Raw genomic sequence first — 72,089 nt, 5'->3', positions numbered from 1 at the left:
TCACTTACAACAAGGAAAAATGTGTTTTCCGCACGACCAGACTAGCCATCCTCAGCTATGTCATGGAAAACGGGGTCCTAGGACCCGACCCTGACCGTTTGCGCCCCCTCTTATAACTCCCCCTTCCCTTCTGCCCCAAGGCCCTGAAAACGTGCCTCGGGTTCTTTTCATATTACGCCCAGGGGGTTCCCAACTATACGGACAAAGCCCGCCCACTAATCAAGGCCACTATCTTCCCATTGGCGGCCGAGGCCCGCCAGGCCTTCAGCTGCATCAAGGCAGATATTGCCAAAGCTGCGATGCATGCGGTGGACGAGTCCGTCTCCTTCCAGGTGGAGAGCGACGCATCAGCGGTCGCCCTCGCCGCTACCCTCAATCAGGCAGGCAGGCCTGTAGCGATTGTTTCACGAACCCTCACCACCTCTGAAATTCGACTCTCCTCAGTCAAAAAGGAGGCCCAAGCCATCGTGGAAGCTGTGCGGCACTGGAGGCACTACTTCGCTGGTAGGCGGTTTACCCTCATCACCGACCAACGATCGGTAGCCTTCATGTTCGACAATACACAGCAGGGAAAAATCAAGAACGATAAGATCTTGAGGTGGAAGATCGAACTCTCCACCTATAATTACGATATCGTATATCATCCTGGGAAGCTCAATGAGCCCCCAGATGCCCTGTCCCGCGGCACATGCGCCAGCGCGCAGGATGACCGACTATGTGCTATACAACGATGACCTCTGCCACCCGGGGGTCACCCGGCGGTCACCCGGCTTCTGAACTACATCAAGGCCTGCAACCTGCCCTACGTCACTGAGGAGGTCAGGGCCGTGACCAGGGACTGCCGATCTGCGCGGAGTGCAAGCCGCACTTCTATTGACCGGATAAGGCCCAGCTGGTAAAGACATCCCAGCCCTTTGAGTGCCTTAGTATCGATTTCAAAGGGCCTCTCCCCTCCAACAACCACAATACATATTTCCTCAACATCATCGACGAGTTCTCCCGCTTCCCCTTTGGAAACCCTTGCCCTGGCATGACTGCAGCCACCGTCATTAAAGCCCTATATAGTGTCTTCACCCTGTTTGGTTTCCCCAGATACGTCCACAGTGACCGGGCTTGTCGTTCATGAGCGACGAACTGCGTCAGTACCTGCTCAGCAAAGACATCGCCCCGAACAGGACTACCAGTTATAACCCCAGGGGAAACGGGCAGGTGGAGAGGGAGAACGCGACGGTCTAGAAGACCGTCCTCCTGGCCCTACGGTCTAGGAATCTCCGGTCTCCCAATAGCAGGAGGTCCTCCCCGACGCACTCGGTCCTACTTTGCACGGCCACAAACGAGACCCCTCATGACCGCCTATTTGTTTTCCCCAGGAAATCCACCTCAGGGGCTTCGCTTCCGCCCTGGCTGAAGACACCGGGGCCCGTCCTGCTCCGCAAGCACGTCAAGAGCCATAAGTCCAACCCCCTGGTCGAGAGGGTCCAGTCCTACACTCCAAACCCCAGTACGCATACATCGAACGCCCCGATGGCACCCGCAGGTTCCACTACCACCGCCACCCCATCTTACCCCGCCCAACCTACACTGACCAGCGCTCCCGCCCCTTCGTGGCATCCGTACCCCCTCCCACCTGCCATTCCCCCTTCATCGACCCACAGGAATGAAGCTCCAGAAGACACGCACCCAGAGTCCATGTCTGTACCCGCACCGGCGACTTCACTACCGAAGCCAGCACGAACAAGTTCGACGCCCGGGCCAGCGGCGACACCAGAGCTTCAGTGTTCACAGCGCACAATCCGTGCGCCGGACAGGCTGACCTTATGAACCTGTCATCCCCGCCGGACTTCATTTTTTAAACAGGGGGTGAATGTGGTGAATGTATTGCTGTAACAATTCACCATATGATTATCTGTATTACGCTGTTGCCCATGTGGGCTCCACCTATGGACCATTGTATGGTACTGCCTATAATGTAGCATGCTGGGGCCTGTGTGGGCTCTGCCCCTGACCCCACCCCTTGAGGGGAGGTATAAAGAGCAGTCGCCCTGTAGGCAGCTCCCACTAGCAGGCCAGTCGCAGGCAGGCACTGTTCTAGTTGATTAAAGCCACAGTTTATTTCTACCCCTGGTTTTGTGTGAATTGATGGTTGCATCAACCTCTACTACCGAGAATGACAAGTGTGGCGGGCGCATGGGAACACCAGAACCTGCACATTTCCCTCCAAGTTACTCACCTTCCTGACTTGGAACTATATCACCATTTCTTTCCTGTCGCTGGGTAGAAATCCTGGAAATCCCTTAATAACAGCACTGGGGTTTTCCTACAACTCATGGACTGCGGTGGTTTGAGAAGACAGCTCACCACCTCCTTCTGAAGGGCAATTAGGGTATGGGCAGTAAATGTTGGCCTAGCCAATGATGCCCACCTCCCAAGAACAAATAAGAAAAATGCCATTTCTCACAGCGGTAATGTCACACAGGACGGTGTCTTCAATGTGACAGAAGGTAGTCTCCACAATACTTTTGTTGTAATCATTCCTACTAATACTGTCATGGACTGAATTTGCCTTTTACATTACTTTATCAGAGTTCAAATGTCACTAGCGATGGGTTTGTGTTTACTCTCTGTGTCAAGACTAGAAGTAGATGTTTCAATAGAGCAGAAGAAATATTAAGCTAACACCTTTCCTCTTGATTACTCATTCACAGGTGCAGTTGGCAATACAGTGGTTTCATTGTGTCCTCAATAGCATCACTACTTGCTTCTCTGAATAAATAAAGACAAATGTCATGGCAACACTGCCATTTACATGTCTGCTAACTATATTTCATGCGTGCTCGGAATTATCAGCACTGAAGGGGTTAAGTAAGAGATTATTGTAGAGAAACGGGTGAGTTGCTAATTTGGAAATTGATATCATTCTGTGAATGCAGTATCACACAACAATTTTAACAGTTAAAAGACATTTAATCCACGGTATTATAGTTTGATAAAATGAGAGCTGGGTGACCGCTAACCCAATGCACTTTGTTACAAAGTATTTGAAAGGATGCTGTAACATTCAATCCAGTGGAAAAATAAAGATGAAAGTTAGGTGCACTTTCTGCCCTTGTATATGCAAAGACTGCCAAGTGGATTACTGCTGCATTTTTCCCCCCCAGAGCAGAGTACACCAACATTATAACAATAAATAGATTCTCAGATGTAAGCACGGATCCAATTAAAACCCATGATTTCGCCAGTTCTGCAAAGTGTAAACAACTCACTGAGTGTTTAAACCAACCATTAAGTCAGGCCTAAAGTAATTTTAGTGTGTTGATTTATCAATAATGCAAAGTTAATGCATTTATTGCTGCTGCACTGTAATACACGCGACATAGCTGATTCAAGAAGCATAAGGTTGTGTTGCAAACAGCGAGTGGAATAGTGTTTGGTTCACCCGAATGCTGATGATTTCAGAGCACTTCAACTTGCCAGCTGCTAAAAATGAAGATAAGCAAATTGGAAAAGCTAGCCATTTCAAAAAGGTCATTGACATGTCTGCGCATCACAATAGTATTATCATTCTTGTCTGACAAATCCATGGAATCTTTCTGAATGAAACCCATCTGTAACAAGCACCGTGGACTAAGTAAAGCAGTCCGATGGCAGCCATCCGTGCTGCTTACTATCGACAGTATGTCTGACAAGACCCAAACTGACAGTTACAGTGCTGTGTGGTGTACATCCTTTTGAGCAAATGGTTCCTGAGGGCTCAGATGAAAGCCTCATTTACCCCAAATCCTTTTGAATCTCTTAAGCCACAACATCTGTTCAAGTTCTTTATGTAAAAAGAAATGCCATTTACAATCCCGAGTTCTCACAGAACCTCTGATTAAACAATCCGTCTTAAAGTTTTAAAAAGCATACTTTTGATATTGAACAAATTTTCTCTTTCGTGACTACTCTGCTTGATGAATTCACATCCAGTTAGCAGCTAGTAGCCATATGGGTCAAGGACTTCTGTATGGTCAAAAGCACACAGTGCCATTCCTCTCTGCCTTCTATGTGATGTGAAGCAACCTGACATTGTTACTTGAATTTTACCTTTTCAAAACAAAGTATTAAAGAGACCCATATTTAATATGATCATCACTCCCAAAGGACAGACATTTTTTGGTGAATATTCAGAGCACAAAAATTTAATGAATGCTCTTTAAAGTCTAATACGGCATTGATGTTATACTATATCACCACAAAAGCTGTATAAATGTTATAGTACATCATCTCAGATTTTTACCCTTTCAAGAGTACTTAATTAACACTTTGGTTAGCACAGGGCTAAATCGCTGGCTTTGAAAGCAGACCAAGCAGGCCAGCAGCACGGTTCGATTCCCGTAACAGCCTTCCCGAACAGGTGCCGGAATGTGGCGACTAGGGGCTTTTCACAGTAACTTCATTTGAAGCCTACTCGTGACAATAAGCGATTTTCATTTCATTTCATTTCATGTTCTGGTCTCTGAATGGTCAGAATCCAGATGCACAACCAAAGGTACATTTTGGAACCCTATGGAAATCCTGATGCAGGAACTGCCCGGAAAGTTTCAGCTTCTGCTGGGAAATTCCTCATCTCTCCCGGAATCTCCATGAATGTCACCGACTCTGACACAGAATCAGAGACTTCTGACAGTTTCGGTTAGTTACCCAGGAAATATTAGACAGATTAAAATCTAGTCTGACTCTTGGGAGCTCCACAACTGACTCCACAACTGACTCATGCTGACCTGCACACCTCCATTGCCCCACACTAACCACCCGAATACACCCCTGATTACCCGACTACATCCCCACCCAACTTGACTATCCCTGCACCACCTCTCCCCCCCCCCCCCCCCCCCCCCCCCCCCACTACCGTGGCGGGATTCAAACCTGTCCCCAGAGTATGACTTTGGGTCTCTGGATTACTAGTTCAATGATAATGCCACTATACTACTGCCTCCCCTACATGATCACCTGTCTACACCTTATCACCCACCCACAGCACCCAACTACGCTCCCATAAACCGGACTACCTTTCCAACCCGGACCACCAGGCTACCCCCCCAATCCACCCCGACCACCCTCCTGATCCATCCTGATGACCCAACTATCCCTCACAGAGCTCACTTCACTATTTCCCCAGTACCGGCTGACTCTGTCTGTTAGTTTAGACAAAGAGTCATCGGACTCGAAACGTTAGCTCTTTTCTCTCCCTACAGATGCTGCCAGACTTGCTGAGATTTTCCAGCGTTTCCCCTATGTACACATCTGGGTATAATTAACTAATCAATACTCAACACCTATTCAACTTATTACCCAAAACTAACGGAACATATTAGATACTGCATATCAGATAAATTAGAATGATATGCCAACAAAAGCTATTCATAAGAAAAGATGCAAAATTATAATACATGTTACCTTATTACGCAATTAATCTTTAACATACTCCATGTCCCGCCTTTCTGTCATGGAAACAAAAACAATTTTAATGAGCATATAATATGAATATTTCCATGTTCTCGTAATCCATTATAATACAAGGCATCCATCTTCAAAAATATTGAACAGTTTATTTGGACAAGCGGTCTTTTTGTGAAACAAGCTATCCATACCCATCATAATTTTATAAATTTCTATCAGGACGCCCCTAAGCCACTATATTTTGAGGGAGAACAATCCCAGTTTATTCAATCTCTCCTCATAGCTAATACCCTCCATACCAGGCAACATCCTGGTAAACCTTTTCTGTACTCTCTCCAAAGCCTCCATGTCCTTCTGGTAGTGTGGTGACATGTTCCAAATGTGGCTGAATCACCGTTCTGTATAACTGTAACATAAAAGAATTTCTTGAGCGAAATTTTGCATGCATAAAGCAGATTACATTTATGAGACACACTTTTGACAGATAAGGAGACACTATTAGAGGCTAAAGAGAAGCATAATACTAGTTGAGGTGACAAAATACTGATGGATCCTGGGGAATTGTACAAATTTAAACTGCAGAATCTGCCTGATTGAACCTCAACTCTGAACAAAATTGTCAATGTCAACATCAAGTTCAGACTATTGGGAGAGGCTGAGATCTTGGAGCAAAAAATATTGTGAGCAATGTTACAGGAAACATGCTGATAAGTATACATTTTATGCTGCTCAAGCAATAAAAAACACATTTGTTATTCAGACCACAGGGAAAAAGGGAGGCATCAACTATTGATTGCTTCCTTTTTCAACTTCAAACACTTGCACCTCTTTGCCGTAAGCAACAGTACAGTTTCTCTCTGTCACTTCATTCCTCACCTAATTTTAATTTTTAAATGAATTCATGATGATTTTATCCAGAATTATTATTAAAGGCACAATAAGATTCTGACAATAGAATATTCCATTCAAAATTGGCTGTTAACTGCTGCAATTGATTGAGGCTTCAGTCTGTGCGTATGACAGGGGAACCATTAGAATTTCTCCCTATTGCTGAGTCACACAGAAATAGAGGCCAACTCATGGTAGTTTGTTTAAACTCTGAGAGCATTGTCAATGGTTTTGAATTAATTTCAAAAATCTTGGGCGGGATTCTCTGTTGCCCAACAGCGATATCGTAAACGCTGATCGGGCTGTCTATTATTCTAAGTTTCTCGTACTCCATCCCTTAAACCTCCACCATGTCTTCATCGGTGTCTAAAACCTTCCCTGCTCTCCCTCTGCATTCCAAATTCTTGCCCAGTCAAAAATAACAACATCTTAACATATATTTGTGCATAATATGTTATTTTATGTCTCGGCGGAATATTTACTTAAATTAACAGGATGTAATTTATTTCCTGTCATCATATAACAAATTGAAAATAGCAGCAAAATATCTGTTTGCAACTTGTAATAAAATTGGCAGTGAAGCTGTTTTCACATTAATGCTGCCAGTGGTTTTGAGCTTCAACAGTGTGATCAAAAAATGCTCAAGAGAGAGAAGGTTCAGGTGGCTAGACAAGAGGATACAACGGTTTATTGAGGTGCTGATATGCTATGTCAGAAAGTGATACAGAATTTATCCTCCATATCATACCATACCTCATCTTTGCCAGGAGTGCGCAAAGCCAAAGCCACAAACAACAACAGGAACAGAGAGGAAAAGAGACAGTATTCCCCAAGCTGCCTTCATGCACCAATTGATAGTTGCTTTAGGGGCATGCTGATGGAGATCTCAGGGCAGATTGACCACACATTTTCTATCAAAGTTGCTGTTGTGAAGACCGGATTTGTGATAACACTTTATTATTGAAAAATAAAATGCCCCAGTTTTATTAGGTCAGTTTACAGCCACAAGGTATTGAAGTAGCACAGTGGTTATCACAATTGCTTCACAGCTCCAGGGTCCCAGGTTCGATTCCCAGCTTGGGTCACTGTCTGTGCGGAATCTGCACGTTCTCCCCGCGTCTGCCTGGGTTTCCTCCGGGTGCTCCGGTTTCTTCCCACAGTCCACAGATGTGCAGGTTAGGTGGATTGTCCATGCTAAATTGCTCTTAGTGACCAAAATGTTTGGGTGGGATTACTGGTTATGGGGATAGGGTGGAGGTGTGGGCTTGGGTAGGGTGCTCTTTCCAAGGGCCGGTGCAGACTCGATGGGCCGAGTGGCCTCCTTCTGCACTGTAAATTCTATAATTCTAAGTTGGTGCTTGAAGTAAGCATGACATTCACTTAGAAACATACAGCTATCAACATTCTTGAATATCTGGAACTAAAGCAAATATTTATAAAAAAAGAAGTCAATCATTTCTAGCCCCTTCTGACAATATTATTCTTGTAGATCATCTCACAGTTATTGGCTGTACACATAAATCTATTGATGGATTAACTGGGGTAGGAGAAAATGAATGTTCTTATTATTGTGGAAACCAGAAGCTTTCTGACTGTCCAGTTTCCAATTATCAGTAAAGACAAACCTGCCTTTCACAACTTTTGGACATGTGTTATGCAAGTAATGAAATGCTTTTGAAGTGTGCTCACTGTTGTAATGGGGGAAGGTCAGTGAATTGCCCATCTTCAGATGGCCTGATCATACTGTCAGGAGAAAATGATTGCGATGGCTGATGTCTCTCAATCAATATTTGTCTGGCACTTAATTTATATTACATAAGAGATTATATCCCCACTCACATAGTATGCATGCTGGGGCAAGATCTCTGAGAAAATGTCCAAACCACAAATGAGCTAAACTGAGGTTGATGAGAGGAAAAACGATAATGATCCTGAAACAATTAGATCCTATAACACACAAATGAAACCTAACCAACAGCATACCAAATCAGCCCTTAAAGAGACAGATATTTCCACCTTTAAAAAGGGTTTCTGATTTGTACAATTCAAGATAACAGCAGACTGTAAGTCCCTGATTTCTTTTACATTAAAAATATTTATTCAAGGAATTAAAACGTTTGCACTTCATTGAAAATGTCTGTGAAACATGTTGGGGGCGATTCTCCGAGCCCCCGCGCAGGGCCAGCGAATCGCCGCAACCGCGCCACAAGCCCCGACGCGGTGCGAGATTCTCCGAGGCGCGGAGAATCGGCGCCATCTGCGCCGGCGCATTTGGCGCAGCACCGGCCACTGGAATCGGCGTGGCCGCTGATTCTCCGGCCCGGATGGGCCGAGCGGCCGCTCCGATACGTCAGAGTCCCACCTGCACCGTTCACCCCTGGTCGCTGCCGGCAGGAACTCTGATCGAACGGTCGGTGGGGTGGCCTGTTTGGGGGGGGGGGGGGGGGGGGCTCCTTCAACGGGGGTCCTCCGATGGGGTCTGGCCCGCGAAAGGAGGCTGGAGTGGCGTGAACCCTGTGGGGGCCAAAATTGGTCGTACCAGGGCCCGGTTTGGGCCGCCGTGAAATGCGACGCCGTTCACGACGGCGCGAACACTTAGGCTCTATATTGGAGAATCGCCCCCGTTATCTTCTAGGTGTCATTGAAAGTTGTGTCTAACTTACATTCTCTCAGTATGTTGCTGAAAAAAAGTACATTTTGTGGAAGACTGTTGTCTTCAAGTTCTCAATATCGTTCTGTACTACCAAATGACTTCTTTAATTGTCCTGATAAGCACAAAATTGGCACTCTCACAATGTTCAGCTCAAGCTATGTTGTTTACACTAGAGAAAAGGCATCCAGGGGAGGTCTCAATGAAGCAGTCAGGATTCATGAATAAATGGTAAGCTAAAAATATGTTTGAATTTTAATCACAAATATGAGCAAAGAGAAACAAAGATGAAATGGATTAATTGTTTTACACAGGAAATGGTTACTGTGCAGAGCAGAGTGTCTGGGGAAATAGTTGAGCTAGAAATAGTCAGCAAGTTCAAAAGGAAACTGGTTAGGTATTTGACAGAGGAAAGGACTGCAGGGAGAGAGGGAAATGGGAGGGAGATGGGAGGGAGAGTGCATTGTAGTTTGCAAACAGTCAGATTGGCCATGTTTTTCTCAGTCCTTCATGGGATGTAGGAATGAAAATGAAATGAAAAAATGAAAATTGCTTATTGTCACGAGTAGGTTTCAATGAAGTTACTGTGAAAAGCCCCTAGTCGCCACATTCCGGCGTCTGTCCAGGGAGGCTGGTACGGGAATGACTGGCAAGGCCAGCAGTTACTGCCCATTCTAATTGTCCTTGAAGGTGAGGAGCTCTGCAGATAGATATTGTGGCATTTCTAAAAGGATAGGCATGCAGATCACAAAGGTACAAAACAAACAAGAGCTTTACTGGAAAGGTGTTTTCTCACCGACTGCTGGAATAGGATCACTGTTAGCTTGCCCAAACTGCCGATGATGTCATCAGTACACCATGTGATTGATGTGACCATCAATTCACAGGACACGTGGTTGGAATGAACAGTGGTTTTAATAGTCTTACAACTGAGCCTGCCTGCGACGAGATTAACTGGCAGCAGGCTCACAACTACAGATCTTTATACTTCCAGTTAGTGGGAGGAGCCATGGGCGGAACCATGGGCGGAGCCAAGGGTGGAGCCCAGTATAAACTCCTGATCTCCCCCTATGGGCAGAGCCGCGCAACTGCTCGTATACCGAGCTTACAGAGACACAGCACATACACTATAACACAGTGTGAATTACTAGGATTGTGATTCACCACTTTCACCCCCTGTAAAAAAATCAAGTCCGGCGGGGGTGATGGGTCCACAAATTGAGTCGGTCCGGCGGTCGAGTCGTTCTCTGAGATCTACGAAGCACCGGGGTTGCAGCCTCTTCTGGTGGCTGGGTGGTGGCAAGGGTACCATGGCGGACTCCGGGGGTGATTCGGTCCGTGCTTCGTACCCGACTGGTTCGACTGGTTCGACTGGTTCGACTGGTGACGGGGAGCGCCGGAAACCCATAGGCGCGGGGGCGCGGAGCACGGGCAGTGGACCTGCAGGCGTGGGGGCGCCAGGTGCAGGGGATTGGGTGGGGTGTAGTGTGAGGGGCGCCTCGGCGGTAGTGGTGTCAGAGTTGGATCCTGCAGGCGCCAGGTCCCAGAAGGAAACAGTGTCCTGACGGCCGTCAGGGTATTCGATGAACGCGTATTGGGGGTTCGAGTGGAGTAGGAGCACTCTCTCCATGAGTGGGTCAGTTTTGTGGGTCCGGACTTGATTACGGAGGAGAACCGGGCCCGGTGTCTTCAACCATGCTGGGAGCGAAACCCCTGTGGTAGTGCCCCTGGAAAAAACAAATAGCCGCTTGTGAGGGGTCTGATTGATGGCAGTACATAGGAGGGACGTAATAGCATGGGGCGCGTCGGGGAGGACCTCCTGCCAATGGGAGGTCGGGAGCTTCCTGGACTGGAGGGTCAGTAGGACGGTCTTCCAGACCGTCGCGTTCTCCCTCTCCAGCTGCCCGTTCCCCCTAGGGTTGTAGCTGGTAGTCCTGCTCGAGACAATGCCCTTGTCGAGCAGGTACTGACGCAGCTCATCGCTCATAAAGGACGAACCCCTGTCGCTGTGTACATAGCTGGGGAAACCAAACAGGCTGAAGATGCTGTGCAGGGCCCTAATGACTATGTGGGAGGTCATATCGGGGCACGGGATAGCAAAGGGGAAGCAGGAGAACTCGTCTATGACGTTTAGGAAGTACACATTCTGATTGGTCGAGGGGAGTGGCCCTTTGAAATCGATGCTCAGGCGTTCAAAGGGCCGGGAGGCCTTTACCAGGTGGGCCCTGTCTGGTCTATAGAAGTGCGGTTTGCACTCCGCACAGATCGGGCAATCCCTGGTGATGGCTTTTACCTCCTCGGGGAGAAAGTCACATTTCTGGCTTTGACGTAGTGGGCGAGCCGGGTGACCCCCGGGTGGCAGAGGTCATTGTGGATAGCTTTTAGGCGGTCATCTTGCGCGCTGGCGCACGTACCGCGGGACAGGGCATCTGGGGACTCGTTGGGCTTCCCCGGTCGGTACATGATATCGTACTTGTAGGGGGAGAGTTCGATCCTCCACCCTAGGATTTTATCGTTTTTAATTTTGCCCCTTTGTGAGTTGTCAAACAGAAAGGCAACCGATCTTTGGTCGGTTATGAGGGTGAACCTCCTACCTGCGAGGTAGTGCCTCCAGTGACGTATAGCTTCCACGATGGCTTGTGCTTCCTTTTCGACCGAGGAGTGTCGAAGTTCCGAATCGGAGAAGGTTCGGGAGAAAAAGGCGTCTGGTCTCCCTGCCTGATTTAGTGTGGCTGCGAGAGTGACCTCTGAGGCATCGCTCTCTACCTGGAAAGGGACGGATTCATCCACCGCCCGCATGGCCGCTTTGGCGATGTTCTCCTTGATGCAGGTGAAGGCCGGGCGAGCCTCAGCTGATAGAGGTAAGAATGTGGCCTTAAATAGTGGGCGGGCTTTGTCCGCATACTGAGGGACCCACTGGGCATAATATGAGAAAAACCCCAGGCACCTTTTGAGGAGCCTGGGACAATGAGGGAGGGGGAGTTGTAAGAGGGGGTGCATACGGTCCGGGTCAGGGCCCAGGACTCCGTTTTCCACGACATAGCTGAGGATGGCAAGCCTGGTCGTGCGGAAAACGCATTTCTCTGTATTACACGTGAGGTTGGGTTTCTTGGCAGTCTGGAGAAATCGATGGAGGTTAGCGTTGTGGTCCTGCTGATCATGGCCGCAGATGGTGATATTATCCAAGTACGTAAACGTGGCCCGCAGCCCGTACTGGTCCACCATTCGGTCCATTGCTCGTTGGAACACGGAGACCCAATTCGTGACGCCAAAGGGAACCCGGAGGAAGTGGAAGAGGCGGCCATCGGCCTCAAACGCCGTGTAGTGGTGGTCCTCCGGGCGGATTGGGAGCTGGTGGTATGCAGACTTCAGATCCACCGTGGAGAAGACTTTATAATGGCCGATCTGATTCACCATGTCTGTAATCCTGGGGAGGGGGTACACATCGAGGAGCGTGAACTGATTAATGGTCTGGCTATAGTCCACTACCATTCGGAGTTTTTCCCCGGTCTTGACGACCACCACCTGAGCTCTCCAGGGGCTATTACTGGCCTCTATGATCCCCTCACGTAGAAGCCTATGGACCTCGGTTCTGATAAACACCCTGTCCTGCAGGCTGTATCGCCTGCTGCAAGTGGCTACGGGTTTGCAGTCTGGCGTGAGATTGGCAAAGAGTGGAGGGGGGTCGATTTTTAGCATAGCGAGGCTGCAGATAGTGAGTGGGGGCAAGGGCCCGCCAAAGCTGAGTGTGAGGCTTTTGAGGTTGGACTGGAAGTCGAGTCCCAGTAAGAGTGGGGCGCAGAGTTCGGGGAGCACGTATAGCTGGGGCTGTCTGCAAAAATGGCACACTGGGGATGCGTAGTGGGTGGGTGGCCGCACGGCGCAGGCCTGGGGCAGTCGCTGGTCGGGAGCCCAGGATGGGGTCGCTTGGTCCGCGGGGAACGAGGTGAGGCTGCGGAACGAGACCTCCATGGTAGTAGCCAATTCTACAGTGTCCTCCAAGTTCTGGGCCCCTTTTTCAAGCAACCGCTGGCGCACATAGTTTGACCTGAGCCCTGCCACGTACACATCTCGGACAGTGAGCTCCATATGCTGTTCGGCTGATACAGCTTGGTAATTACAGTCCCGAGCTAAGGCTTTTAAATCCCGCAGGAATTCATCCAATAAATCCGCGGGGCGCTGGCGACGGGTCGTAAAAATGTGGCACGCGTAGACCTCGTTGGTGGGCCGCACGTACATAGAACATAGAACAGTACAGCACAGAACAGGCCCTTCGGCCCTTGATGTTGTGCCGAGCAATGATCACCCCACTTAAACCCATGTAACCCGTATACCCGTAAACCAACAATCCCCCCATTAACCTTACACTACGGGCAACTTAGCATGGCCAATCCACCTAACCCGCACATCTTTGGACTGTGGGAGGAAACCGGAGCACCCGGAGGAAACCCACGCACACACGGGGAGGACGTGCAGACTCCACACAGACAGTGACCCAGCCAGGAATCGAACCTGGGACCCTGGAGCTGTGAAGCATTGATGCTAACCACCATGCTACCGTGAGGCCCCTAAATTCGATCTAGCATGGCTAGGGCCTCCATATACGAGGTAATACTGTTAAGTTGAGTAGAGATACGGTGGCTCACCCTTGCATGCAGTAGACTGAGTTTCTGCTCCTCTGTAGTTTCTGATGTGCCAGGTAGGCCTTGAAACATCGGAGCCAGTGTAGAAAGATTTATTTTGCCTCTGCAGCCTGCGGGTCGAGTTCTAGTCGATCAGGTTTGAGGCTGATTCCGTAGTCGTTTTCTTCAAGTTTCCTAAGACTATTAAATTGATGTCACCATCAATTCACAGGACACGTGGTTGGAAGTGAACAGTGGTTTTAATAGTCTTACAACTGAGCCTGTCTGCGACGAGATGAACTGACAGCAGGCTCACTACTACAGATCTTTATACTTCCAGTTAGTGGGAGGAGCCATGGGCGGAACCATGGGTGGAGCCAAGGGTGGAGCCCAGTACAAACTCCTGATCTCCCCCTATGGGCAGAGCTGCGCAACTGCTCGTATACCGACCTTACAGAGACACAACACATACAATATAACACAGTGTGAATTACTAGGATTGTGATTCACCACAGTGATCAAATTCTTAAAGTGACTTTATTCCAACTAGGAACAAACATGAATATACAACACCTTTGTCCTGCTTCACATCAGAGGTTCTTGCAATGAAACACAGTTTAACGGTACCAATAAAAATTTACAGTTTGAAAATAACCAACACAACAGTCAAGAGGTTAAATGTTTCAGAGGATATTGATTCCTGTGTGGTTGTTAGCGAACTTCAGACATCTGCTTTTTCATGTTGACTATAATCTCTGGTGTTTTTGTTGTACTTTTGATGCTGTCCGTTGTTGTCTCTACCGGAGTCAACAAAGGATTCGGAGGCCGACTCGGTGTTAAAATGTCCTCAACTGGGGAACTATCTTCCACAGCTGTTTCCGGTATTGTCAGGTATGTACAGGTCTTTACTTTTTTTTTTCTTTTATAAAAATAAATTTAGAGTACCCAATTATTTTTTTTTCTAATTAAGGGGCAATTTAGCGTGGCCAATCCACCTAACCTGCACATCTTTGGGTTGTGGGGGTGAAACCCACGCAGACATGGGGAGAATGTGCGAACTCCACAGGTCAGTGACCCAGGGTTGGGATTTGTACCTGGGTCCTCAGCGCCACAGTCCCAGTGCTAACCATTGCGCCGCATGCCACCCAGGTCTTTACTTGGCGCATTTTGCTGCAGCCCCTTGTTTGACTCTGTCTCTGGCAACCTTGTTCTGGCTTCTAAACATTGGTCAACATGTCTTTTGCCACACAACACCGTCCCGTGTTTGAACAGGGTAGGCGACCGGTCTTGTCTGTGCTAACAAGGTGGCAGGTATCCCCTTCTCACTGGTGGTATAGTTTGTTGCCAATAGTTGATCTTTATGAAAAGCATGGCATTTAGCCCCGTTCTGGCGTATCAAAACATGATTCAGCTGCTTTTTCAGAGCTTTCCCTTCAGAGGTTGGTTCTTTACTTCTTGTCCCAGGCTTTCGATTTGTATTTTACAATTTTTGACAACCGCTTCCCCTGCCGAGCCTCCTTTACCTGAATCTTGTGGCACAGCGTTTGCGTTGCCTTCTCCAGACTGTGGCATCCTCAATCAGACCCTATGTCTCTCACCCGTTTCATTCTGGCTGCATTCACCCTCGCGTTTTAGGTCTTGTTTCTGGAATGCCACTTCTAACCTCTCCAGTTGAATCTGTAGCTCCTGAGGATTTCCAAAAGGGTTCTCACCCTTTCAAAACATATCAAAGTGAACTTTTAGGTTGGATTGTTAAGCAATGTCAGGCTATGATCATTCTTCTGTTATTTATGTTTGTGGAATCAGAACCTCTCGGCAGTGACGTGTGGCTTTGGTTAGAAATGGCTGCGCAATATCTCAACACTTTGACGATACATTCTCGGGTCTGGTTTATCTAGTTTCACCAGACTTCACAGGAGGTTGAAAATCCCGCCCTGTACTCAGGAACGTCGGGACTGCCACGGCTGCTGAAGGTTTGTTCGTCTGGACAATGTATTTGAATCTTTCAGTGTATGAGCTCCAGCGCACGGTGCTTTCATAATATGTTCCCACGGTGACAAAAACTCCCACCATTATATCAGAAGAAGGATCACGTAAGCAAATGTGCCACAAGATTTTTCGCACTAATTCACTTTTTTTTCTTTCAATCAAGGTAACCGCCTGTTCCTTTCCGAGATTTGCAAAGGGTGTTGCAATACTCCCTGAGCTCTCAATTTCTTGCAGGGTGTTTGTTACTATACTTGCTACTCATGGTCGAGGGAGCACTGTTCCTGAACTTTCTGGGCAGAGCACATAGCAAGCTTCTTTTTGATGCTGTTTTCACCTAAATCTTTGTTTACATTTTGGTTCCTTTGATGGTTGCCACTATCATTCGGCACCCCTTCATTGCCAGCGTTGGTGTAGCAAAGTTTTTATCTTCTGAATCCTTTTTGGATGTCTGCGCACAGATCGATGATTTTTCTATTTTTCCTTCTTTTCTGGTGGTCTGCCAATGTGCCTCCGACCTCCTCTTTGCCAGTTTTCTTTGTGGTATTTTTAAAGGATAGGTCTGCAGATCACAAAGGTTTAAAAAAGCAAGAGCTTTATTGGAAAGGTGTTTTCTCACATGCAGCTAGAATAGACTTCCGGTTTGCCCGCCCAAACGGCTGATGATGTCATCAGTACTCACGTGATTGAATTCTTAAAGTTCCAAGTTGGAACAAACATAAATACACAACAGGTATACCCACAGTGCTGTCGGGGAGGGAGTTCCAGGATTTTGACTGAGTCAAAGTGTAACAAAACTTTGGTTCCAAGGCAGGATGCTGTCTGTCTTGGAGGGAACCTTGCATATGATGGTATTCCAATGAATCTGCTCTTATTGTTCTTCTAGGTGGGTCAGAACCTTGATAAGTTGCTGCAGATGCATCCTGTGGATGGTGCACAGGCGGTGGACAGAATAACGTGTAAGGATAATGGAGTCAAGATTCTTGAGTGTCATTAGAATTGCCCTCATCTCGGCCAATGGAATCTTCCAGCGCTCTCTTAACTTGTGCCTTGTAACGGGGATAGGAACAGGGGAAAGAGGGACAAAGAGGGGCATACGGGAGAGGGGGGAAAAAGGGGGGGAAAGGGAGGAACCAGGAGGGGGGAACACAGGGAGGGAGGGACCAGTTGGGGGGGGGGGGGGGGGACACAGGGATTGAGGGACAAACAAGGCTAGAAAGGGGATAGCAATAGGGCTACAAAGTGCCACAACCAAGAACAAGGAATCGCTGCAAGCAACCACCCAGTATGGTGTCTGGGTGAAGGGAGACCCCAGAGTGCAGGGGACTACCCGCGTGGTTGACGCACAGTGGGCGGCCATATCGGGTGCCCCCGGGACAAAGGAAAACCCAGGAGCGCAGGAATCTGACAGCATGGAGAGAGCAGTGACAGCAGCCATCCTGGACGGCCCCCGGGACAAAGGGAAACCCCGGAGCGCAGGGACCCGACCGCATGGAGAGAGCAGTGACAGCAGCCATTCTGGACGGCCCCCGAACAAAGGGAAATGCCGGAGGGCAGGGGTGCGTCCACCATGTAAGTACGGTTAATCCCACAGGAACGAGGGGACAGACCCCCCCCCCCCCCAACCAGGATAGTCACCTGGAACGTAAGGGGTCTCACCGGCCCAGCGAAAAGATCCAGAGTCCTCACCCACCTAAGAAATATGAGGGCCGACATAGTCTTCCTCCAAGAGACATACCTGAGTGAGCAGGACCAACTGCGGGTAAGAAAGGGCTGGGTGGGACAAACCTACCATTCCTACTATGGGACGAGGGCTGGGGGGTGGCAATACTGATCAGCAAGAGGACTATGTTTAGGGTGATAAAGATGGTTACGAACCCAGGGGGACGGTACGTCATGGTCAGCGGGGCCCTGGATGGAGCACCGGTAGTACTATTTAACGTGTACGCGTCCAACTGGGACAACACAAGCTTCATTAAAAAGACCATGGCAGAAATCGCTGACATAGCGACACACTGACTAATCATGGGTGGGGGGACTTCAACTGTATACAGGATCCAACGACTGACAGATGAAGCCCCCCCCGCCCCCCCCTGCCTCGGCCCCGCCCCCCCGCCTCGGGCGGTGGACCCCTGGAGGTTCCCCACCCAGGGGAGAAAGAGTTCTCTTTCTTCTCCCCAGCACACAATATATGCACCAGAATTGACTTCTTTGTGGTGGGGAAAATGGTGCTTCCGGGGATAGACAAAGTGGAATACTCCATAATTGTGATATCCAACCACGCTCCACACTACATGGACGTGAGGCTGGAGACGGTCAGGGCCCAATACCCCACATGGAGGTTGGACGGTGCCCTACTAGCTGACAAGGCCTTCAACGAAAAGATATTGCAGGCCATAGCAGAGTATACGGAGAACAACCAGAACGGGAAGGTCTCACCCTCCACGTTCTGGGAAACGCTAAAGGCTGTACTAAGGGGGGAAATCATCGCTTTCAAAGCGCAAAGAGATAGGAAGGAAAGGGCGGCTCGGCAGCAGCTGGTCGACTCTATACTGGAGATAGACTGTAAATGATCCGCAGCCCGACCATCGAGCTCCTGGCAGAGAGGAAAGAGCTACAAAGGTCAGCTTGCCCGGGGCGCCAGCAACCCTAGGGCCGGCGCTGCCGCCAGGCATGTGGGACCCTATACGAACACGAAGACAAAGCCAGCTGCCTGCTGGCACACCAGCAGAGAAAGCAGGCAGCCACCAGAGAAATTGCACAAATCAGGGATATCAGAGGCACATGAGAAATAGAACCAGAAAAGATCAACAAAACCCTTCAAGGCCTTCTACCAAGAGCTGTACACCTCAGAGCGCCCAACGGGGAAGGCTGGGATGAACCGGTTTCTTGATGGACTGGACATACCAGTCATGGGGAGGGCATAAAACGGGGCCTTCAAGCACCACTAGCACTGGGAGAGATCATGGACAGCATTAGCTCCATGCAGGCGGGGAAGGCGCCGGGACCAGATGGGTTCCCAGCAGACTTCAACAAAAAATTTGCGACAGCGCTGGCCCCGCACCTGCGGGAGATGTGCACAGACTCGCTAGCTAGGGGCACACTACCACCCACGTTAGCACAGGCCTCAATCTCACTGATACCCAAAAAAGATAAAGTCCTAATGGAATGTGGGTCATACAGACCCATCTCACTGCTGAATGCAGATGCCAAAATACTGGCCAAAATCCTAGACAAAAGGCAAGAAGACTGCGCATCAGAGGTGGTAGCAGAGGACCAGACAGGCTTTGTCAAAGGTAGACAGCTTACCTCGAAAATCAGGCGCCTGCTGAACGTAATAATGACCCCCTCCGGGGAGAGAGTACCAGAGGTGATCGTCTCCCTAGACACAGAAAAGGCCTTCGACAGGGTCTAATGGAAATACCTCATAGAGGTACTGCAGCAGTTCGCGCTTGGAACAGGGTTCACCTCCTGGGTAAAACTCCTGTACAACGCTCCCATGGTGAGCGTACGGACCAACAACACCAATTCCCGATACTTCCAGCTGCACAGAGGCACCAGACAAAGGTGCCCACTGTCCCTGATACTGTTCGCTCTAGCGATCGAGTCACTAGCAATTGCGCTCAGAGCAGCAAAAAGCTGGAGGGGGATCCGAAGGGGTGGCAGAGAGCACAGAGTCTCACTCTATGCAGATGACCTGCTCCTCTACGTTTCGGACCCACAAAGCAGCATGGACGGAATCATTGCATTCCTAAAAGAGTTTGGCGCCTTCTCAGGCTACAAACACAACATGAGCAAAAGCGAGATCTTCCCGGAACACCCACAATTAGGGGGGCAGCACTAACGGGACTGCCGTTTAAACAAGCCCAACACAAATTCCACTACCTGGGAATCCAAGTAGCCCATGACTGGAAAGGGATCCACAAATGGAACCTCACCAGTCTGACAGAGGAAGTAAAAAAGGACCTGCGAAGATGGTACACACTCCCACTCTCCCTCGTGGGGAGAGTCCAGACGATCAAAATGAATGTACTGCCCAAGTACCTCTTCCTACTTTGATCCATTCCGATCTACATCCCCAAGGCCTTTTTCCAAGCACGAGACAAACTAATCATGGCATTCGTATGGGGGGCTAAAAAATGCTAGGATCCCAAAGATGGTCCTCCAAAAAACAAAATCCAGGGGGGGGGGCTAACCCTCCCAAACCTACAATTCGGCCACTGGGCGGCAACGGCCGAGCGAAAAAGGGGATCGATCAAGGAGCCAGAAGCCGAATGGGTGCGCGTGGCAGAGACCTCCTGCATGGGGACCTCCCTCCGGGCCCTCGCCACGGCAGCACTCCCATCCCCACCCAAAAAACACTCCAGCAGCCCGGTGGTGATAGCCACCCTCCAGTCCTGGAACCAACTACGGCAGCAATTTGGCCTGACCAAAATGTCGGACAAAGCTCCCATCTGCAACAACCATAGGTTCACACCAGCGCTGACTGACGCCACTTTCAAAAATTGGGGACAGGACGGAGGGACACTGGCAGTCAGGGACCTATACACAGACGGCAGGATCACAACACTGGACGAACTGACAGAAATTCCAGCTAGCCAGGGGGATCAAGCTAAGGTATCTGCAACTCAAAAACTTCCAACGAGAGGAGACAAGGACGTACCCACAACCGCCATGACACACATTACTGGAAGAGTTACTGGTCGCAAGCAGACTAGATAAAGGAAACTGTAGCAACATGTATGACCGACTAATAGAAAGGGCCGACACCGTACTGGACGCAACAAGAAAGAAATGGGAGGAGGACCTGGGGATTGAGGTAGGATGGGGGCTCTGGAGCGAAGCACTGCATAGAGTCAACTCCACCTCCACGTGCGCAAGGCTCAGCCTGACGCAACTAAAAGTGGTACATAGAGCCCACTTAACAAGAACCTATGAAAAGGTTCTTCCCGGAGGTGGAGATAGATGTGAACGGTGCCAAGGAGGCCCGGCCAACCACGCCCACATGTTCTGGTCTTGCCCCAGACCTGCGGGGTACTGGACAATCTTCTTCGAGTCAATGTCCAAAGCGGTGAGGATGAGGGTGGAGCCATGACCGAAACTGGCGGTCTTAGGGGTATCAGACCAGCCAGATCTATTCCTGAGGAGGAGGGCGGATGCCCTTGCTTTTGCCTCCCTGATCACCCGCCATAGAATCCTGTTCGACTGGCGGTCAGCAACACCACCCAAAGCTGCAGACTGGTTGTCCGACCTCTCAGAATCTCTCCAAATGGAGAAAATCAAATTTGCCATCCGAGGGTCAGACGACGGCTTCCACAGAACGTGGGAGCCATTCACCGAATTGTTCCGGGACCTGTTTGTGGCCAACGAATAAGCAGAAGAATAGCCAGGTAGCCAAGAATCAGGGGAAAGTAGCCAAAGCATGAGAGGGAGAGATAGACCGGGAGAGGGGAGGAGGACAGCTAAACCGAAGAGGAAAGAAAGGCGAACCACAGGGGGAGGGGGGTGTCAGAAGCGGGGGGTGGGGGGGGGGGAGAGCAAAGAGACAGGGAACGATAGAGGAGAGCCAGGGAGCTGTGGGGGGGGGGGGGAATGATAGCCGGAAGGGGGACACGGGAAACGATAACAAACTTGCCATCTACAGGAACAGAGAGCAAGGAGAATCCAGGCGAAAGACAGGATGAACGGCTGAAGCGAAGGTGAACGCGAGACGACAACGGTAGCGAAATCTGTCTGGGAGAAGCAAGTGACAACACCAACACCAGACACATTCAGGTATTGCCCTCTGTTTCTCCGGCACCCAAATGTATATCTACCGCCCCAGTCTCACCCCCACCCCCCCCCCCCCCCACCCCCAAACCCACAAACAGATGCCTACTTATGTGTTCTAAATAATATTGCCAATTGTACAGAGTTGCTGCTGTTGAGCTGGTGCATAATACCTTACCAGTTACTTTATTTTATTTTTGATTTCTTTTTTATTGTTAATTTTTTTTTGGTATGTTTGTGTGTGTTCTTCTCTTCTATATATATATCTTATTCTGTGTACATAACGGTTAGTATACTTTGTTCAAAAACCCAATTAAAAACATTTATTTAAAAAATCTTGTGACTTGTAGATGAGAAACAGGCTTTCGAGAGTCTGCAGGTGAGTTACTCGCTCTAGGATTCGCAACATCTCCATTAAAGTCAATGGTAACCCTCAGGATGTTAATGGTGCGAGCGACATCAATGGCAATAGAATTTAATATCAAGGGGAGATGGTTAGATTCCCCCCTGCTGGAGATGGTCCTTACATTTGTGTGGTACAAATGTTGCTTGCCACTTATCAGCCCAAACCTGAATAATGTCTGAATAATGGCTGCTTATGGTGATAGCTTTAGGAATGGTGTTGAACGCTGTGCAATTATCAGCTAATATTTTCACTTCTGAATAATGATGTAGGGAGAGTCATTGATGAAGCTGTTAAAGGTGATTCAGTCTGGGGCACTATCCTGACAAACTCCTGCAGCAATGTCTTGTGGCTGAGATGATTTGTCTCAAAGAACTCATCTTCCCAGCTATGATTCTGGCTGGTGGAAAGTTTTCCACCTGATTTGCATTGTCTTCAATTTTACTAGGGCTCCTTGGTACTGCAGTCAGTCAAATGCTGCATTGATATCAATGGCAGTCAATCTCATCTTATGTAAGGCTGTAATTAGGTCTGGAGCTGAGTGGTACCGGCAGAACCCAAACTGAGCATCGATGAGCAGGCTGTTGTTAAATAAGTGCTATTAAATAGTGCTGTCGACAACACCTTCCATCTCTTTGCTGTTTGCCTCCTCAGGTCCTTCCCATCTTATTGCATCATCACATTTGAAGTGGTGTTTATTCTGCTTGATAGAGCAATGCTTTGAAAGCTCATCCTTCCCCTTTAAGAGCCTGCGATGTTTGACCTGAGTGTTGCCAATACTTTCGATTACTTTGGCTGTTAATTGTTTAATGTTTACTTGTTCAGCCTTGAAAATGGAGAGCTCACCTTATAGCTGTTTCATTATTTAAGAGATTGCTGTCGGTGCAGACCTGCCATATTGAGGATTAGTTGGATAATATACACGTGAGATTAAATGTGAAATTCATTAATTTTCCAGTCTTCATTCGCATTGCAATATAGTTGGTGAAAAGTCGATTATTGTTATTTTCTCTCCCTTTTGAAATGTGCCAACTTGATTCAATAGATTTTAAAAAATTAAAATAATTTGCTGTGCTTTTTCTAAAGCCTCGCTACTGCTCATGCAATTTACTTGTTGTTGAATCCAGTCTGTTTCATTATAACATCACCTAAAGCAGGAGCTGTGTATTTTATTTTGCCACTGCTGGTGGGAATACATTTTATTGTGGTCTCACCTCCAATAATCTTCCAAAGTCATAGTCAAGTATATTAGATTTCGTCTTTTAAAACTCAAACAACAGCATTTTTAATACCATGTCTGTAATTTAAGACTGCTGGCAAGTTCAAACGGCATTGAATATGGATGCATTGACTATGTTTAATTAGGAATAGCACTTTTGAACTTGTGAATGCCAATTCACTCAAGAGAGAAAACATTTTTCTGAGACTGTGATTTTTTTTCAGACCTGATCAGTCTAATCATAAAGAAATTATGGATATTGAGCGCACTTTTAGACCTTTGATATTTACCATCGACTTCAGTTGGAGTGTGAATCTGTCTCGGCTTAATCTCAGATTGCTATTTTTCTTAAATGTTGCTAATTAATGCATTTTGCATTCAAATACGCTAGTACACTGACATTAAAGGTCAAAATGAGGTTGAGATTTATGCACAAATGTGATTGTGAAGTTCAATACATAATATTTCCTCTTGGAAATGTTTCATTTTTAATGCTATTGCTTTTCTGTAATTTTCTCATCAAAAAGCATGTCATCACAAAGGATGATTGTTCAGTATTTCTGTGGATATTATAGTCTAATCATAATAGTTTGGCTAATTTTATGAATATTAATAAGACCTAAGGGATTTAAATAACAGTAATTTACCATTTGCAGTAGTCATGCAATTCAACTAACAGCCCATCATTTGTGATTCCAGACATATCTGAGAGACGGCAATAAATCTTTGTAAAAATCACTTCCATTATACTTCTACAATGCGAGTGATAAGACGATGTCTGATGGAAATGCTTTTTTTAAATTACTCTTGAAAAACAGAGAATCCTATATCTTCTTGTTAAAAGCTTCCAAGGATATTTTCATTTCCACATTTGCCATCAGAATTTTCAAGTATCTTCTCATGTTCATTGGTGTTCATACTCGTCGGCATACATTCCAGGCTACTTGTTTAATTTGTGAGGCGAGATGGGCGGTGCGGGAATATTTTCAGGTACTGGTGTAGCTCGGGGCTTTGGGAGGGGAGGAGGGTTAAGCCTTCAGGCAGAGCTAAGAGTGGGTTCATAACGTAGCCTTTTGCACAATGCCTCATCCAGATGATGGGCCAAGAGCTGATTCACTATGATTGAAACACTGCTGACACCTGCTCAGATCACCACGATCTGTTTCTATGGTTACCAAGAGAATGAACACTTGTCCACTTACTTCAGGAACCTCATTAAATCAGGCAGCAGGAGAGCAGCTGTGTTCTCAATGTGTTCCACTGACAGCATTCAACTAATTTTATGATGCTCAGGTGATCTTCAGCCCTGGGTCGGCCACACGGTGCACAATGTTGAGAGAGGGACAGATGGCACAATGAATGCAGAAATTGCTATAATATTGAACATAAAAACGTTTCTTAAAAGAGGGAAACCTACTTTTCATTGTTTTGCTTTATTTATCATGCTGCAACATGTTTCGACTTTAAAAATATGCATGTGCCATGGTCAGAACAAATCTACGAAAAACAATTGCAATAAATGCATTATTACTTTGTGCTGTTAAAATGTTTTTATTTGAGATGTTCTATCATCTGACAAATCCTGCAGTTCTGTTTATAGCATAGTAAGTGCCAATTCTTAACTAATTGACTTTCAGCTGGGCTTAATTTTAATAAGTAAAAAGTACAATACCAAATATGCTTTCAAGTATTTCATGACAAACAATCAGATCTGAAAGTTATAACTACAGATATTTGCCAGTAAATTGAACACTAAGCTTCAGCTTCTTTCATCCTCTCCCACACCAATAAAAACAAATAGTGGTGGAAATGTTGTAGATGGTAGGATAAGTACAGTGGATATCTTGCTTTAATCACCCTGTCCAGTTAATAATTTAAACTCGCCAACAGCCATATGTTGAAATCTAACAATTGTACGTATACAACAGGAGAGGGTACACCAGGAATCTGGTGCAGTAAATGAACAACTGACCCTTGCCAATGCATCAATAAATTGTAATTTTGTTTATGTTCTTACAGCTTTTACAGGAAACTACTTTTTGACTTCTTCTGAAAGTTCTATCCTCATTCTCCAGGATTTCCTTCAGTCGCAAGGATGACCAAGTGATATTCGATCAGACCTCGTCAATCCCAGTCAACCATGAGGAGATCCACAAAAGCAATCAAATTTGTGACTTCCCAATTTTCCCTCCCACCCGAAGGAGCCAAAGCCTTGTTGTGCACCCACAATAACCCACAGTTCAGATGGCACCACCTTTGCTCACAACCATTCCACTGTTGTGTAGAGATAGTGGACTAGTACACGTATCTGCCATGATTCAATTCTTTTTAATTCTAATACTAAATCTAAATGCTGAAGCAAATGAAAAGAAACACAGGAATTTTAATTAACGCTTCACATTTAGTATATTTTTTGCTCCAAAGTATAACTTTAATATATAACTAATATCTCACAGTAAATAATAACCTTGTAATACCCTTCTTCAATCCACTAATGCATTTTGTTTTTGTTTTCTTTAAGGTTGTAAAATTACTATCTTCCTCCACAGTTTAATGCACTCTATCGCTAGTATTTTGTAGAATCCAGTAAAAATATTATTTATTGAATAGAAATCAGATGCAAAGGATAATGATGATGTTACAATACAGTGCACACTACCTATCTGAGAAATATATTAGAGATCCCTAGCACATTAGAGAGGGTGTTTTAAGGACTATGAGATGAACCAGATTCATTGTTATATTTTGCTATTTACCTTTAAGGCTGCATGGGAATGGAGCAAAGAAATGGATAGGTGTAATATAAATTACAGTATTCTCACCACTTTTCTTGACTTGCTTGAAGTATAATTTGTATCCCACCAGATATTTTGTTCACCATTGCCCACGTATAGGGTTGCCACATTCAGCTGATTTCCGTCCGCATAGTCACTTTTTAACCGATGTGACTGAAGTGATACGCACGTAAAGCAAGGGCAAGTGAAGTGCGTGCTGATTGCGCACAACTTTACCTGTGAGAGCCATGGACTCCATAACCATCGGAAGTGGACATATTTATTTTTTATTTTTAACGTTTGAAGCTGATGATAGTTCTATTAATGTATAAACTGTTAAGCATTTTATGCAACTCGTTATGAAATATTCAGCGTGCATTAAATGTATTTCATCACATTCATGAGGTCATGGTGAGTGAACAAGCCTGATTTCAATCTTGCAGCCCACTGGGTTGAAGCAGGGCCACTCATGCGACCCACTCACTAGCCTATGTTGCCCATCACTGCTTTAATGGATGACTCTCCATTAATTTAGTTAAAAGGAGAGCTTGGCAAACTGATCTAACGAACATCTAATGTCCCGTTCTAAAAATATCCATTCATAAGCTTAAGGGAGATAGGTGAAATGTCCAAGAGAAACATAATCTTTCAGTTATGAGGAGGGCAAAAGATCACTTTGAATGCTGCTTGATAATGTCCACACTTATTTTCTTACTTTTTCTCGAGACGCTGCTCTTCAGTTGATTAATTATAGATTAATCAATCTTAATGCTGACATTGTTGTGAAGAACAAAATCATGAGGCAGAAGGTGAGTTGAGACACGAGAGCATGCCAAAATTACTCTCTACTGTGATGCAAGTAGACCAATGCTTAATTTGTCCAAAGGGATTATTGTCACCAGTGTATCAGCCAATTAATTGCAGGCAGGGCATGAGTTATGGCAAAACTTCCAGACAACTGCCTATTTTACAGCAAAAAAATTATATTTACTCAGCAAACAGCAGAGTTTATTTTAACAGTGCAATACATTAAATAATATAAAGGTCTTGCAGCGCAAATAATATGGAGGTCTTGCCTCTGAGGCAGAAGTTCCGGGTTCAAGCCCACACTAGGACTTGATGGCCAATGAAGGTGCTTTCATAACATGGCTAACAGGTTGAGTATGAACCTGCAAAGTCCTTCCGCTATGGCAATGGCAGGTGGTAAGAGCGGAAAAAACTCCTGGTCAGCCATGTTTTGTCTACAGTGGTGCCCCTCAACCTATAAGACTCTGGAGACAGGCTAGGGATCTGTTCCAGCAAAAACTTCACTGTAGGAACAGATGAAAATCTGCTTTGTGCACAATTAAGTGTAAGAAGAGAAACAACAACAGCATAAAATTAACTTACTCAACAGAAGTGTCTCTCTGGCAAACATAACTCATGAGAGAGGCTACTGCAAAGTTTCCTGGTAAAATCAAAGGTATTTCTCCACAAAATGCAGTGAGTGGAGGATAGTTACATAATGCAAATTATGTGCATCAAAGCGATCCCAGTCACTTACAACTCCAACATTGATTAATGGGAGAATTGCCCCATCATCTCCTTTCTGCCAGAGAAGAGTTGTCACTGTATGTAGCCCAATATTCATTTCTTTTCTACAAATAATATACACCTCTTTGCTACAATTGAAAGGCATAATCTCTGCCTGCCATCATGTATTACCAAGACAGCTCATTATTTACAATGGTTTTTTATAGTTTTGTAGGAGCTGGTTTAGCGCAGTGGGCTAAACTGCTGGCTTGTAATGCAGAACGAGGCCAGCAGCGCAGGTTTAATTCCCGTACCGAACAGACACCGGAATGTGGCGATTAGGGGCTTTTCCCAGTAACTTCATTGAAGCCTACTTGTGACAATAAGCGATTATTATTATTAGTTGAACTGGAAAAGTATTCTAACAGGATGCAGCATAACCAGCCTAAATATACGAAAAGACAGGTTTGACATCAAACACCGCATGCTTATCATGCAATTTAAAATTTCTAATAGCGGACTTCACTCAAACTAGACAGAATCCCACTGTGTTTGTGGTTCTGGAGAAAGGAACATGCACTAAAGTCTTCTGTTTTATTTGCTGTTCTTTGGTTTCTGAAATGATGCTATGGCATCTGTAACTTTATGATGAAAGGTTTGTGAGGCCGGTTGATTATGCATGAAGAAACTTCAACTGTTAAACAAAAACAACTAATAGCACAAAAACTGAGAGATGATGTCAACTTCACTATTACAGGAAAATCTGCCTAGTTGTAATCTGCATTGTTAAATTCCACTGTAAGTCAACGCATTTATTAATTCATCTCCGGCTTCACTTGACCTTGAGTCGCGCAGGTGAAGTGAGATCTTATTGAAATTACCTGAGGTCCGCGGTTGAGCCCAATAAACTAGTCACCAGGTTTGTAACTTTAAAACACATGTAACCTTTTAGTATGGGTAGTATTATAATTATATGACAGAGAATATAACTGACTAACCACTATTCCTTTTCCAACCCTACTTTCCTAACTAGCCACACTCTATACACACACACACACAGACAAACAACAGAGGGAAAAGGGTGGTGGAAAGGAAAAGAAAATTTGAATAAAAACAAAAGTATGAGGATCTTTGACTCACTGGGATGACTTCCAGACAATGTCTTTCTGATGTTCAGTCTTTTGTTTTGGTACTTCTTCCTTCGAGGCTTGAGATGGTTTTCTCCAGCAAGGTTGTCTACCTTCTCAGCAGTGATAAGCATTATTTCAGGTTCATATCAAAGGGTGTGAGAGACACTCATTGCTTTCAAAACAATAGAGAAGTTCTTTCGCTTCAACAAGCAGGAGAGAGATAGAGAGGGAGAGCGTTGCTTTCGCTTCCAAGTTATAAACACTTCTGACAACTTCTCTCATGAAGCATCACACAGGAACCATTCACTGACTGTTGTCAGGTAGAACACTTTCCCTGGGCAACCCACCCGGTTGTCAGTTAACCAATTGAACCGACTCCCTCCACAGCCAGTTCCTACGATCCACCTGGTGCTGAAGAGTCTGGCTTTTCCTCTCTATCACAAAACCTTGGAACACAGCGTCATGACCAGCAGGCGTGACAGGTGGCAATGCCAGGGGTCATGCCTGGACACTGCCAGGCATGACCCTCTTCACCCTGGGGACTTCGCTGGGGATGCCAGGCACCGCTGCTGGGTATGGGTGTGTTAAGCTGGTGGGTGCCAGGGTGTGCTGGAGCACAGGCGCGGTGCTATGTTGGGGGGGATGATATGCGGTGCCAGCCACTGCTCGCTGGAGTTGGAGCGAGGCGTCACAACTGTCACCTCCAGTGGAAAGCCTACAGCACACCATCAGCACCTTGAGTGGTGGTGTCCAAGGAGTGGCTCAGTCAGTGATGGCCATGGCTGAGCACCTCAACAGCATGTCCCAGTCACTGGGGGACATGTCCTAGATTCACGTGGACCTTGCCGAGGAGCTGAGGAGCTTGTCCCAGTCTCAGTTGGATATTGCAGAGGCACTCCAGAGCGTATCCCAGTTGCTGAAGGATGTGGTGCAGACGCAGATGGACATTGCCGAGGCAATCTCGAGCGTGGCCCAGTCACAGAGGTGCATTGCTGAAAGCGTCAAAACCATGATGCAGATAATAGGGAGCCGCCAGAGTTGGCAGAGACAGATGATACAGGGGCTGCTGGACCTTCCTCCAGCTGCCCCTCCAACCCAAGGTGGGCACCAACAGGACGACGGAGTGCCGAAATGTCAGTGGCCGGACCGGAGCCTTCCTTCAGGGAGACGACGGCAGCCATCAGCTCTCCTGAGTTTCCCCGCCCCCGACAATGGCATGTCTCAGCGGTGGAAAGGGCATGGCGGGTGCCACCGGAAAGGTGGCCGAGGCCCTCTGGGCAGGGCATCAAAGGCCACAGGACGTATAAATCAACAGGCTGCCTTCACCTTCAATGTGTATCCTGGGGACCATCTAGACGCATTGGCAGACCACGGTGGACAAAGAAGATTGAGGATCACTGAGTGGACACTGGGGAGGGGGGGGGGGGGGGGGGGGGGAAGCATCATCAGTAGGATTTGATTGTACACCATTAAAACATGTTACACCTGAGACCTGTGAAGCATCGGTCATGTGATACCATACTGCGGGCCGGCCTGCATCCCCACCGCCTGTCGCCCTTCGCTCATCCCCAGCCCCTTCCCCCTGGGCACAGTGATCATGGATCCAAGGGCCCACATGGCACCTCATGTGCAGGTGCTGGGTGTCGGAATGCCGTCAGCAGAAAAACAGGGGTCAGACTATGGCATAGATTGAGTAACACCAGAGCTCACTTCACAGCGGCTTATCATCACCCTCCTTGAATATTGACCTGCTGCCAGTACCAACACATGCCCATTACCCTGGAGTGATAATATACAGACCCTGGGAGGGTAATTGAGGATAAGTGGTGAGGGAGGGATCGGAGAATGGGTGGGGGAAGGTAGGAGTGAGGAGGGCACATTGGTGGAAGGGCGGACATGTTTAGGAGGGTGGGAGGGGGAGATGGAGGGGTGGTGAGAGGGGGTGCGATGATGGACAAAGCCCCGTCCCTATAAGAAGCGGGCGAGGATGAGGGCCTCCTTGGTCCTTCGGGCATGTCGGACCCTCTCCACCACTTGTGCTCCATCCCCTGGCTGCTCCCGTGGATTCTCCCCGGGCTCATCCCCCACCCCCAGTGGTCTGGCTTCTCCTCACCCTCCCTCTCAGATGAGGCTGCATGTCCCTCCACCTCCAGCATATCACCCCGCTGCTGTGACAGGTTGTGGGGGGCACAGCAGTCCAGCAGAAAGTGGGTGACCGCCTGGGGGTTATACTGCAGTGCACCTCCAGAGCGGTCGAGGCATCGAAACTGCATTTTAGCAGTCCGATGTACCGCTCAATGGTAGCACGCATGGCAACATAGGCCTCATTACGTCAGGTCTCCGTATTGGTCTCTGGCTTCCGCACTGGCGCCATTAGCCAGGATATCAGCGCTTACCCCTGATCCCCCAAGAGCCCACCCATCATCCTGGTGTGGTCCTCAAGACACTGGGGATCTCCAGGTGTCCCAGGATGTAGCTTCCCCGCACACTCCCTGGAATGCATGCGCACACATGCATAATTTGGAGGTGGTGGCCGTGCATGAGTTGAACATGCAGGAAATGGAACCCATCCCTGTTAATGAAGGGCACTCCCTGCTGCTGCTCTGATGTACACATGGCGACATGGGTGCCATCAATTACCGCCTAGACATGGGGCATCTGGACGATGACGGAGAATCCTGTGCCCAGGCATCCTGATAGGTTTGGTCTAGCTCTAAGTTTATATAGTCCGATGCCGGGGCATACAGGGCACCCATGACTTCACGGATGCTGTAGGTTGTGAAATTCCGCACAGGTGCCCTTCGATCCCTGGAATAAACCCGAAGCTTCGGGGTTCAGGGCTGCCGTGACCTTAACAGCCACCAGGAGCGGAAGTCCTCCTCTTCAATGGGGTGCCAAGTCCAGAAGGACATGGCACAGGTGCCATTCATCTTCTTGTTGAGGTGGGGCCTCCTGCGGCACATGCTGTCCAACATCTTCATAAACGACCAACAACGACCAACCTTGGCCATCGCTGGACTCCCCCTCTGGGTCCCTCCACGGCCTGTTGGGCGGCCAGGTCCCCAGGGTGCGGGGCGGGCCCCTGCACATGGGCAGCTGCCTCGAGCCTATGTGATGCTGTGTCGCCACCTTCTCCGGCGTCTGGCCGCCTGGACTGTCACCAGTATCCCAAGGGCAGCTGCTGCGGGGTCCACAATACCATCCATAATGTGATATCTGGAAGGATTTGGAGAGTGAGAGACCGACAGTCGGTTATAGCTTCCCCTCAGGATTGTCGAGCCCCCTGAGCCTCGTCCATCCTTAAATTCTCTTAGGGTGCCATCCAACGAAGAGGTTGTACTGGAGGACCCCGCCCTGCACCCCCAGCAATGGCAGGTGCCCTGGACCCCTGGCCCCAGACCTCTGCTGGGAACTACTTAGATCACGCTCAGGTTCCCTTCCCAATCCACACACTCACCCTCCGGTCGCAGGGATATCCCCAGTGCTGAAGCCCAGCTCCAGGGCGTTTGATTGTTTGCTGCTGCCTCTGTGGTGTTGATGCCTCCAGAGTTCAGGCAAAGGCCTGACAGTTTGATTGGGATGCTAGCCAATAACACTCGCCTGATACATGGCACATGTACCCACGGGATTCCACTTGAGAGCTGTGAAGTGCTCATATAACTAACAATACCGATTTCCTATTAGCAATAGCCTTCAGCTGTGCAGTCAGCTTCTGCTCACGGTCAGAGGGAGTTAAAGTGGCCCTCACCATAGTACCTCAGATAGGGCCCTGCCCCTGGGGTGTTCGGTGGGACAGTCAGGCAGCAGCTGAAGTTGCCCCTGTTTAGGATATACACAATCCAGCGGGTGGCCCGTGGGATCCACAGGTGCTGAGCCCCGCCAACTCCCCCGCCTCCAGTGGCGCACAGCCCCCAGGCCAGGTCCGCTCCCATCGGGTCCCCCTATCCCAAGCACTGGGACAATAGTTTCAGACCCTGATTCCAAAGATGGCTACACACCTCCTCCGATCCCTCAGCAGCCATTTTGTCAGTTTTCCGTTTTTTAAATAAGTATGGTAAACTGCGTCAGCGTGACCTCACGATAGAGAGTCAGTTAGATCTCGGGAGGCCATTAGATAGGGCGTCCACCCCGTTAATGATAGCCCTATCATGCCCTCAACTGGTGTTAATTGGTGTCCATTCCTGGAAAGGGAATAGCTGTGACCTATGTCTAAGATGCCTTAGCTGCAAGCCATTCATTCAGTTCCCCTAGTGGGCTATGATTGATAGTTTCCACAAAACAGCTTCATTAGCCTTGCTTCATTTATCTTCTTCACTCTAAGTGCTGTAACCAAACTGTTTACAAACATCAACCACATCAAAGAGAGTTAAGTGCATTCCAATCATGCCCTTCAGGCTTCAGTGATTTTGAAGAGCTGAGCTCAAAATTGACAGTTACCCCTTTGGCCCACTCAGGTTCACATTTAGTGATACCTCCAGTGAATCCTGCCCAAGGGATTCTTGGCCCAGAGGACTGGAGAATAGCGAGTGCCCAGAGACTTAGGTGCTCTCGATCGGCCGAGTTCTCGACAGCGTGGAACTAACATGGTAAGGCCGGTCGGGATGCTCGCGTGGCGGGGCTGCGGACTCAGGCAACAGCGCCCTGGTATCAGGCCAGGGTATCAAGCACCGGGGGTGGTGGTGGGGGTGGGAGGCTTATGGGAGGCCGGGGAAGAGATCGGGGAGAACGGATACTCAGGCTTGCGGCTGATCGGGGAGGGGGGGTCTAGTTTCTTTGTGTGGGTCCGCGGTCCGAGTCTGCCATGGCACGCGGCAGGGCTGGTGGAGGCTGGCGCCGTGCACATACGCGGACCCGGAACTGGAAGTGCGGGAGCCCTTATCCGCAGCCAAAGCTACGTGAAGCACTCTGGGTCCCTGCTAGCCCCCTGCAGGTAAGTGAATCGGGTTGTTTCTGTTTCAGGAAACTCGGGAGAGCAACAACTGGGTTTTTATTCCAGTGTGGGCACATATGCCCATTTTGGGAGAATCCAGCCCCTTGACTGTGAATAGTAGAGAATTTATATGTCAAACTCCAGTACCAATAGCACAATATAAAGCACACTGTACTACCAATTATTCCAAGGATGTCTACAAGAACCTGTATAATTAATTCCAACATCTAGTACCGTAGTGAATGATTAAGAAACAAAATACTTAATGGAACACTTAACAAAAAAATCATTAAATATATATTCTTATTAATTTAGTTTAAATGGGGAGATATTCCTTACTCCTGGGCAATATATAAAGGAGGAGATATGTTCCATAGAAAACTGTGGTACAAATAAAATACATCTCAAAAATCTGAGTAACAAATTGTACTGCCCACCCAGTGTCTGGAAGGTACTTACAAAATATGGTTTAAATGATGTTTTGTCTACCGCTGCCGCCGGCCAGGTACTCCACCAGCCCGGTAGTGGTGGCGACCCTGCGGATATGGGGCCAGTGGAGGAGGCATGTAGGGGAGACAGGGGCGTCGGTTTGGGCGGCAATCTGCGACAACCACGGTTTGCCCCCGGGTGTATGGATGGGGGTTTTCGAGCATGGCGGCGGGCTGGGGTGGGAAGGGTGGGTGATATGTTCCTGGAAGGGAGCTTTGCGAGTTTGAGGAGCTTGGAGGAGAAGTTTGGGCTGGTAAAGGGAAATTATTTTAGGTACCTACAGTTGCGGGACTTTGTTCGTAGACAGGTCCCATCCTTCCCACGCCTCCCGCCAATGGGGATCCAAGACAGAATAGTCTCTAGGGGGGAAGAAGGGGAGGGTAGAGTCTCTGATATTTATAAGGTGCTCATGAGGGAGGAAGGGTCCCAAATGGAGGAACTGAAACTTAAATGGGAGGAGGAGCTAGGCGGGGAAATGGAGGACGGGCTGTGGGCAGAGGCCCTGAGTAGGGTAAATTCGACCGCAACATGTGCCAGGCTCGGCTGATTCAATTTAAGGTTGTTCACCGGGCCCACATGACGGTGGCTCGGATGAGCAAATTCTTTGGGATAGAGGACAAATGCACTAGGTGTGCGGGAGGACCAACGAACCACGTTCACATGTTTTGGGCATGCCCTAAGCTTAGGGGGTACTGGGAGGAATTTGAGGGCGTCATGTCCCGGCTAAAAACAAGGGTGGCGATTGGTCCAGGGGTGGCAATATTTGGGGTTTGGAAGACCCGGGAGTCCAGGGGGAGAAAGAGGCCGATGTTTTGGCCTTTGCTTCCCTGATAGCCCGGCGACGAATACTAATGGCGTGGAGGGACTCAAAGCCCCCGAAGACTGAGTGGTGGCTTGCGGACATGTCGAGTTTCCTGGGTATGGAAAAAATTAAGTTCGCCTTGAGGGGATCTGTACAGGGGTTCGCCCGGAGGTGGCAACCATTTATTGACTTCTTTGCGGGAGAGTGAGCGTCAGCAGGGGGGGTAGAGTAGAGTAGAGTAGGAGGGATAAAATGGCGGGGAGTACCGGTGGGAGAGGAGTGGCCTTGTGCAGTATGTTACGATTGAAGTATTGAATGTACGTGGACGTTTGCACATTTTTGCCTTTTTTGCTTTCTTTCTGTTGATGCCTGTAACTGTTTACAAAGGCAAAAACTACCGCAATAAAATTGTTTATTAAAAAAAAAATGATGTTTTGTCAATTTGTTAGATTATACAAATGCCGTGTAATAGACTTGGACACATCTAAAATTTGTATGAAAATCTACACATTTAAGTGAAAGAAGTATGATTGATACACAACTTTAGAGCTTGTCAAAGAAGAATTTCAAGCATGCAGCAAAACCATAAAAATACATATTGGTTTCAAAATGACAACAGATATAAATTCCCTGAAAACCAGATCCTAGAATAATGTACAAAGTACTTTAATTCTTTGCTGTCCATTTTTCATCAAGGAAAGTAATGTGACAGGATGAGATGTGCGCAGATGAGGAGGTTATTTGTAATGAAGAAAAAGGGCAGGAAAAAGGGAGTAATGTATCAGGAGCAAGATAAAATCTCTACAAAGTTCAAAGAGGATATGAATGAATGAGAAGGTCTGGCTACGATCCACTGTTGGCCCATGTTATAACACAGTAGCTGTCAGCATGTTCTTCAATACATAATGCAATGAAAATTTTAATGAAAATCGCTTATTGTCACAAGTAGACGACAAATGAAGTTACTGTGACAAGTCCCTAGTCGCCACATTCCGGCGCCTGTTCGGGGAGGCTGGTCTGGGAATCTAGCAATTAAATGCATTTTATGAACAATCAAAGGAGTATCTTAGTTCCAGAGATAATGCAAAATAAGCAGAATATGTTGTTAAGTGGAAAGTGTGGAATTTGTTCCCTCAATACATTAGACCTTATTGAAATCTCTAATAGTCTGAGACCTTCTTCCAATGCCTTTCCCTAGCCTAAGGTATTTCTGAAAAGTGTGACTTAGCACACCAGTAGATCCATTTTTTCGCTGTTGTCATAATTTAAGCATTCTAAATGTGTTTTCTACTTCTCACTTTTTTCAGCTCCAGTTACTTTTTCAGGTCCTTTCTGGCCCTCTTATTCTGATGAATTTGGATTAGAAGCATGAAGTATATAAGAGCACAGTTTTGCAAATGTGTCTTGGATAATGGACAGAAAGCCTTCCTTTAAATTTCTCTAGCTGCAGAACCTACCACAGCTAGTTTTACACAGGATTCTTCTCATACCCAAAATGACAATAACATGAACAATGGACCTCGTTTATAAGCCTCAATTTAAATTCAAATTCATTCAACAAAAAATGAACAACAATAACATTGGGTGCAATTTAATGGAAAAAAAAGCAAAGTCTGGTTTTGGGCCTGTTCGGCAGGGTGTTTCCCAACGGCCATGTTGGTGAGATTGCGGCCCATATTCAACGGCACTTAGTGCCAAAATTTAGCCCCATGAAATTCTCGACATTACTGGCTACCATACCGTTTGATTTGCCGGACTAGTGCCTCAGCAGCTCACCGCGAACAAGGGAGAAGTGCTTTTAACCGTTCCCTCACCACTCACATAAATATGGCAACGCACAGACCTGTTCATTGGGGATGGTGATCTGGCCAGGCTTCACAAGGCTATGGATGAGAGTCAGGCCACCCTGTTCTCCCGAGGGGTATGGAGGGCCTGCAGCAGGGTCAGCAATGAAATTAAATGAAATGAAAATCGCTTATTGTCACGAGTAGGCTTCAATGAAGTTACTGTGAAAAGCCCCTAGTCGCCACATTCCGGCGCCTGTTCGGGAGGCTGGTACGGGAATCGAACCGTGCTGCTGGCCTGCTTGGTCTGCTTTAAAAGCCAGCGATTTAGCCGAGTGAGCTAAACCAGTCCCTGCCGCAGTGGCAGCGGCTGTCAAGTAGGACTGCCATCCAATGCCGGAAGAAGACAAATAACCTCAGCTGAGCTGCAAGAAATGAAAATGAATATGAAAATCGCTTATTGTCACAAGGAGGCTTCAAATGAAGTTACTGTAAAAAGCCCCCAGTCGCCACATTCCGCCGCTTGTTCGGGGAGGCTGGTACGGGAATTGAACCGTGCTGCTGGCCTGCCTTGGTCTGCTTTCAAAGCCAACGATTTAGCCCTGTGCTAAACCAGCCCCTGCTGTGAGTTACCATCTCTCTCCTGGCATCAGTTCTTCCTGTCACCTCCCAAATTCCCAAATTCCCAAACCCCATTCCCCCCCAAATCACTGGCTAACACCTCGCACCGTCCCCATATCCGATCTTCATGCTTGTTCCTCAGAACCCCCGGCACCCACCATCACAATCCCTTCATGTTCAGATGCGGTGCCCACACATGCCACCTGCTATAGCCATCCCGACCCATCAAGCGCACAGCTCACAATGTCCTCTCTTTGTCCCCACAGATAACCTGTCTCAAGTGAGTTGTTCATGTCAGACTGATCCTTCCCTCTCACCGACCACATGTCTATTGTCTCGCAGGATCTCCATCCAACGAGGCTGGGCCATCCGGAGTCATACCAGTCCCTGCCACCCAAGAGGCTACCTCACAGGAGAGCTCCAATGAGACCACCATCGAGGTGTCACAGCTATCACCTGCACCTTCCATCAGCGCAGAGACACACACCTTGGTGGGAGGCATTAGTGGACAGGCTTCTGAGCATAATCTGATAAGCACCACACAATTGCTGATACACATCAGGTGGAGGCAGGAACATCCAGGGGAGTCAGCAGTCGGAGGTCCACTGGACACAGCTGTGACCCAGCCAGATGCCAAGCATCTGGACAAGATTCTTCCAGAGCTGATGTAGATGGTAGGACACGGCCTGAATATTAAGATGGGGGTGTGAGTAAAACCCCAACGAAAGCGAGATTTATTGGAGGAGTCACAAAGTCTTCAGGTGCAGGAAATGCTGCCGATAATGCGTGGCACTGAGGCTAACTCTGCTCGGGTGGCGACTGCATTGGAAAACCTGGAGCACAACATCCGTGTCTTAAGTAGTGGTGTCTACGCCATGGCTCAGTCTGAGACGACCATGGCTAAGGCCCTCAACATCATGTCCCAGTCGATGAGGGATGTGTCCCAGATGCAGGTAGACATTGCCGAGGCACTGCAAAACATGGCACAATCTCTTGAGGACCATCGCTGAAGACATTGACACCATGCTGCAGACAATGGGGAGTCTCCAGGACTGACTACGCCAGATGACTCAGAGGCCTCTGGAGTTCACTCCAGCTGCCTCTTTATCACGTCCTGCAGGGGTCTATGTGCACATCAGGGAGGAGGGAGGACTGGAGGCCAACCTGGGGCCTACCAGCAAGCTGATGATGGTAGTCTCCATTTCGTCCATATCTCTCCCGCCCCCTTTCCTGACTCCAACGCACCTCATGGGCAATGGGAAGAATAGGGTGGCATGGCAACACCAGTGAAATCATTAAGTCTGATTGTGGCCCCCCATCTCCAGACCCTCCAGTGGACGTCCGCAAAGGGCACCAAAGGCCACAGGGCATGGAAAGCAGGAAGCTGCCTCCACCTCTGATGTGCATCCTGGGGACACACCCAGATGGGAAGTAAACTGCGCAAGGTCAAGAAGAGTGAGGAGCACTGAGTGGACACTGGTGAGGTCACTATCCGTAGCTCGGGGGAATGGAACTCGGTCACAGTAAAATTATTACTGTTAAACATATCACACCTCATAAATGTGAAGCCTCTGTCATGTTATCCTTCACAGTGGGCCTGCTTGCACCCTCACAACCTGTCCTTCCGCCAACTCCCACCCCTCTCCCCCCAGCACAGTGGTGCAGGGTCTCAAGCCCCTGATGCAGAACCCAATCAGAGGATGAGTGTGAGCGCGTTGTCAGCAGAAAGTCAGACACTGAGGAGCACCAGAGCTTTCCTCACAGCGTTATCGTCACTCCTGTATGATGACCGGCTGTCGACAGAGGCCCATCATCCTGGACTGTTGTTCCAGAGATCCTTGGAGAGGGGAACAGGATGGCCACGAGAGGGGAGCTTAATGGGGGGTTTGGGGAATGTGGTTTTGGGGAATGGGAAGGAGGGAAATGAGGATGAGGGATGCAGGGAGGGAAATGGTGTGGTGGGATTGGGGGAAGGGAGGGAAATGCGGGAAAGCCCATTGAGCTGTAAAAAACACCCTCGTCCTCGGAGGATCTGGAGATGATGAAGGTCTCCCTGGTCCTCCTCGCATGTCGGACAGTCGCTGCCACCTGTCCTCAATCCTCCTGCTCCTCCTCGGGCTCATCATCCAGCCCCCCCTAGACCGCGTTCTCCTCCTCAAATGAGATCACTTGTCCCTCCGCCTCCTCCTCCTCTTCCTCCAGCATGTTGCCCCACTGTTGTGCCAGATTGTGGATGGTACAGCAGGCCACCACAAAGCGGGAGACCTTTTGCATTGGGTACTGCAGGGCACCACCAAAGCGGTCCAGGTATCAGTTGCCCGATGCAGTGCTCAATGACAGCAAGGGTGTCAGCATAGGCCTCATTATAACGGGTGTCCGCCTCAGTCTCAGGCCTCCACACCTGCGTCATCTGTCATGAGCTAAACAGGTATCCCTTGTCTCCCATGAACCAACCCGTCATCCTGAGGTGGTTCTTAAAGACACTGGGGATTTCCCAGGATGAAGCTGTCATACACGCTCCCTGGGTACCAGGCACACACGTGTATGATTCGGAGTTGGTGGTAGCACACAATCTGAATATTCAGGGAGTGGAACCCCTTCCTGTGAATAAGGGGTACTTGCAGGATGACATGTGTCCCATCGATCTCCTCCTGGACCTGGGGCATCCTGGCGATGGCAGCAAATCCTGCAGTATGCGCATCTTGACGGGCCTGATCCAGCTGGAAGTTGATATGGTGCGATGCCGGGATACAGAGCACTTGTTGTCTCCCGGATGCACTGTGGGCTTCAGATTGTGAAAAGCCACACAGTCTCCACTCAAGCCCTGAAATAACCTGGTTGGGGTAAAGTTTCAGGGCTGCAGTAACATTCATGGCCACGAGGAACGAATGTCGTACTCTGTGGGTGCCAAGTCGCATGAACATGGCCCAGGTGCTGCACTGTCTCTGCAGAGATGCAGTCTTCAGTAGCATATCAGCTCATTGAATGACCAACAATGTGTATACACCTTAGACAATTGCTGGCCTCCCCTTATGGGTCCCTCCTCAGCCTGATGGGTGGCCAGGTCTTCAGGGTGTACAGTGGCCCTCTGCACAAGGGGTGCCGCCTCCAGCCTGTTTTGGCCTTGCTGCCATCTCCAGCATCTGCCCGCCTCAGCTGGCGTAAACAGCGCGAGGGCAGCATCCGCAGAATCCACACCAGCGGACATTGTTATATCTATAAAGAATTGGAGAAGGAAAGAGACCAACAATTAGTTAGATTCCACTACGCCCTCAACTCTCCCAAGCCTCCCCACCCTTACCTATCCTGCCATCTCTCAGAGTGCCATCCGGCAAGCATCTTGTGCTGGAAAACCTTGCTCTGCACACTCACCGCCAGGCACATCTGGAGCCCCGAGACCCCAGACCTTAGGCCTCTGCCAGTTACATTAGGGAGACTGTGCTCAGCTGCCCTCCATTCATCCACACACTTACCCTTCGGTCGGGAGAGGATCCATGGTGCTGAAGCCCTGTTCTTTAGTGTATGATTGTTGACAGCTGCCTCTTTGGTGCTGACGCTCCTTGAGTTTAGGCATGCTGTTCAGGCTTCAAAACATTTGCTGGACATGCGGTTGCCGTCTTCCCCTCCGTGAAAAACGGCGACCCGCGATTCTCCGAGCGGCGTGTCGCAAAACATGACACGCCATTTTGGGGGGGGGTGGGAGAATTGCGGGGGGTGCCAGAGCGGCCCTCCCGCAATTCTCCCACCCGGCCTGAGGAGCGGAGAATCGCGCCCGGCATGTGTGCCCTCGAGGAGGCACTTGAGAGTTGTGGAGTTTGAAGTTCCATCATAACTAACAAGGCTAATACCTCATTTGAAATAGCCTTCAGCTGTGAAGCTAGAGGCTGCTCACAGTCAACGGGAGTGAAATTGATTTTCAGGATAGAAGCTGCAGCAGGGTTCTGTCCTGGAGGCAGAATCTGTTGTTGCCCCTGTTATGGGCTTAACATTTTTAAAGATGGATTGAAGGTCTCACACAAAGCCCCTTACTGTCTCCCCCCCCCCCCCCCCCCTTTCTCCATGCCCGGGCGACCCCCGACCTAGAAAGTTTTAGCCCCTTGACCAAGCCCAACCCCCCATGAGGGGTCCCAAACCCATGAAGGGCTCTCACCACCCCCTTCCTCCCCCAGGGGGATCTGTCCCCCCAACCCCACCAAGCACTGGGGTGGCAGCTCCGGTGCACTTGAGCTGTATGCCGGGAAATAGAAATGGCTACTCACTTCCTCACTTCCCCTCAGTAGCCATTGTGTCAGCTTCATGTTTTTAAAAAGGAGTACTAAATGATACACTTGTGACATCCCACTGGGGATCAGTTAATTCCCAGGAGGCCGCTGCATTAGATTTCAATTTTATTAGTAAGATTGAAATAAATGCAAATGAGGGTTAATGATATTCCCGCCGTTTTGGGCGTAATCTGGAATTCGCCATCGAGAGTGGAACCACAAAATGGCTCGCGCCCGGCGTGAATCTCAAATTTGGCCTTTCTCGCTATTCACCAACCGAGATGGTCCCTATTATTTTTATATATATTAAAAAAAGACATTGTAATATACTAACTACTTGAATTGGAATAATAAATGGTTTAGAATCTCTCAAACCTATAATTTCTGGCAAAATTCCCCCAAAATGTGGTCTCTGGTGGAGAAACACAAGATGTGATTCCCATCAGTTGGGTTGACACGATCCAAATCGCAATCCATCCACATTGTGGTTAGAGCCACAAATGAGGTGTGCGGGCCCTAAAGACGCCAGCCCCCTGCCAATTCCCCTCCCCCTCTCCCCCCCCCCCCCCCCGCCTGACATTGGTGTCCCCCCACAGGTCTCCCTTCAGGCCCTGATCCCTTCAGGGACCGTCACTTGCCACGGACCTCTGGCAGTGTCAGCCTGACTGCCAAGGTGCCAGGGGGCAGTGCCACGGCACTTGCCCTGCTATGTCCCTGACTACCCGGGAGCCATAACGGCCTCCCAGCACTGCACCCTCCCCACCCCCACCCCCACAACCCGGTCATCATATCTGGTCTGCGTTGCACCGCTGGGTGGGGGAATTGCAGGAGCCAGGCGAATTGGGCTTAAAGCCAATCCTGCATATTTGAATGAGAATTTATCTCTGCTAATCTGCTCCACACCCAGCGAGGGTATGAGCCACACTACATCTGCTGGGAGGATCCGGGAGCATTGGAAACTGCATGCCGCCCGGGATTTGCACCGGGCGCAATGCAGCCGGAAAACCACCCCCTTTACGACTTCAAAGTTACTTTGTTGAACCCTATTAACAACCAATCATCTTCCAATCTTCCCAGCTCGGGGAGCTAACTGCTCAGACTGGTCTCTGCAATTTTAGACTGGTGAGTTTCTCTGATTTGAGCAGTGCAGGTAAATTAAGTGCACTCCAAAACAGTTGCCAAGGTTCTACAGGTCTGAACGCAGACACTGTTCCACCATTTAAGCTCCCTTGCCTTAGGTTATTTCTGCTTTGAATTCTGATTTGAAAAACTGTCAACTAAATTGAAAAGAAGTTGCTGGCCATGCACATTACTGAGTAACTCTCACAATTGTTTGAGTTGGAACTGTGGTCTCGGTTCCTCTCTGTAGTCTGGAAATATAACTCTGAATGGATCTGGTATTACAACAGTGACTTCAAAGGTACTTCATTGGCCATAACGGTCTTAGGATTTCCCAAACATTGTTAAAGGAGCTATACGAAATGAAAGTCTTCCTTCCCTTGTTGTGATTGAATTAAAGGAACTACTAACAAGTTAAAATCCGATGGAAAATTCCTAACTTTGGTTGGACACTCCATTCCATAAGTGAATCCCTGGGTGAACTATATACCCAAGCCTGTGTCAATGCTTTTTTATAATCAGCAATTAGGAGTTTTGGGTGATTAACCTCCCCAGCATTGTTCTCATTTGAAAAATTCATGCTTTAAACACGGAACTTGCATTTCATATTCAAATTAAATTAGGAACTCCAGGCTAGATTTTCGAATTGGTGATACCTTAACTTTAGTATTCATTGGCTTAAAGTGAAGGGTTAATGTCAGTATTAAAATAATACAGATCAGAAAATCTAGTCTCTCATACAATGCCATTATGTGTGCACCTACCCAGTAGCAGCGTGATGTCCTGTCCCAGAGTCATATATCATGGAGTGAGTATAAATGCTAATTTCAGCCAGTACATTTACTAAACCTAACAAGGCTTGGGAATCCCTTTCACCAACTAAGCATGGTTAAATACATTGAATTTCTGAAGGACTGAGAATTAAAGAACCCAAAAGAAGCATCAATATGTTTAGCTCTTCACCTCCAATCCTTAATTGTTAATTTCACTTTTTACAATTCTTAGGTTTATTTTTTGGTTGGCTTTTGAAACATTTTTACAGAACCGTTCTCATCTATATCAAAGGTCTATTGTGTATTTTTTTGGAATTGATTTCCTCTGGTTAAAGTTCAAAGTCGGTTTGGCAAACAGTGAATGACTGAAAGAAATTTATTTTTGCGTGGTGGCAGTGATCCCACACAAGAGTACGATTCATTCTCAGCTCCTCTCTTACGTTTCATTGTTGAAATTTGCAAAAGGTGCTGCTGGTATATTGAGATGAATCAAATGGCAGAACAAGCTATGCAACCTCAATAGAACTCTAATGTCCGAGTCCAGCATTTGCAACTTGTACGCTGAACATTTTCAGGAAATGCACGAGAATTAAATACCTTATGTATGTAATGTACTGAAAAGTTTGATAAGTATGCACATTTTAACTCACTGTTGTAATTTTCAAAATATGCATGCTTGCTGAATTTGCACCCTTTGACTTGTTAGCAAATAAAACCTTTTTCCAATTCTGCCAGCTTGCATTTGTGCCAAGCCATTCCTGGTCAGGTAAAGCTGAGCAAAGCGTCTCCTGCCAACTTTAATAATGCGTCTTATTTAGCCCACAACCTCAGAAAAGTAATTCTTATTGCACAGTGCAGAATTTAATACCCGACACATTCTCATTTTCATTCCATCAGGAGTAGTAATGATAATGAAGGTGTTGTTTTGATCTACGGTCTTTCAGTACTAAGAACGGAGTTAGAACTTCTTGAACTCATCGCTTCTCTGCCTTTTGGCTAAGATGAGCACGAGATCAGGTGTAATGCCTGGATCTGGTATGTCTCCCTTGTGGGTGTTACTCTGTTTACTTGCTATAAATAAAGCAGTCAATATGGCCGCCTTCCTTAATCCTAATTATGTTTACACTTAGAGTCGCCAGGTATCTCTCGATACCGCCACAAGGTTCAAACCCGAATACTGATCAAAGAGCCAATGCACCAATTAGTTAGTTCAAAGTCAATACTATTTATTTACACATGCACAAAGTACTACAAACTAAACTATCTCTAACGCTAACGCCTATACTTACCTTCGGGTCCCTACTCAGTCAGAGGAACAATGGCCGTTGTTCGGATCTGAGGTTGTTGGGTTCGAAGAGGTACAGGAGAACAACTAAGGTAGCGAACGTTGACCTTGAACTTACTTGCTTCTGCTGATGCTAGTGGACGGGTCTCTCCACTTTGAGAGCCAAGTACAAGACAGCGATCCTCTCGTGGGGGTTCCTTCTTATACTTGGAGGGGCTTCGCGGGCTTTTAAGCGGGCGTTAAAGTTGGTTCCAATTAATTGGGCCGCTTCTCGATCACTGTTATCGATCTTGACCAATAAAGGGGTGGGTGCCCTGATGGCTGAGCGTGTCTTTGGTGGCCGTTGGCCTTGCTTTGTTTGTGTCTTTCTGGCATCAGGACGTCTGCAATAGCATTAGTTACTTGAATGTCCTTCCTTTGTTCCCGGAGATGGGCCATCAATATGCTAATCGACCTATAGTTTCAATTCCGTCTGGGAGCTGTTTCACAAATATACATTCAGGCACTGTGCCTGCTTGCTTTCTAGCATTGTCCACAGTTCCCTATATTCTTTGCGAGCGTCCATTTTGTATTCTGGAAGTGGCCATCCCAGATAGCTACATGGGAACCATGAATTGGATTCAATTTGAATTGGATTTTGGAGCAGGCAAGGAGCTGGATTAGGGGTTTGCCCCTGTCCACATTGAGCTCTGGCTTTGTAACTCTGATAAAAAAGAAAAAGAAAAAAAACTTCTTGAGCACAGTCAGCAGAGAGAGATAAGAGAAGAAACATGAATCCCATTATTATGGGCTGGATGGGAACACCTATTCAGAAAGCTCTAACCCATTACAATCGCCAATCCTCTCTTTTTGCATATTTCTCATCTTATTCCAAAATATTTTCTAACCAACATATTTTAAAATAAAATATGTAGCACCGCAACACATTTGTTGACTAAAAATTGCAAATGTGTTTAACTTTGATGCAATAGCATCACTTTTGCTCTCAAGATTTTACAGATGATAACTTTAGAGAAAAAACAGTTCTAATTCGTAATGAATGCAAATTGAAACAGAGGAAAGAAAAAAGTTACCACCTTTTATTTTCAGTGACTTACTGGAGATGAAAAGTAGCATACGTGCCTTGTGCAATTGGAAAATGCGCCAGGTTCTCTGTGGTTGAGGAAAGCCATGTGGTAACAGGGTTGGATGTGCTAAAGGTCAGGCAGTAGATTTAATTAATTAAAGAAACTTGATGCTTTTAATTACACAAGACTGCTTTCATGAAGCATATCTAGTTCTTTAAAATATTCAGCAGGAAAATAAACAAACAGCTGTTCGAATGAGTACCTACATAATTGTGTGATTTTATTTGTTGAGAATTGGCTTATTCAGATTTAGTGAAAGCTTGAAGACTGTCCCAGGTGCTGCATTTCTCATTGACAACAGTGACACCATTTTGATTTCCAACTAGAAATAAAGGATCTTCATTTTCTAAAAGACACTATTACATGATGCACATATACAGCTGTATTTTAAAGCCAGCATTCAATTTCTGATATTTGGTGGTATTAGGTAATTATTATGTACACACTTGACAAAACTTAGCCATTTAATTCGTTGCATTCATACAATGACTATTCAAATGAGTATATTTTCACTGGAACCAATATAGATCCTAAATGAAATGAGTTCATGAGGAGGTCAAGTGTAAACATGACCTCCCTCCTCCAGCATCAGTCAGCAAATCACAAAGGAGTCATTTTTCCTTCAAGCATAATAGCTGTTGTGATTCATCACTAGGCTTTTATGTAAAGCATGCAAAATGCAAATACAGCAAAAACTATACCCAAAAAAGAGAGCTCACAAGTGCGCTGTGCAACTAATTTAACTGTACGGAATGCTTGTTCTCGAAAGATAAAACAGATATAAGTAAATCCTCACTCCAGAGCTGATACTAGGTAATTGACACGTCGTCATTTACAAATTCCTGTTATTTGCATAAATTCTCAATTCAACAGGCCATGTCCTTGTCTCTGTAAAATAACCCATTGATCAGTGTGGAATCATATTCTAGCATTTTTACAGACATTTCATTTAAAATTTCACTATTGAAATTGACTAGCATGACAATTAATTTCTAATCTTCAGCAGAGCCATCAAGCCATTATACCTTGCCCTCTCTGTTGTACTGATTATTCAAGTCCCTAATAACTCATCACTAAAGTGACCCCGTCTGAATGTGAAATTCCCCAGGATGACACTGCCATTTCTCTCTATATGGACAATAAAAATTGGCAGCAAATTAGATCAACAGAAGAAAAATGTCACAGCTAACGTTTTCAGAGAACCAAGTTTAGAATCTGGAAAAAATCTTTCTCAGCTTAGAAAAATATCTATATTTTCAGTGCTCTTCCTGGCATGGAAGCATACAATCTATAAGTAGTTCACATGCTTACGATCTGTACATCAGGTGTTAATATATTGAAGCTTTATAGGTCATCAACAAGGGCAAATAGAACGAACCAGTGAATGACATCAGATCGGCTCATCTTTCTTCCCTCATCAGTTTATTTTTCAGATGTACAATTCCCCATTGGTCAAGCCTTTGCACGTTCACATCTGTGTATATCCACGGATCAAAGTGACATCATATTCCAGAGGTGCTTGCTTTTTGTTATCTTTGGGGGCTGTCTATAGCAGCCCAGAAGTGCCTTCTGAACTCAAGAGACAGCCATAATCATCTGCTCCAAGTGTGTGGGAATTCAGAACTCAAAAGAGAGATAAATGGGTATTAAGGAAAGCACTAGAAGGTTGTGCATGGTCTCACGGGTGTGCTATCACTTTTTAATGGCGTAGCCTGATCATATGCCACCACGACTAGAAAATAGCATCTAAAAAGTTTCCCAGCACATAATTGTTAAGCATATTTTACTTTCCTCCCCCCCCCCCATTCATATCTCTATTAAATAGTTCATTTGAATATGTTCCAGACAAGGGTGTAATCCACTAGCACTGTTTTAGAAGACATTCTCAGGTGAGTTTTCAGACTGACATAAAATACAACAGTTATCCTGAGATGAAGGGACAAATTGCGATATTGGAAATATGGGATGGGGTTTTCTGGCCCAACCCTCCTCCCCCCCTGTTATGGATGGCTGATCAGCTCTCAACAGTGGCTAAGAGACTGGACAGTGCAGAAAGATCGATTCTTTCCAGGGGTGATAATATAAGAAATAGGGCTTGGACATTTTATAAACAGACTTTATTACAACAAAAGAAAACATTGTTTAACCTTTTACTTCAGCGCTAACACTAACAGATTACATGCAGTGTCTTAACCTTAACACTCCAGTTCCCATTAAACAACACTTTACATGAACATGCAGCTCGCATTCCACTTACACACACAGGCTGGGGCAATACTTGCATTTATCAAGGCAATTTTTCTTCTGCTAGGGACATGTATTCACAACCTTTTTCCAAAGCCTGCCTCGGTGGCAAGTTTCATTACCTCTTTGGTCAGCTTCCACAGCCTTCTCCTCTAACTGTTCAGAACAGCATTCTTTCACTCTCTCTAGGCCCCACCTACCTCCTCAAACAAAGATTCTCCCCTGAGGTGACCAGACTTGAATCCATTATCGTTGTCTTAGCTGTCTGATTTCCCACTCCCGTTTCTACAAAAGAACAGAGCTCTCCCATTCACACACAACTAACATTCCATTGATGGACAAATAGGTCATCACACTCAATGATGGGATAATGGCTGGTCAAACAAGTTTGCCCCAAATGACAATGGATCTTGAGTGGATCATCCTGGCTGAATTAGGGCATCCTGTGTATTCCCACTAATGAGGTTGAGTATGAATGGAACAAGATAACTGAAGCTGTGGTGTACCCTTCTGACTCTGCTGCTAGCAGTCTTTTCTCTCAGTTTAACCCCTAAATTGCCTGATACATCTTGGACCCCATTTCTGGACATGAATGTCTAATGTCTCCCTATCATGACACTCCCCACAGTGTGTTTTCCTGCAGCGGAGGCTGCTCGCCATTAGTCACCAGCGAGATGTTCTGGTGCCGAGAGCATTTTGTGTGGCTTGTCCGTCCTGCCACTGGAAGATTCCATGAGCAGGAATGGACAGAACATCCTACCCATGGTAGACAAACAGAAATGCTGGTACTAACCAGTCAGTCACTGGAAAGTACAAAGATAGTTTAATGTTTCAATCGTCCAAACCCTGATTATAATTAAGGATCACACAGAGGATGTCAATCTATCTTTCTCTTTTAACTGCTCTCTGACCAGTTGTTTATTTCCAGTTACTGTTCTACATTCTGCTGTTAATAATGCTATGGTTAGCTCCTAAGTAAAATTAGAAGTCGGTTTGATTTTACTAAGCTACCACCAGAGGTTTTCGCAAATTCATGTTTCTGAAACACCATTCAAAATACATCCTGCCACAGTTTAGTGAAGAGAGGAATGGTTCACAAGAGGCCAAGTGGAAGCATTTACTGTTCTGACATTAGGTTATCCCATTTGGTAGCTGTGCTACTGCCAGGAAAATCACCAATTAGAAACTGATTTTATCTCAAGTGCAGTAGACAGTGTTACCATTCTGTGCACCCATTTGCTTATTATAACCAAAAATAGATTAGCATAAACATGAAACCAAGAAGTGCAAATTGACTCTCATTCTTACACCATTCTGAAATTGACAATGGAAATGACCAAGAATTTCATTTTGCTCTTTTCCCAATTAAGGTCACGCTAAAGGCCAATTATAAGAATCTTGTGCAGAATTCTGGATGTGCAGGATGCAAATTAAAATGACTCCTTTAACTCATATTTGAAACTGGCATCAGTCAGACGATGGTTTTGAAGTACCTTTACAGTAGTGACAGAAGAGAATATCAGCATGGTGTCACTGTGGTTAGCACAGCTGCCTCACAGTGCCAGGGACCCGGGTTAAATTCTGTCCTTAGGTGACTGTCTGTGTGGAGTTTGCACATTCTCCCTGTGTGTGAGTATATTTCCTCCGGGTGCTACAGTTTACTCCCACAGTCCAAAAAGGTGCAGGTTAGGTGGATTGGCCATGCTAAATTACCCCATAATGACCAACAATTATGTAGAGTTATGGGGGGTGAAGCCAAGGTAGGGTGATCATTCAGAGGGTCTGTGCATACTTGATGAGTCAAATGACCTCCTTCTGCACTGTAGGGATTCTATGCTTCCATTAATAGCGCACAGCAATCTCCAGCACCTTGACATACATGTGTCAGTCATTGTTGGCCATTTCATAATGCAGCTGGATGAGATGGGGAGAGCAACCTAGGAGTGTAGGTGATAGGGGAGCCACACAAATTGCAGAGCAAATTGCCCCAGGGAATAGGACAAACATACATGATTCAGCTAACTTGTGAAGAAAGAGCAATAACCCTCAAATTCAGCAAAGAGGCTATGGTTGAATAGTGCAAATTAGTTCAGTGTTTTCAAGCGTTTTTTCCCAGGACCCACTTTTACCAACCAGCCAACCATCACAACTCACGCCGGCTGACCTTAGTGCCGCACATTGGCTGACATTCGCGACACACCAATTTTGCTTACCTTTAATGCGAAAGGTGAGCCTGCCTGGTCCTCACAATCTCACTTGCTTTGTCATTCAATGTTGCATTTCTGCTAAGAACTTCAGCTGAAGATTTAAGTTCTCGCTGCATCCTTTCTTTCAAAAATCAAGAGGTTTACCCTCGAGCTTGCCATGCTTAGTCTTCAAATGCCTTTGAGGTTTTGAGGGTATTAAACTCATTTGCAGTACTTCCCTGCATATAACACACTTGGGCTTTGAATCCTGATTTGCATTGGCAGAATTAACAAAGTCATACCTCAAGACATCGGGCGCGATTCTCCCAGACAGGGAGAAATCATAAGGCTGGCGTCAAATCCGGGCGGGTTTGACGCCAGCCTCCCCCTCCCCGACCGGGAACCGATTCTGGTCCCCGGTCGGGGCTAGTATGCCGCGGCCGTGAACTCCGGCATCGCGGGCGTAACGAATTTCGTTAAGCCCGCTTGCCAGAGTTTGCGCCGGCTGACGCGTCACATGATGTCAGCCGCGCATGCGCAGATTGGAAGACTCCAACCCGCGCATGCGCGGATGACGTCATCGCGCATTTGCGCGAAACCCGCGCATGCGCGGGCCGGGATGCCCCTCAGCCGCCCCGCGAAGTGATACAGCGGGGCGGCGGAAGGACAAAGAGTGCGTGGAAATCGGACCCGCTGCCCGCGATTGGTGCCCACCGATCGCGGGCCCATGGCACCCTTGGCACGGCCGTGGTACTGCCGTGCCAATCGGTGCCATGGTTTTCAAATTCGGGACTTTACGGCCGTTTTTACGAACTGCCAGACCAGGTGTGTTTGCCGTTCGGAAAAACAGCCGTAAAGGGCTTGGACTTCGGCCCATCGGCCAGCTGAGAATCGCTGCTGGCCGTAAAAAAAACGGCGGCAGCGATTCGTGTCGGGAGTCGGGCGTGGGGGGGGGGGAGAATAGCGGGAGGGCGTCAGACTAGCGTGGCCGTAAAAATTTACGAACCCCGCTATTCTCCGCACTGTCGTGAGTGCGGAGAATTGCGCCCATCATCTTTACACTGCTTTGTTCCCGATTTCAGTATTTTTCTTTGTTTAAAACAATCCATCTTCAGTTCATCACAGTTCTATTGCCTTGCTTGATCACAGCTAGAAAAAAATGGAGGAATCTCTCCTCCGTGATCTCGTACCAAGAGCACAGACGTCAGGGTGACATCAGTATACGTACCGGGTGCGTGACCTGCTCTCTGCTGCCGCTTCTGGCTGGAAGACTGCATTGTTCTAATTAGAAGCCAGTCATGGCAGGCATTCTCAATTTAAAAGCTCGCTGTGGCCGACATTCCTACAAGCCAGACGCGACCATTGGGTGCTTCTCTCGCAATCGGGAAAGCCACAACCATTTGCTCTGTGAGGCTCCTGACACCCGCCCACGACCCGCAATTTGAAAAACCCTGAATTATTTCATAAAGGTGGGCTGAAATAGTTAATAATCTGCACTGGACGACCAGTGTTAGTGAAGTTCACTACTTCACATATCTTCCATAACACAGGCTCTTCCCCAGCACACACAAGAAATATCAGAAGTTATTTATTTTGCAATTCACAGCTTCATTAAGGTGGTAACTGAAGCTCTGTTTTTCTATCTGCCTGTCAATGTGAACTCCAGAAAAAAGCAGCTCTTCTCTACATTATATGGATGGCAACATTTTCACCTGAGTCAGATTGTCAAGATTTCAAGACTCATTATGCACATCGTGGGGAGATAGTAGCACAGCAGTAATGTCATGCGACTAGCTACCCAGAGGGCCAATTTAATACTCTGGGGACATGGGTTCAAATTGAAATCCAGTTAATAAATCTGGAATATAAAGTTGGAAAGTAATGCTGACCATGACAACTTTCATTGATTGTTGGAAAAACCCATTTGGTTCTCTAATGTTCTTTTGGGAAAGGAAATCTGCATTCTTACCTGGTCCGGCCTACTTGTGACTTCAGACCCAATGTGCTTGACTTTTAACCATGTTCAGTTCAAGGACATTCAGGGATGGGTAACACATGCTGGTCTTTCCAATGACACCCACATCCTACAAATAAAGAGTAAAGAACAAAGCATAATCGAGGCTTGTACTTCTGCACAGTATTGAGGGGTTGCTGCACTGTAGAAGTGGTGCCTTTTGAATGAGACATTACACCCAGTTGCCCCCCCCCCCCCCCCCCCCCCCCCCCAGTGAGTGCAGCAGTACAAGCCTCGATTATGTTTTGTTCTTTACTCTTTATTTGTGGGATGTGGGTGTCATTGGAAAGACCATCATGTTTTACCCAGTGAGTCCAATACTCTGGCCTATATTTATCCCCCAATCGATACCTGAAACAAATGATTCGGTCATTGCTGTTTTATATGTCCAAATTTGCTCCTGCTTTTTACATTACAACAGTGACTACACCTCCAGGTACTTTATTTGATTTAGGATGACCCAATGTCATGGAAGGAGATAAGTTTTTTATTTCTTGAATATTTCCATGTAGTTATTCATTTCAAACATCCCAATTACATGCAAACATGTAAATTATCTTTGAGCCTAGCCAGGAAGGATTGTCAACAACCATCACTCCACCCAAATGTTCTTTTTCACTTAAGCATGACAGACCAATTGATTCTCTTTCTTCGGTGAAGACAGCCAATGGAAGGCTGCAGTATGGATTTTCATGGAGTAGGTGGGAACATGGAGTCAAAAAGGTCCATGCCTGCCATTTTTCATTTCAGGGATGCGGGGGGGAGAGGGGATTGAGTTGGGTCTGCCGTCTCCAGGGGCAGATCAGAGATAGCCAAACGGACCGGTGAGTATCAAGGCGGGATGGTTAAAAGGCCTGCATCTGTTCTCTGGGACTTTGGTCTAATTTTATTGAAGGCTGTTAGGCTCTCTAGCCCCCATCTCTCATACCATCCTACCTCCCTTTACACCCCCCATTATTATCACATGCTGAAATAAAGTGTTCTTTTGAAACCTTTTGAAACTCAACCAAGCATTCATAATAGGCTCAGCTCTAATAACAAGCCTTGGAAAATCTAAATGACTGAGTCTACTGAAATTACAAAAATAGGTGGCTAGCGGGGGCATTTCTCGGCCGCCTTGCGCCCAGCGCAAATCACGTTATGTCAGGATAATACCAGGAGAGTTCGGAAATGGGATTTGCGCTGGGTGTTAAACAGTTTCCGATGCTCCCAGCCTGCTCTAGCTGATGTGATAATGATCTTGCTTAGTAAGAGTAAAACCTGGTCAGAGCTCATTTGTATTAATTTTAATCTCATTAGTGATATTAAAGTCAAATGCAGGGGCCTCTGGGTATGCTCCCCTCAACCCCACCCCACTCCCACCAACTGGAGCTCACCTGGGCGCATATCAGTCCTCAAAGCAGTAACCAGGTGCCATGGACTCCACTCCGGGCAGGGAGCAAGGAAAATCTCCGCTTGCCTCTGGGCGCACAAGGGCACAATCAGATGCAGTGGGGGGGTGTGGAGGTGGGGGAGGGAATTCTTCAAGCCAGCTGGGGATTGGACGGCTCGGGCTGGGCTGGAGGGTGCCAGATTGGGGGTCTCCCTTGGGATAGAGGTCGCTTTGGGTCCATGAAACATTGAAGTCTGCTTACTTTCATGTTTATTACCCCATATCAGGGCAAAGCACAGCTGCAGCTTGTCTTTTTTAAAATAAATTTAGAGTACCCAATTATTATTTTTTTCAATTAAAGGGCAATTCAGTGTGGCCAATTCACCTAACCTGCAAATCTTTGGGTTGTGGGGGTGAAACCCACAGAGACAAAGGGAGTATGTGCAAACTGGGGGGGACTGATGCTGGTCACTGAGGGGGGGGGGGAGGGTGTATTGTTGCTGACAACTGGGGAGGAAGCTAATGCAGGTAACCATAGGGTGGGGAGGGGAATTGATGCCAGTGAGGATGGAGGATTGTGTCACCCATGGTTTCGGAGGGGAGACCTGAATATTTAGTGGTGGGGGAAGTTGCCACTCTGTGTTAAAGGGTTGAGGGTGGTCCCCTTGTCTGCAGGGTCGTTGTTATGATCTGACCGGGTCCTACTGACTACAAATAATTGGCTACCCCATGTTCCTTGGGGAATATGAGCTCCCCCAATGGTGGTGGGGGGTGGCAGAGGGGGTGGGGGAGGGGGGGGGGGGGGAGGTGGGGGGGGGGGGGGAGGATCGTTAGCAGTGCAGCTGCGTAAATAGAGCTGGCCAGTGCTAGAGATGGAACCAGTAGTGAACGACTGGTACTATGTACATATGGTTATAAATAAAGTTACTTTCTGTTTGGCTGGATTCTTTGTGGCCCTCACAAAAGACAAAATATTCATGGTGATGGGGGCTTTCACCCTACCTTGAGATCGGAGCACTCTTTAAAAATGATGCCCCAACCTCTGAGGGGTCGGACATGCTGGTGTCTTTAGGCCCTGCTACTCTCAATGTTGGTGCAAAACCTGCCCAGCTCTAAATAAATGATGTGGGGATGGATTGTGAACGGGATCACTCTGATCCACCCGATACGACAGATGGCCTGTCAATCAAAACACTTCGGCAGAATTTTTTAAATTCTAATTGAAAGCCGAAAACCCTTTTTTTTTAATAAAGCTGAGGATTTAAAATATCTCAGATCATGACACTTGAACAGATCTTAAATGCACCCTTCACAAGCCTTTATACCTCTTTCATAACAACATTGTTCTCACAGTGTGGGTTAAGGTCATTGGAGCAATGAAAATTGGGTGTGTTTTTACTGAGCAGTCTATTCAAATGGCCCTGCTGAGTTTGGGTTCCTCACCTGTGTGATTCACACCCAACCTCTGATTGAAAAAATGGGATCTGCTAGAAATTAAGATGGGACTTAAGCATCCTGTCATATTTAAAGATCACTCAAGTTGTTCTGTTGCTCGTTTGCAAAGTGTGCTTTACACTTAATTGCTCTGTTTTATAACCTTTGCTCTAGAGTAGCCAGGTATCCTGTCATATTTAAAGATCACTCAAGTTTTTCTGTTGCTCGTTTGCAAAGTGTGCTTTACACTTAATTGCTCTGTTTTATAACCTTTGCTCTAGAGTCGCCAGGTATCTTTATGATACCACCACGAGGTTCAAGTTCAAGTGCTGATCAATAACTCAATACACCAGCTAGTAAGTTTCAAATCAAAACACATTTATTATATACACAGTCAATCGCTACTCATGCATAAAATACTACTCACTAGACTATCTCTAACACTAAAAGGCCAATACTTAGCTTTGGAAACTGGCCCACTAGGTCAGGGGAACAAATGGCCTTTCGTTCGATTCTGAGTCTGCAGGCTTCCAGCTGGTATGGACTGGTAGCTAGGAGCGCCTATCTCGTAGCGTGCCTGGACACTTACTTGGTTGGTGTAGCTGCTAGGCAGGTCACGGTCAAGAGTTGTTTCGAGCTGCTGAGAGACCCTGCCAAGAAGATCGAACTGAACTTGGGGATTCTATTTTATAGTCCCCAGGGGCTTTGCGCCTTTTTGGGTGGACCGCATACCTGGTTCCAATTGATTGGACCATGTTCCAATCAATTGATTTGATTTCCCCAATACGGGGGCTGTCCCCTGATCGCTGGGCGGTTCCTATATGTCCGTTGGCCTTCCTTTGTCTTGGCTCCCGCTGGCGCCGAGGCGTCTGGCTTGGCCTCGATTCTCTTAAATGTTTCCAATTATTCCCGGGGATCGCTCATCAATATGTAGATGGTTGTTAGTTTCAGTGCTGTCTGGGTTTCTGCAAGTTCTAATATACAGGAGATTTTGCACCTGCTTGTTTTCCTGCGTTTTGCCATTTCTCCCCGCATTCTTAGCGGACCTCCATTTTAAAGTCGGGAAGTGGCCAACCCAGGTGGGCTACAGTTCTGTCTCAGCAAATATCTGAGCCTCAGCGCCTGTTATGTGCTGAACTGTTCTATGTTCTATGGTGGGATTTGCACCCAGGTCCTCAGAGTTACTAATCTAGTAATACACCACTAGGTCACTGCTTCCCTCTGTGTGAACGCAGCAACACTTGAAAGCTTATTTTCATCCTCAATGATGTCCTTCATGTTAAAATAAGGATTTAACATGTGAAAATGTATTAATTTATTTGTGGTCTACTTTGAGAGTATTATTATTATTTATTATTCAAATTACCCTTAACTTCATCATACTGATGATTTGCAGTAATATTCTTGCTGTAGTTGTATTTCTTTTTCATGTCATAAAGCTTTTCTGACCTTCCATTTCGTTGCTCACAATAGTTGGATGCCAGTGCACATACACAGCGATGTACTCTCAAAGTCTTTGTCTGCAGACTATGTTAGTCTGGCACTTGTCTCACCAAAGCTGTCCTCTTCTTTCTTCATTATGCAATCCACACAAACCTCTATGTCGTGGTCAAATGAAATGGGCTTTCCAAAGTTGCCGATGTGCAATTCTGCTAAAGTTTTGTATAATGTATTGCTGCAAGAACAAACATTTCATCCTTTATACCAGTAACTGATTAATGTGTGAAAGTAATATTCTAATATTGGCTCATTATTGGCTGATCTTTAGTCATTATTGCTAATAAAAGTATGTTGTGAAAATTTATATTAAGCAATAATAGCACTATTTGATTTGAGATCATTATATTCTTCGACAATGGAATTATTATCTCCTGCAGCAGCGCACCCCTCCCCGATAAGCTCAATGCGTTCTATGCTCGGTTCGAGCAGGAAACCAACAATCCACTGTCGAGTGCCCCAGCATCCCATAACTCACCCATACCCACCATCACAGCTTCTAAAGTCAGATCAGCCTTCCTGAAAGTGAACCCTCGAAAGGCGATGGGCCCGGACGGAATCCCTGGTCCTGCACTCAGAGCCTGCACGGACCTGCTGGCAGAGGTGTTCGCGGACATTTTTAACCTGTCCCTACTCCACTCCGAGGTCCCCACCTGCTTCAAGAAGACCACCATCATACCGGTGCCAAAGAAGAATCAGACAACGTGCCTCAATGACTACCGTCCGGTGGCCCTGACTTCAGTCATAATGCAGTGCTTTGAGAGGTTGATCATGAAGCCCATCACCTCCATACTACCAGAAAGCCTTGATCCACTGCAATTCGCATACCGCCGCAACAGGTCCACAGCAGACGCCATTTCCCTGGCCCTACACTCATCTCTAGAGTATCTCGACAACAAGGACTCCTACATCAGACTCCTATTCATTGACTACAGCTCCGCCTTCAACATTCAACACCATAATCCCAGCCAAGCTCATATCAAAGTTCCAAAACCTAGGACTCACTCTGCAACTGGATCCTCGACTTTCTGACCCACAGACCACAATCAGTAAGAATAAACAATGACACCTCCTCCACAATAGTACTCAATACCAGGGCCCCGCAAGGCTGCATACTTAGCCCCCTACTCTACTCCCTATACACACGACTGCGAGGCAAAATTTGGTTCCAACTCCATCTTCAAGTTTGCTGACGACACGACCATCGTGGGCCGGATGTCGAATACTGACGAGTCAGAATACAGGAGGGAGATTTAGAACCTAGTGGAGTGGTGCAGCGACAACAATCTCTCCCTCAATGCCAGCAAAACTAAAGAGCTGGTTATTGACTTCAGAAAACAAAGTATCATACACACCTGGCAGCATCAACGGGGCCGAGGTGGAGATGGTTAGGAGTTTCAAATTCCATGGGGTGCACATCTCCAAAAATCTGGCCTGGTCCACCCACGTCGACGCTACCACCAAGAATGCACAACAGCGCCTATACTTCCTCAGGAAACTAAGGAAATTCGTCATATCCACATTAACTCTTCCCAACTTTTACAGATGCACCATAGAAAGCATCTTAGCTGGCTGCATCACATCCTGGTTTGGCAACTGCTCGACCCAGGATTGCAAGAAACGTCAGAGAGGCGTGAACACAGCCCAGTCCATCACACGAACCTGCCTCTCATCCATTGACTCCACCTACACCTCCTGCTGCCTGGGGAAAGCGGGCAGCATAACCAAAGACCCCTCTCACCCAACTTACTCACTCTTCCAACTTCTTCCATCGGGCAGGAGATACAAAAGTTTGAGAAAACGCACAAACAGACTCAAAAACAGCTTCTTCCCCTATGTTACCAGACTCCTAAACAACCCTCTTATGGACTGAGCTCATTAACACTACACCCCTGTATGCTTCATCCGATGCCGGTGCTTATGTAGTTACATTGTATACCTTGTGTTGCCCTATTATGTATTTTCTTTTATTTCCTTTTTATTTCATGTACTTAATGATCTGTTGAGTTGCTCGCAGAAAAATTATTTTCACTGTACCTCGGTACACGTGACAATAAACAAATCTAATCCAATATTAACTCTTTATTCTCAAAGTAAAAGAAAAAAAGAGCATTCTGACATAAGATTTAGCTCCATTGCAATTGGCCCCCTTTCTGGCAGTACTTTGCTAATGTTTGGCTTGCTTGGCAGATGGTTCATTTCTTGGACAACAGGGGCGGCGAGGCATCGCCTTTAAACTCAAAACTCAAAGTATTATTCTTTAAGCTCTGCAGTATAAATGTCAGGCACACAGAGGCAAACTTACCCTTTTGGGGTCCCGCGCCGCTCTCTCCTTTGCGGGAGCCCCACATCATACCTGCTGACATGGCAGCCTGCCACCAATGATATTGAGCCCCACCCCGAATGAATTCAATGCCCTCCTGACCCCACTCACCCTCAGCTCACACAATGCAGGGCACAGAAACCCAAAATCCTGCCCTCGCTGTCCAGTCCGGCTTCTGCCCAGCGCAACCCTCTCACTCTCAGCCCTGTCTGGCTGGCCTCTGGCTCTGTCTGAGTCACCCTGCTCCCACTGGCCGCTGCTCCCTAATTCTCCCGAACCTGTCGCCAGCGCTTGCCTGGCCTTCTTCGCACCTCCCGAATGTTATTTCGCTCACCTCTTGTTTCTCGCTCGGGTGGCCAGGCCTTGAGCCTCGACCCTCAAATGACCACGTGTTCTCGTGGCAGGCTGCCTGGCTGCTGCTGCTAGCTATATGGCCTGACTTCTGCTCTATCACCCTCACCGCCCAGTCCAGTTGCTGCCCAGCACAGCCCTCTCACTCTCAACCCTGCCAGGCTGGGTACGGGCTTTGATTGAGTCACCCTGCTCCCGCTGGCCGCTACTCCCTGTTTCCCCGAGACACAATGGTGGCACCTGCCTGGTCTTCTTCGCACCTTCTGAACGCTGCTCTCCTCACCTCTCAGGTGGCCGGGTCTGAAGTCTCATCAACCTCATGTGTTCCTGGTTGGCTGCCTGGCTACTGATGCTGATGGCTATTTGACTTGGTGGCCTCTGCTCTTTTGGTTGGTTGCCCACCAGCCCTCCTCAGCTTTGACCTGCAGGTCAAGAGTGGCCGCGCTGTTCCCCTTGACAGCTATCGGCCAGAACCTGCTCCCTGCCTGGCTAAGGGCTTTGCAGCAGGAGCGGACTTGCACTTTTGGGGGCACAGTAAAGGGTTCAAGCTAGGATCTACCTCTCAGTATGAGGAGCCCCATTGACCCAGGCCCCGCGCTGCAGCGCAATGTGCTTCATTGTAAGTTTGCCTCAGTTGGCACATATAGAGTTAATGTGGGCAGAGTACAGTACCGCCCACACAGTGATGTAAGAGAGCACATGACCTGCACCTCGGGGTCAGTCTAGTGTTGAACTGAGCTGTGTGTTCAAGCAAGCATGGAGACAGCTCCTAGCTTGAATCATTTACTGTACATATGTACATAGTTATTGTAGTTTATAGATACATACAGTTAACCTACTTAAGACTACGAAGACCTTATTAAGGCTTACTGAGCTTTCCAACACCCTACAACAGTTCTGTAGTCTCCACACTTATTGAACTGGTAGTGCTTCCTGGTTGTTCTCCCCATTTTGCACTTTTCCAATTGCACTTGTTCCTCTTCCACCAACATGTCCAGCAATGGATGTGCTGCTCCACCCATCTTGCTGTGTTCACTGAAGCAGCTTGGTGGCTCTGTTCAACGTCTATTTGCTAGGTGCTGACAGCTCCCTCCTCTGCTTAAACATCAGGTTTTATTTGAGCATCATTAACAGAATGTGCGATCAAAGTCAAGCCTAATTAATTTCGTGCAAATTCAATTAATTGATGCTCAAGAAGCAAAAAAAACCTGGTAATGCCAGTACTGTCCATTAACATGCACAACACCTGATTGCTCCCAGGAGCAATTTTAGGACAGTGATTTTAGATCTTAACACAAAGTTAGTGCACGCACTATCTCTAGCATGGAGCAATTTTATCACTCTCACCCTCAGTGGACTGGATTCTAGCTCGTTAGTTTAAATTTAGTACCAAATAAAGTCAACAGGAATATAAATCCAGCAAACCTATCTCTGGAGAAGCCAAGCAATCACTTTGTACTCGTAAGGCTGAAAAGAGTATCTGCAAAATATATCTGCTGGATGTATCAGCGTGAATTCTTTTGCCACTATGCAAGGTGTAATAATTTAATTGGCAGATTTCCCACTGACAAGGCACAACCTGAGAAAAGTCATTGCCTCTACTTGTTGTATTGTACAGTCTTTCCTATAATCATAGAAATATACAACATGGGAAAAGGCCATTCGGCCCATTATGCCTGTGCCAGCTCTGCGGGAGAGCTAACCAATGAATTCTACTCCTCTGTTCCTTTCCCCTAAGCCTGTATTTGTTTCCTGTATGCATTTAGCCAATTCTCTTTTAAATGTTAATATTAAATTTTCTTCTACCAGACTTGCCGGCAGTTCACCCAATCAGAATAATATACTGCTGGAAAAAATATTTCCTCGTGGCATCTCCAATCGTCTTGCCAATCAATCTTAAACATTCATCACTTTTTGAAGACCCTTCTGACACTGGAGACAATTTCTGCTTATTTGCTTTATCAAAATTCTCAGGCAGTACATTCCAGATCCTGTCTGCTGGCTGTGTAAAAACACTTTTCCTCATGTTCCTTTTTGGTTGTATTGCCAATCACCTTAAATTGGGGGTCCACTGGTTCCCGATTCTTACATACGAACCCAGAGCACGAGTAGACCAGTTTACCATTCTAGCCTGTTCCACCATTCAATAAAATAGTGGTTGATCTGACTATGACCAATCTCTGGTAACACTTCACCCCCTTTGTTTATCAAGAATCTATTGAGCTCTGACTTGAAAACATTCAAAAACTCTGCTTCCACCGCTTTGTGAGGAAGAGAGTTCCAAACTCTCACTACGCTCTGTCCTAAATGAGCAACCTCTCCTTTTTAAACGGTGATCATTAGTTCTATATTCTCCCACACGAGGAAGCATCCTCTCCACATCGACCCTGTCAAGTATCCTCAGAAGCTCATGTGCGGGATTCTCTGACTCCCCCGCTAGGTCGGACAATCGCCAGGGGTCGGCGTAAATCCCTCCCCCGCCGTCCTCCGAATTCTCTGGCCCCCCCCAAAAATCACCCCGGCGTGAATCGCACCGCCCGCCTTGGAGAATGGCGGGGACCGCCGCGACTCAGTGGGCCCCGGGGCCCCCCGCGGCGATTCTCCGGCCTGTGATGGGCCGAAGTCCCACCCGTTCTTTGCCAGTCCCGCCGGCGTAAATTGGAGTAGGTCCTTACTGGGGGTGCGGGGGCAGCCTCCGGGGTTCTTGGGGGGGGGGGGGCCTGGCCCATGATCGGGGCCCACCGATCCGCGTGCGGGCCTGTGCCCTGGGGGCACTTTATTCTTCCGCACCGGCGGCTGTAGTGGTCCGTCATTGCCGGTGCGGAAACAAAGCCCTCTGCGCATGCACGGGTATGACGCCAGCACACACTGGCGCTCCCGCGCATGCGCCAACTCGCGCCGGCCGGCGGAGGCCGTTCGCCGCCTGTTGGCGTGGCACCAAGCCCCTTTCCCGCCGGCCGGTGGGGCACAAACCACTCCGGGGCGGGCCTAGCCTCTGAAGGTACAGAGGATTCCACACCTTTGGGACTGCCCAACGCCGGAGTGATTCACGCCACTCCTCAGCGCCGCGAGCCCCCGCCCTGCCGGGTAGGGGAGAATCCCGCCCCATATGTTTAAATCAAGTTTCCCCCTTACTCTTCGAAACTCCAGCTGATACAAGCTCAGACTCTCCAACCTTTCCTCATAAGATAACCTGCCCATTCCTTGTATTAATTCAGTAAACCTTCTCTGAACTGCTTCTAATGCAGTTACATCCTTCCTTAAATAAGGAGACCAATACTATACACAGTGCTTCAGATGAAGTCTCTCTTGTACAATTCAACAATAACACCCCTACTTTTGTAATCAATTGCCCTCACCATAAGCAATAACCTTCTGTTATCTTTCCTAATTACTTGCTGCACTTGCACACTAGCCTTTTGTGATTCATGCATAAGGACAGCCAGGTCAATCTGCATCTCAGAGCTCACCATTAAGATAAAAAAAAAGCTTCTTTTTATTCTTCCTGCCAAAATGGTAAATTTCATATTTTTCCACATTCTACTCAATTTTCCAGGACTTTGCCCATTCACTTAACCTATCTATGCCTTCTTGAAGCTTGCTTATGACCTTTACACAACTTACTTTCCCACCTATCTTTGTATCAGCAGCAAATGTAACAACCAAAGCTTTGATCTCTTCATCCAAGTAATTTATATAAACTCTAAAAGTTGGCCAATTCTCTGTTTCCCGTTACTTAGCCGATCTTTAATCCATGCCAATATGTTACCCCCCACACCATGAGATTTGATTTTCCGCAATAACCTTTGATATGGCACCTTACCAAATGCCTTCTGGAAATCTAAGTACAGCACATCCAGCGGTTGGTTCCCCTTTATCCACAGCACATGTTCTCCTTCAAAGAACGGCAATAAATTTCCCTTTCACAAAACCATATTGACTGCCTGATGATCTTGAATTTTGACAAGTGCTCCGTTGAAACATCTTTAATAATGGCTTTGAACATTTCCCGATGACAGATGTATTGACTGGCCTGTCATTTTCTGCTTTCTGTCTCCGCCCTTTTTGACTAAAGGAGTTGCATTTGCCATTTTCCAATCGAATGGAATCCGGGGAATTTTGGAAAATTAAAACCGACTCATCAATTATCTCACTCGCCACTTCTTTTAAGACCCTAGGATGAAGTCCACCAGGACCCTGGGATTTGCCAGTCCGCAGTGCCAACAGTTTGCTGAGTATCACTGCACTGGTGACTGTAATTTTGCTGTGTTTTTCTTCCTCCCTTCCAGTTCCTGATTTACAGCTTCAGTCACTGGGAACAATTTCTCCTTAACTACTCTGTCCACACCACACCTCCCGACAACTGCCACCCATCGCGAGATTCTCCGGAGTCCCGTGAGACGTTGGAGTCGGAACCCCACCCCAAATGGGCAGGACCGAATGACACTCGTGGAAGTAGGTTGTAAACCTACTTATGACCCGCTGGCGTGGGATCCACGGCCTCCCTCCATTCCTCGGCTTCCCCAGGGAGGTTGTAGCCGGGCGCCAATCAGTGCTGGTCCACACAAACAAGGAGTAGGCGGCACGCCACCTGGGGGGGTCTCTCGGGCCATTGGTGACCCCCGGGTGGTCAGGATAAATGCGGGCACCTTGGCATTGCCAATCTGGCATCTTGACACTGCCACCCTGGCACTGCTAAGGTGACTGGATGGCACTGCCATGCCAGCAGGAGCAATGCCTGGGTGCCAGGGTGACAGTGCAATCGTGCCCAAGTGCCAGGGTGGAACTGCCAAGGGTCAGTGGGCGATGGGGGCCTTGCCCATGAAATGAGGGGGGGGATTTGATGGGCGCTGGGGTGCAGGGCAGGTAAGTAGTGGCCTCAGGGAGATTGGGGGTGATGGGTGGGGGGGCTTTAGAAGAGAGGGGGTGCTGTAAGAGGGCTTGGGGAGCCTGAATAGGGGAGACCCCAAGGGACCCCATAGCAGAGTGTCCTCACTTGGGGATGTGGGGTAGTGTTCATGTGTGTGGGGGGTGACATTGCCCATGGGTGGGGGGACCCAGAGCATCACCCTTCAAAATGGCGGCCAGATCTCTGAGTTCAGCTCCCCAGTGCTAAAAAAAATTCTAAGTGCGGGCTAAACTGGTGAGAAACTCCCCAGGGCCCAAAACAGTGACTAAGTGCCATTGAATAGCGGTGGGGAACTCGCCAGCAGAGCCAGTGGGAAACTCCCTGAAAAACCCGCCACAAATTAACTAAGAAATCCTTTGGGAGAATTGCACCCACTCCCTCCCCATGAGGCATTCCAACAGTTTCACTTTCGAAGATCAAGGGCATGGTTTTCCAATCCCGTTGCACCCGGCGCTGATCCCATAGCACTGGGTGCACAGTGGGAGAGGCCAGGCGGCGAACCAATCACAAGTCACCCAATTCGCTACACCCCGCGTGTTCGAGAATCATATTTAAATCAGTCATTAGGCTAATTTAAATATGCACAGCCCATTTGAGGCTGCAATCTCCCAGCTCCTGGTAGTCACTGGCCGCACGGCAAGGCCTCACCTTGGCACGGATTAGTACTACATAGAACATAGAACAGTACAGCACAGAACAGGCCCTTCGGCCCTCGATGCTGTGCCGAGCATTGTCCACAACCAAGATCAAGCTATCGTTCTGGTGTGCTCCATGTGCCTATCCAATAACCGCTTGAAAGTTCTTAAAGTGTCCGACTCCACTATCACAGAAGGCAGTCCATTCCACACTCTAACCACTCTCTGAGTAAAGAACCTACCTCGGACATCCCTCCTATATCTCCCACCCTGAACCTTATAGTTATGCCCCCTTGTAACAGCTACATCCACCTGAGGAAATAGTCTTTGAACGTCCACTCTATTTATCCCCCTCATCATCTTATAAACCTCTATTAAGTCGCCTCTCATTCTCCTCCGCTCCAAAGAGAAAAGCCCTAGCTACCTCAACCTTTCCTCATAAAACCAGGCAGCATCCTGATAAATCTCCTTTGCACCCTTTCCAATGCTTCCACATCCTTCCAATAGTGAGGTGACCAGAACTGCACACAATACTCCAAATGTGGTCTCACCAGGGTCATGTACACTTGCAGCATAACCCCACGGCTCTTAAACTCAAGCTCCCTGTTAATAAACACGAACACACTATAGGCCTTCTTCACAGCTCTATCCACTTAAGTGGCAACCTTCAGAGATCTGTGGACATGAACCCCAAGATCTCTCTGTTCCTCCACATTCCTCAGAACCCTGCCGTTGACCCTGTAATCCACATTCAATTTTTTTCTACCAAAATGAATCACCTCCCACTTATCAGGGTTAAACTCCATCTGCCATTTTTCGGCCCAGCTCTGCATCCTATCAATGTCTCTTTGCAGCCCAAAACAGCCCTCGACTTCATCCACTACTCCACCAATCTTGGTGTCATCAGCAAATTTACTGACCCACCCTTCAGCCCCCTCCTCCAAGTCATTGATAAAAATCACAAATAGCACTGATCCCTGTGGTACACTGCTGGTAACTGGTCTCCAGTCTGAAAATTTTCCATCCACCACCACCCTCTGTTTTCTTTGTGATAGCCAGTTACTTATCCAATTGGCCAAATTTCCCTCTATCCCACACCTCCTTACTTCATAAGCCGATCATGGGGAACCTTGTCAAACGCCTTAATAAAATCCATGTATACGACATCAACTGCTCTACCTTCATCTACACACTTAGTTACCTCCTCAAAGAATTCAATCAAATTTGTGAGGGAAGACTTACCCCTCACGAATCCGTGTTAACCATCCCGGATTAAGCTGCATATTTCCAAATGGTCATAAATCCTATCCTTAGACAAAGACCCAACGGAATGTGGGTCATACAGACCCATATCTCTGCTGAACGCAGACGCCAAAATACTGGCCAAAATCCTAGCCAAAAGGCTAGAAGACTGTGTACCTGAGGTGGTCACAGAGGACCAGACGGGCTTCGTCAAAGGTAGACAGCTTACCGCGAACATCAGGCGCCTGCTGAACGTGATAATGACCCCCTCCGGGGAGAGAACACAAGAGGTGATCGTCTCCCTGGACGCAGAAAAGGCCTTCGACAGAGTCGAATGGAAATACCTCATAGAGGTACTGGAGCGGTTCGGGCTTGGAACAGGGTTCACCGCTTGGGTAAAGCTCCTATACAACGCCCCCATGGCGAGTGTACGGACCAACAATACCAACTCCCAATACTTCCAGCTGCACAGGGGCACCAGACAAGGATGCCCACTGTCCCCGCTGCTGTTCGCACTAGCAATCGAACCGCTAGCAATCGCGCTCAGGGCAGCAAAAAATTGGAGGGGGATCCGAAGGGGAGGTAGAGAGCACAGAGTCTCACTCTATGCGGATGATCTGCTCCTCTATATCTCGGACCCACAAAGCAGCATGGACGGAATCATAGCGCTCCTGAAAGAGTTTGGAGCCTTCTCGGGCTACAAACTCAACATGAGCAAAAGTGAGATCTTCCCAGTACACCCGCAAGGGGGGGGGGGGGGCAGCACTAAAGGGCCTGCCGTTCATACAAGCCCGAAATAAATTCCGCTACCTGGGGATCCAAATAGCCCATGACTGGAAAGGGATCCACAAATGGAACCTCACCAGCCTGACGGAGGAAGTTAAAAAGGACCTGCAAAAATGGAACACACTCCCGCTCTCCCTCGCGGGGAGAGTCCAGACGATCAAAATGAACGTACTGCCCAGGTTCCTTTTCCTGTTTAGATCCATTCCGATCTACATCCCCAAGGCCTTTTTCAAAGCGCTGGACAAACATATCATGGCGTTCGTATGGGGGGGTAAAAATGCTAGGATCCCAAAGAAGGTCATACAAAAAACAAAATCCAGGGGGGGGCTAGCCCTCCCGAATCTACAATTCTACCACTGGGCGGCAACAGCCGAGCGAGTAAGGGGATGGATCCAGGAGCCAGAAGCCGAGTGGGTGCGTGCGGAGGAGGCCTCCTGCATGGGAACCTCCCTCCGGGCCCTCGCCACGGCAGCACTCCCATCCCCACCCAAAAAACACTCCACCAGCCCAGTGGTGACGGCCACCCTCCAATCCTGGAACCAACTGCGGCAGCAATTTGGCCTGTACAAAATGTCGGACAAGGCTCCCATCTGCAACAACCATAGGTTCACACCAGCACTGACTGACGCCACCTTCAAAAGGTGGAGGCAGGACGGGGGGACACTGACAGTCAAGGACCTATACACGGACGACAGGATCGCAACACTGGACGAACTGACAGAGAAATTTCAGCTAGCTGGGGGGAACGAGCTACGGTACCTGCAGCTCAAAAACTTCCTACGAAAGGAGACAAGGACATACCCACAACCGCCACGACAGACACTACTGGAAGACCTACTGGACGCAAGTATCCTACAGAAAGGGAACTGTAGTGACATGTATGACCGACTGGTAGATAGGGACGACACCGTACTGGACGCAACAAGAAGGAAATGGGAGGACGACCTGGGGATGGAGATAGGGTGGGGACTCTGGAGCGAAGCACTGCATAGGGTCAACTCCACCTCCACGTGCGCAAGGCTCAGCCTGACGCAACTAAAAGTAGTACATAGAGCCCACTTAACGAGAAACCGTATGAGTAGGTTCTTCCCGGAGGTGGAGGACAAATGTGTGCGGTGCCAGAGAGGCCCGGCCAACCACGCCCACATGTTCTGGTCTTGCCCCAGACTTGTGGAGTACTGGACAGCCTTCTTCGAGGCTATGTCCAAAGTGGTGGGGGTGAGGGTGGAGCCATGCCCGATAGTGGCGGTCTTCGGGGTTTCAGACCAGCCAGATCTATTCCTGGGGAGGAGGGCGGACGCCCTTGCCTTTGCCTCCCTGATTGCCCGCCGTAGAATCCTGTTTGGCTGGCGGTCAGCAGCACCACCCAGAGCTGCAGACTGGCTGTCCGACCTCTCGGAATCTCTCCAAATGGAGAAAATCAAATTCGCCATCCGAGGGTCGGACGACGGCTTCCACAGAACGTGGGAGCCATTCATGCAACTGTTCCGGGACCTGTTTGTGGCCAACGTACAGGAGGAAGAATAGTCGGGTGGCCAAGTACCAGGGGAAAATGGACGGGAATCGGGGGAAGGTAGCCGGGGGGAGGGAGGGGGGGGGGGGGGGGGGCGACGGGCTCGGTATGGGGGTTTGATGGCAAGCCAAGGCCCAAAACCAAACTATAAATAAATGCCTATAAACATGTGCCTCGGCCATATTGGGGAATGTAAAATATGTATGCTGGCTAAAGGGGGCGGCCACAATTATTGTTATGAAGATGCTTACCTGTAAATATTCATGTTAAATTTTTGTGTTTTCCTTTTTTTTTCTCTCTCTCTCTAATAACTTGTAATTTGTCATATATAAAATATGAAAACTCAATAAAAAAACATTTAAAAAAAAATAAATCCTATCCTTCAGGACCTTGTCCATTAACTTACCGACCACCGAAGTAAGACTAACCGGCCTATAATTACCAGGGTCATTCCTTTTCCCTTTCTTGAACAGAGGAACAACATTTGCCACTCTCCAGTCCTCTGGCACTATCCCCGTGGACAGTGAGGACCCAAAGATCAAAGCCAAAGGCTCTGCAATCTCATCCCTTGCCTCCCAAAGAATCCTTGGATATATCCCATCTGACCCAGGGACTTGTCGACCCTAAGGTTTTTCAAAATTGCTAATACATCCTTCCTCAGAAAATGTACTTCCTCCAGCCTACCCGCCTGTATCACACTCTCATCCTCAAAAACATGGCCCCTCTTCTTGGTGAACACTGAAGAAATGTATTCATTCAACGCCTCTCCTATTTCTTCTGACTCCATCCACAACTTCCCACCACTGTCCTTGATCGGCCCTAACCTCACCCTGGTCATTCTTTTATTTCTCACATAAGAGTAAAAAGCCTTGGGGTTTTCCTTCATCTGACCCGCCAAGGACTTCTCATGCCCCCTCCTAGCTCTCCTAAGCCCTTTGTTTTGCTCATTCCTTGCTACCTTGTAACCCTCAAGCGACCCAACTGAACCTTTTTTCTCATCCTTACATACGCTTCCTTTTTCATCTTGACAAGACATTCAACCTCTTTTGTGAACCATGGTTCCCTCACATGGCCATTTCCTCCCTGCCTGACAGGGACATACCTGTCAAGGACCCGCAGCATTTGTTCCTTGAACAAGCTCCACTTTTCATTTGTGCCTTTCCCTGACAGTTTCTGTTCCCATCTTATGCTCCCTAATTCTTGCCTAATCGCATCATAATTACCCCTCTCCTAATTATAAACCTTGCCCTGCCGTATGGCCCTATCCCTCTCCATTGCAATAGTGAAAGACACCGAATTGTGGTCACTATCTCCAAAGTGCTCTCCCACAAACAAATCTAATACTTGGCCCGGTTCATTACCCAGTACCAAATCCAATGTGGCTCCCAATGTCGAGCCTATCCACATATTGTGTCAGGAAACCCTCCTGCACACACTGTACAAAAACTGCCCCATCTGAACTGTTCGACCTATAGAGGTTCCAATCAATATTTGGAAAGCTAAAGCCACTCATGACAACTACCCTGAGACCTCCACACCTATCCATAATCTGTTTTGCAATTTCTTCCTCCACATCTCTGTTACTATTTGGGAGCATATAGAAAACTCCTAACAATGTGACCGCTCCTTTCCTATTTCTAACTTCGGCCCATATTCCCTCAGTAGGCAGATCCCCTTCGAACTGCCTTTCTGCAGCCGGTAAACTATCCTTGATTAACAATGCTACTCCTCCACCTCTTTTACCACCTTCTCTACTCTTACTGAAACATCTATACCCCGGAACTTCCAACAACTATTCCTGTCCCTGTTCTAACCATGTCTCCATAATGGCCAAAACATCATAATCCCAAGTACCAATCCATGCTCAAAGTTCACCTATCTTATTCTGGATGCTCCTTGCATTGAAGTAGACACACCCCCCCTTAAGGATTCTGAAAACAGACATCACGGACCCTGGCACCCGGGAGGCAACATACTAATCTCCACAACCAGAGACCATGGCGTGATGGCCATGTTGGTGGGGCTCGGAGGCCATCTGAGGCCTCCAGCATGGTCAGGGACAAGGCAAGCCAGTGCCCTGGTACTGCCCCTGCCACCCAGGCAGTGCCAACCTGCCATGCTGGCAGTGTCAGCCTGCCACTGCCATGTTGCCAGGGCAGTGCCTGGGTGTCAGGGGCCATATGAAATAGGAGTGAATCTGCTATGAAAGGTGGGGTTTAAGGGAGGAGCCTAGAAGGAAGGTCGTGAAAGGGGGGGAACCAAAAGGGGGACCCTGAAAGGGTGGGGCCTAAAGCTGGGGGTGCACTCAGTGACCCCATGGTGGGGCATGCTCATTTAGTGGGGACAATGTCCTGATGTCCACGTTGATGGATGGGGTGTGGCAAGGTCACCTTCATGCCTGGGTGGTGGGATGGGGGTCACATGTAGTGAGGTTGCCCTTGGAGGCTGAGGGTTGGGGGTGTTGCCTATGTCTGTGGGAGGGGTGCCATGTTTCTGGGTGGGGGTCTGGGTGACCCTCAATCTCACTTTAAAATCTTGCCCACTTTGGTTCTTTGCCCACTTGGAACTTTGGTTCCCCACTGCAAAAACAATTCTTGAGCACGATTCTCCCAAAACTCCCTCAGCAAACACGTTTAGCTTCATGTCTCCCAGCACTCGCAGTGCCAAGAAACATATGGCCATTCAACTTGAGTCACATTGAATAAGGGTCCTGAATGGGGAATGTGCAGCCGAGGCCACAAATAGCCCCAATTTTTTACAGTGGGGAACTTCACTCGCCGGAATTCCCCATTGCAGCAAGAGATCGGGACGCCATTTTAAAATGGCATCCTGATCTCCGAGTCCCCCGAAAGAATCCTCGACCTCCCCTCTATCCCGAATGCAATATGGGTGCCGAATGTAATATGGGAGGGCCCCTGCCAGTGGCGTGCAGAGGTCTGGTGATGCCCGGGGCAAATCTTGATTGTATGCCCCAAAGACTCAAGTATAAGGCCTAATATACTGAGAAATATTATGAGAAAGGAAAACATTTTGAATATATAAACACAGATGAAACATGAAATAAACGCTTTATTCGATTTTAATATAAATCAATCAAATTTATTAAGTTCTTTTCCCCAAATGATACCTCCTGTCACAAAACACCTGAACTACTTCACTTTTTACATCAGCTGTGAGAAATTCTTTTTCAATGCTTATTAAAGCCAGGTTGGTCAGTCGTTCCTGTGACATAGAAGACCTCAGATATGTTTTTATTAATTTCAGTTTTGAAAATGACCTTTCACAGCTTGCGACTGAAAATGCGATTGTAAGCAGTAATCTGTATGAAACACACAGCATCGGAAAGACATCCCTCCCATACTGCAGTAAAGACTCCAGAGCATCTTTAGGATCAGGGGGAACTCTATTCCCTCCAGCTCGAAGGAGCATCACAAAATCAATAATTTTGTCATATAACTGAATTGCAACCACATCATTGTCATAATAATTTGCAAAGTCTGAACATTCCTTTTTTAATTTCTCTCTTTCTTGTTCATCTTCAATCACTCCTGAATTCAAGTTCAGAAGAAAAGAAAATCGGTCACTGAGTCTTTGAAGACGGACACTGCGGTCTTCAATTTCAGTTTTTAATCTGTTCACAATCTCTACCATTACTCTATTCATTTCTTCTTGTGCCGTCAGTCCACTATCTCTTGCTGACTCTCAAGGCATTATTCTTCTTCTCCTTGTTTGTGCAATTGGTATTCCCCAATTTTGACAATATTCATTGGCTAAATCTATTGCATTGTGGATAATTTCGTCATTCTTCAAATTCAAGATATGAATAAGTCCTCTCAGATCACAAGAAGCTTCATGGAACCCCATTTTCGGATCCTGCAAACGTTTTGAGACTTTATCCACTGATGATAAAACTGAGTACCAAAAATGTAATAAAGCTATAAACGGGAACTGTTGAATAGAGTTCAGTAGCGATCCTGCATCAGATTTAGTTTCCCTTGA

This window comes from Scyliorhinus canicula, chromosome 16, assembly GCF_902713615.1.
Source record: "Scyliorhinus canicula chromosome 16, sScyCan1.1, whole genome shotgun sequence".
Taxonomy (NCBI): domain Eukaryota; kingdom Metazoa; phylum Chordata; class Chondrichthyes; order Carcharhiniformes; family Scyliorhinidae; genus Scyliorhinus; species Scyliorhinus canicula.
The sequence above is the reverse complement of the archived record's forward strand: the minus strand, read 5'-3'. Positions refer to the sequence as shown.